Genomic DNA, 72,089 nt, shown 5'->3' with positions numbered 1-72,089 from the left:
CCTCTTAGGGTTGAAGGAGAATGAGATGGTAAGGAGTTTCCTCTTAGGGTTGAAGGAGAATGAGATGGTAAGGAGTTTCCTGTTAGGGTTGAAGGAGATGGGATGGTAAGGAGTTTCCTGTTAGGGTTGAAGGAGAATGAGATGGTAAGGGTAAGGAGTTTCCTGTTTGGGTTGAAGGAGAATGAGATGGTAAGGGTAGGAGTTTCCTGTTAGGGTTGAAGGAGAATGAGATGGTAAGGGTAAGGAGTTTCCTGTTAGGGTTGAATGAGATGGTAAGGTGTATCCTGTTAGGGTTGAAGGAGAATGAGATGGCAAGGAAGGGTAAGGAGTTTCCTGTTTAGGGTTGAAGGAGAATGAGATGGTAAGGCGTTTCCTGTTAGGGTTGAAGGAGAATGAGATGGTAAGGAGTTTCCTGTTAGGGTTGAAGGAGAATGAGGTGGTAAGGGTAAGGAGTTTCCTGTTAGGGTTGAAGCAGAATGAGATGGTAAGGGTAAGGAGTTTCCTGTTAGGGTTGAAGGAGAATGAGATGGTAAGGGTAAGGGGTTTCCTGTTAGGGTTGAAGGAGAATGAGATGGTAAGGAGTTTCCTGTTAGGGCGAAGGAGAATGAGATGGTAAGGAGTTTCCTGTTAGGGTTGAAGGAGAACGAGATGGCAAGGGTAAGGAGTTTCCTGTTAGGGCGAAGGAGAATGAGATGGTAAGGAGTTTCCTGTTAGGGTTGAAGGAGATTGAGAATGCAAGGAGTGTCCTGTTAGGGTTGAAGGAGAATGAGATGGTAAGGGTAAGGAGTTTCCTGTTAGGGTTGAAGGAGAATGAGATGGTAAGGAGTTTCCTGTTTAGGGTTGAAGGAGAATGAGATGGTAAGGGTAAGGAGTTTCCTGTTTAGGGTTGAAGGAGATGAGATGGTAAGGAGTGTCCTGTTAGGGGTGAAGGAGAATGAGATGGCAAGGAAGGGTAAGGAGTTTCCTGTTTAGGGTTGAAGGAGAATGAGATGGTAAGGAGTTTCCTGTTTAGGGTTGAAGTAGCATGAGATGGTAAGGAGTGTCCTGTTTAGGGTTGAAGGAGAATGAGATGGTAAGGAGTTTCCTGTTTAGGGTTGAAGGAGCATGAGATGGTAAGGGTAAGGAGTGTCCTGTTAGGGTTGAAGTAGAATGAGATGGTAAGGTGTATCCTGTTAGGGTTGAAGGAGAATGAGATGGTAAGGAGTTTCCTGTTAGGGTTGAAGGAGAATGAGATGGCAAGGAGTTTCCTGTTAGGGTTGAAGGAGAATGAGATGGTAATGAGTGTCCTGTTAGGGTTGAAGGAGAATGAGATGGTAAGGGTAAGGAGTTTCCTGTTTGGGTTGAAGGAGAATGAGATGGTAAGGGTAGGAGTTTCCTGTTAGGGTTGAAGGAGAATGAGATGGTAAGGGTAAGGAGTTTCCTGTTAGGGTTGAATGAGATGGTAAGGTGTATCCTGTTAGGGTTGAAGGAGAATGAGATGGAAGGAAGGGTAAGGAGTTTCCTGTTTAGGGTTGAAGGAGAATGAGATGGTAAGGAGTTTCCTGTTAGGGTTGAAGGAGAATGAGATGGTAAGGAGTTTCCTGTTAGGGTTGAAGGAGAATGAGATGGTAAGGAGTTTCCTGTTAGGGTTGAAGGAGAATGAGGTGGTAAGGGTAAGGAGTTTCCTGTTAGGGTTGAAGCAGAATGAGATGGTAAGGGTAAGGAGTTTCCTGTTTAGGGTTGAAGGAGAATGAGATGGTAAGGAGTGTCCTGTTAGGGTTGAAGGAGAATGAGATGGCAAGGAAGGGTAAGGAGTTTCCTGTTTAGGGTTGAAGGAGAATGAGATGGTAAGGAGTTTCCTGTTTAGGGTTGAAGGAGCATGAGATGGTAAGGAGTGTCCTGTTAGGGTTGAAGGAGAATGAGATGGTAAGGAGTTTCCTGTTTAGGGTTGAAGGAGCATGAGATGGTAAGGGTAAGGAGTGTCCTGTTAGGGTTGAAGTAGAATGAGATGGTAAGGTGTATCCTGTTAGGGTTGAAGGAGAATGAGATGGTAAGGAGTTTCCTGTTAGGGTTGAAGGAGAATGAGATGGCAAGGAGTTTCCTGTTAGGGTTGAAGGAGAATGAGATGGTAATGAGTGTCCTGTTAGGGTTGAAGGAGAATGAGATGGCAAGGAAGGGTAAGGAGTTTCCTGTTAGGGTTGAAGGAGAATGAGGTGGCAAGGAGTTTCCTGTTAGGGTTGAAGGAGAATGAGATGGTAAGGAGTTTCCTGTTAGGGTTGAAGGAGAATGAGATGGTAAGGGTAAGGAGTTTCCTGTTAGGGTTGAAGGAGAATGAGATGGTAAGGGTAAGGAGTTTCCTGTTTAGGTTGAAGGAGAATGAGATGGCAAGGAGTTTCCTGTTAGGGCGAAGGAGAATGAGATGGCAAGGAGTGTCCTGTTAGGGTTGAAGGGGAATGAGATGGCAAGGAAGGGTAAGGAGTGTCCTGTTAGGGTTGAAGGAGAATGAGGTGGCAAGGAGTTTCCTGTTAGGGTTGAAGGAGAATGAGATGGCAAGGAGTTTCCTGTTAGGGTTGAAGGAGAATGAGGTGGCAAGGGTAATGAGTGTCCAGCCTGTCTCCTGTCTGGAGGAAGTGAGAAGAAACAATGGTAGTATAGCCACCACGACCAGTGAAGGTTTCTCATCAACTGAGGGATCGTGAAATGCTGCATGTTAAACCGGTTCATTTTGTATTATTTATCGCAGTGGTCATCAACCACAAGCAGAGAAGAAAGACATCTGGAATCATTGTGAATGCTGCTGAGCGATTTAGTTTTTTTCCGTGATTTCACACCCGAGGCGGCACAAGAAATCCTGTCTGTGAATGTACTGCCATCACAGGCCCCTGAGCCTGTCTGTGAATGTACTGCCATCACAGGCCCCTGAGCCTGTGGGGTGAATATAGCCCCATCACAGACCAGTGGGTGAATATAGCCCCATCACAGAGCAGTGGGTGAATATAGCCCCATCACAGACCAGTGGGTGAATATAGCCCCATCACAGGCCCAGGAGCCTGTGGGTGAATATAGCCCCATCACAGGCCCCTGAGCCTGTGGGTGAATATAGCCCCATCACAGGCCCCTGAGCCTGTGGGTGAATATAGCCCCATCACAGGCCCCTGAGCCTGTGGGTGAATATAGCCCCATCACAGGCCCCTGAGCCTGTGGGTGAATATAGCCCCATCACAGGCCCCTGAGCCTGTGGGTGAATATAGCTCCATCACAGACCAGTGGGTGAATATAGCCCCATCACAGGCCCCTGAGCCTGTGGGTGAATATAGCCCCATCACAGACCAGTGGGTGAATATAGCCCCATCACAGACCAGTGGGTGAATATAGCACCATCACAGACCAGTGGGTGAATATAGCCCCATCACAGTCCAGTGGGTGAATATAGCCCCATCACAGGCCCCTGAGCCTGTGGGTGAATACAGCCCCATCACAGATCAGTGGGTGAATATAGCCCCATCACAGACCAGTGGGTGAATATAGCCCCATCACAGACCAGTGGGTGAATTATAGCCCCATCACAGACCAGTGGGTGAATATAGCCCCATCACAGACCAGTGGGTGAATATAGCCCCATCACAGGCCCCTGAGCCTGTGGGTGAATACAGCCCCATCACAGACCAGTGGGTGAATATAGCCCCATCACAGACCAGTGGGTGAATATAGCCCCTTCACAGACCAGTACAGACCAGTGGGTGAATATAGCCCCTTCACAGACCAGTGGGTGAATATAGCCCCATCACAGACCAGTGGGTGAATATAGCCCCATCACAGACCAGTGTGTGAATATAGCCCCATCACAGACCAGTGGGTGAATATAGCCCCATCACAGACCAGTGGTTGAATATAGCCCCATCACAGCCCCAGCCTGTGGGTGAATATAGCCCCATCACAGACCAGTGGGTGAATATAGCCCACAGACCACAGACCTGTGGGTGAATATAGCCCCATCACAGACCAGTGGGTGAATATAGCCCCATCACAGACCAGTGGGTGAATATAGCCCCATCACAGACCAGTGGGTGAATATAGCCCCATCACAGACCTGTGGGTGAATATAGCCCCATCACAGACCAGTGGGTGAATATAGCCCCATCACATACCAGTGGGTGAATATAGCCCCATCACAGGCCCCTGAGCCTGGTGGTGAATATAGCCCCATCACAGACCAGTGGGTGAATATAGCCCCATCACAGGAGCCTGTGGGTGAATATAGCCCCATCACAGACCCCTGAGCCTGTGGGTGAATATAGCCCCATCGCAGACCAGTGGGTGAATATAGCCCCATCACAGGCCCCTGAGCCTGTGGGTGAATACAGCCCCATCGCAGACCAGTGGGTGAATATAGCCCCATCACAGGCCCCTGAGCCTGTGGGTGAATACAGCCCCATCACAGACCCCAGTGGGTGAATATAGCCCCATCACAGACCAGTGGGTGAATATCACAGGCCCCTGAGCCTGTGGGTGAATACAGCCCCATCACAGACCCCTGAGCCTGTGGGTGAATATAGCCCCATCACAGGCCCCTGAGCCTGGTGGTGAATATAGCCCCATCACAGACCAGTGGGTGAATATAGCCCCATCACAGACCAGTGGGTGAATATAGCCCCATCACAGGCCCCTGAGCCTGTGGGTGAATATAGCCCCATCACAGACCAGTGGGTGAATATAGCCCCATCACAGGCCCCTGAGCCTGTGGGTGAATATAGCCCCATCACAGACCAGTGGGTGAATATAGCCCCATCACAGACCTGTGGGTGAATATAGCCCCATCACAGACCCCAGTGGGTGAATATAGCCCCATCACAGACCTGAGCCTGGTGGTGAATATAGCCCCATCACAGACCAGTGTGGTGAATATACAGACCCCATCACAGACCAGTGGGTGAATAAAGCCCCATCACAGACCAGTGGGTGAATATAGCCCCATCACAGACCAGTGGGTGAATATAGTCCCATCACAGACCTGTGGGTGAATAAAGCCCCATCACAGACCAGTGGGTGAATATAGCCCCATCACAGACCAGTGGGTGAATATAGCCCCATCACAGACCTGTGGGTGAATATAGCCCCATCACAGGCCCCTGAGCCTGTGGGTGAATATAGCCCCATCACAGACCAGTGGGTGAATATAGCCCCATCACAGACCCCTGAGCCTGTGGGTGAATATAGCCCCATCACAGACCAGTGGGTGAATATAGCCCCATCATAGACCAGTGGGTGAATATAGCCCCATCACAGACCCCTGAGCCTGTGGGTGAATATAGCCCCATCACAGACCAGTGGGTGAATATAGCCCCATCACAGACCAGTGGGTGAATATAGCCCCATCACAGACCAGTGGGTGACCTCACAGACCAGTGGGTGAATATAGCCAGACCTGTGGGTGAATATATCATCCCAGACCAGTGGGTGAATATAGCCCCATCACAGACCAGTGGGTGAATATAGCCCCATCACAGGCCCCTGGTCCTGTGGGTGAATATAGCCGCATCAAAGGCCCCTGAGCCTGTGGGTGAATATAGCCCCATCACAGGCCCCTGAGCCTGTGGGTGAATATAGCCTGTGGGTGAATATAGCCCCATCACAGGCCCCTGAGCCTCTGGGTGAATATAGCCCCATCACAGACCTGTGGGTGAATATAGCCCCATCACAGACCAGTGGGTGAATATAGCCCCATCACAGACCCCAGCCTGTGGGTGAATATAGCCCCATCACAGACCCCTGAGCCTGTGGGTGAATATAGCCCCATCACAGACCAGTGGGTGAATATAGCCCCATCATAGACCAGTGGGTGAATATATCACTGGCCCCTGAGCCTGTGGGTGAATATGGCCCCATCACAGACCAGTGGGTGAATATAGCCCTATCACAGACCAGTGGGTGAATATAGCCCCTATCACAGACCAGTGGGTGAATATAGCCCCATCACAGACCCCAGTGGGTGAATATAGCCCCATCACAGACCAGTGGGTGAATATAGCCCCATCAGACCAGAGCCCCATGAGCCTGTGGGTGAATATAGGCCCATCACAGACCAGTGGGTGAATATAGCCCCATCACAGACCAGTGGGTGAATATAGCCCCATCACAGACCAGTGGGTGAATATAGCCCCATCACAGACCTGTGGGTGAATATAGCCCCATCACAGACCAGTGGGTGAATATAGCCCCATCACAGACCAGTGGGTGAATATAGCCCCATCACAGACCAGGCCCCAGTGGGTGAATATAGCCCCATCACAGACCAGTGGGTGAATATAGCCCCATCACAGACCAGTGGGTGAATATAGCCCCATCACAGACCAGTGGGTGAATATAGCCCCATCACAGACCAGTGGGTGAATATAGCCCCATCACAGGCCCCTGATCCTGTGGGTGAATATAGCCCCATCACAGACCCAGTGGGTGAATATAGCCCCATCACAGACCCCAGTGGGTGAATATAGCCCCATCACAGACCAGTGGGTGAATATAGCCCCATCACAGACCAGTGGGTGAATATAGCCCCATCACAGACCCCTGATCCTGTGGGTGAATATAGCCCCATCACAGACCAGTGGGTGAATATAGCCCCATCACAGACCAGTGGGTGAATATAGCCCCATCACAGACCCCTGAGCCTGGTGGTGAATATAGCCCCATCACAGGCCCCTGAGCCTGTGGGTGAATATAGCCCCATCACAGACCCCTGAGCCTGTGGGTGAATATAGCCCCATCACAGACCCCAGGCATCCAGACCAGTGGGTGAGCCTGTGGGTGAATATCACAGACCAGTGGGTGAATATAGCCCCATCACAGGCCCCTGAGCCTGTGGGTGAATATAGCCCCATCACAGGCCCCTGAGCCTGTGGGTGAATATAGCCCCATCACAGGCCCCTGAGCCTGTGGGTGAATATAGCCCCATCACCATACCCCCATCACAGACCAGTGGGTGAATATAGCCCCATCACAGACCAGTGAATATAGCCCCATCACAGGTGAATATAGCCCCATCACAGGCCCCTGAGCCTGTGGGTGAATATAGCCCCATCAGACCAGGCCCCTGAGCCTGTGGGTGAATATAGCCCCATCACAGGCCCAGGAGCCTAGTGGGTGAATATAGCCCCATCACAGGACCCCTGAGCCTGTGGGTGAATATAGCCCCATCAGACCAGGCCCCTCACAGACCAGTGGGTGAATATAGCCCCATCACCAGTGGGTGGCCCCTGAGCCATCCCAGACCAGTGGGTGAATATAGCCCCATCACAGACCAGTGGGTGAATATAGCCCCATCACAGACCCCTGAGCCTGGGGTGAATATAGCCCCATCACAGGCCCCTGAGCCTGGTGGTGAATATAGCCCTCCATCACAGACCCCTGAGCCTGGGTGAATATAGCCCCATCACAGACCCTGAGCCATCACAGACCAGTGGGTGAATATAGCCCCATCACAGACCAGTGGGTGAATATAGCCCCATCACAGACCAGTGGGTGAATATAGCCCCATCACAGACCAGTGGGTGAATATAGCCCCATCACAGACCCCAGTGGGTGAATATAGCCCCATCACAGGCCCCTGAGCCTGTGGGTGAATATAGCCCCATCACAGATCAGTGGGTGAATATAGCCCCATCACAGACCAGTGGGTGAATATAGCCCCATCACAGACCAGTGGGTGAATATAGCCCCATCACAGACCAGTGGGTGAATATAGCCCCATCACAGGCCCCTGAGCCTGTGGGTGAATATAGCCCCATCACAGACCAGTGGGTGAATATAGCCCCATCACAGACCAGTGGGTGAATATAGCCCAGTGGGTGAATATCATCATAGACCAGTGGGTGAATATAGCCCCATCACAGACCCCTGAGCCTGTGGGTGAATATAGCCCCATCACAGACCAGTGGGTGAATATAGCCCCATCACAGACCAGTGGGTGAATATAGCCCCATCACAGACCAGTGGGTGAATATAGCCCCATCACAGACCTGTGGGTGAATATAGCCCCATCCCAGACCAGTGGGTGAATATAGCCCCATCACAGACCAGTGGGTGAATATAGCCCCATCACAGGCCCCTGATCCTGTGGGTGAATATAGCCGCATCAAAGGCCCCTGAGCCTGTGGGTGAATATAGCCCCATCACAGACCAGTGGGTGAATATAGCCCCATCACAGAGCCTGTGGGTGAATATAGCCCCATCACAGCCCCAGTGGGTGAATATAGCCCCATCACAGACCAGTGGGTGAATATAGCCCCATCACAGACCAGTGGGTGAATATAGCCCCATCACAGACCAGTGGGTGAATATAGCCCCATCACAGACCCCTGAGCCTGTGGGTGAATATAGCCCCATCACAGACCAGTGGGTGAATATAGCCCCATCATAGACCAGTGGGTGAATATAGCCCCATCACTGGCCCCTGAGCCTGTGGGTGAATATAGCCCCATCACAGACCAGTGGGTGAATATAGCCCTATCACAGACCAGTGGGTGAATATAGCCCCATCACAGACCAGTGGGTGAATATAGCCCCATCACAGACCCCTGAGCCTGTGGGTGAATATAGGCCCATCACAGACCAGTGGGTGAATATAGCCCCATCACAGACCAGTGGGTGAATATAGCCCCATCACAGACCAGTGGGTGAATATAGCCCCATCACAGACCTGTGGGTGAATATAGCCCCATCACAGACCAGTGGGTGAATATAGCCCCATCACAGACCAGTGGGTGAATATAGCCCCATCACAGACCAGTGGGTGAATATAGCCCCATCACAGGCCCCTGAGCCTGTGGGTGAATAAAGCCCCATCACAGACCAGTGGGTGAATATAGCCCCATCACAGACCAGTGGGTGAATATAGCCCCTTCACAGACCAGTACAGACCAGTGGGTGAATATAGCCCCATCACAGACCAGTGGGTGAATATAGCCCCATCACAGACCAGTGGGTGAATATAGCCCCATCACAGACCAGTGGGTGAATATAGCCCCATCACAGACCAGTGGGTGAATATAGCCCCATCACAGACCAGTGGGTGAATATAGCCCCATCACAGGCCCCTGATCCTGTGGGTGAATATAGCCCCATCACAGACCCCTGATCCTGTGGGTGAATATAGCCCCATCACAGACCCCTGAGCCTGTGGGTGAATATAGCCCCATCACAGACCAGTGGGTGAATATAGCCCCATCACAGACCAGTGGGTGAATATAGCCCCATCACAGACCCCTGATCCTGTGGGTGAATATAGCCCCATCACAGACCAGTGGGTGAATATAGCCCCATCACAGACCAGTGGGTGAATATAGCCCCATCACAGACCCCTGAGCCTGGTGGTGAATATAGCCCCATCACAGACCCCTGAGCCTGGTGGTGAATATAGCCCCATCACAGACCCCTGAGCCTGGTGGTGAATATAGCCCCATCACAGACCCCTGAGCCTGTGGGTGAATATAGCTCCATCACAGACCAGTGGGTGAATATAGCCCCATCACAGACCAGTGGGTGAATATAGCCCCATCACAGGCCCCTGAGCCTGTGGGTGAATATAGCCCCATCACAGACCCCTGAGCCTGTGGGTGAATATAGCCCCATCACAGGCCCCTGAGCCTGTGGGTGAATATAGCCCCATCACAGACCAGTGGGTGAATATAGCCCCATCACAGACCAGTGGGTGAATATAGCCCCATCACAGACCAGTGGGTGAATATAGCCCCATCACAGACCAGTGGGTGAATATAGCCCCATCACAGGCCCCTGAGCCTGTGGGTGAATAAAGCCCCATCACAGACCAGTGGGTGAATATAGCCCCATCACAGACCAGTGGGTGAATATAGCCCCTTCACAGACCAGTACAGACCAGTGGGTGAATATAGCCCCATCACAGACCTGTGGGTGAATATAGCCCCATCACAGGCCCCTGAGCCTGTGGGTGAATACAGCCCCATCACAGACCAGTGGGTGAATATAGCCCCATCACAGACCAGTGGGTGAATATAGCCCCATCACAGACCAGTGGGTGAATATAGCCCCATCACAGACCAGTGGGTGAATATAGCCCCATCACAGACCAGTGGGTGAATATAGCCCCATCACAGACCAGTGGGTGAATATAGCCCCATCACAGGCCCCTGAGCCTGTGGGTGAATATAGCCCCATCACAGACCCCTGAGCCTGTGGGTGAATATAGCCCCATCACAGACCAGTGGGTGAATATAGCCCCATCACAGACCAGTGGGTGAATATAGCCCCATCACAGACCTGTGGGTGAATATAGCCCCATCACAGACCAGTGGGTGAATATAGCCCCATCACAGACCTGTGGGTGAATATAGCCCCATCACAGACCAGTGGGTGAATATAGCCCCATCACAGACCCCTGAGCCTGTGGGTGAATACAGCCCCATCACAGACCAGTGGGTGAATATAGCCCCATCACAGACCAGTGGGTGAATATAGCCCCATCACAGACCTGTGGGTGAATATAGCCCCATCACAGGCCCCTGAGCCTGTGGGTGAATATAGCCCCATCAGACCAGTGGGTGAATATAGCCCCATCACAGACCAGTGGGTGAATATAGCCCCATCACAGACCCCTGAGCCTGTGGGTGAATATAGCCCCATCACAGACCAGTGTAGGGATGTAGCTCCATCACAGACCAGTGTAGGGATGTAGCTCCATCACAGACCAGTGTGGGTGTACCTCCATCACAGACCAGTGTAGGGATATAGCTCCATCACAGACCAGTGTAGGGATGTAGCTCCATCACAGACCAGTGTAGGGATGTAGCTCCATCACAGACCAGTGTAGGGATGTAGCCCCATCACAGACCAGTGTAGGGATGTAGCTCCATCACAGACCAGTGTAGGGGTGAAGCTCCATCACAGCCCCCTGAGCCAGTGTAGGGATGTAGCTCCATCACAGACCAGTGTAGGGATGTAGCCCCATCACAGACCAGTGTAGGGATGTAGCTCCATCACAGACCAGTGTAGGGATGTAGCCCCATCACAGACCAGTGTAGGGATGTAGCCCCATCACAGACCAGTGTAGGGATGTAGCTCCATCACAGACCAGTGTAGGGATGTAGCTCCATCACAGACCAGTGTAGGGATGTAGCTCCATCACAGACCAGTGTAGGGATGAGCTCCATCACAGACCAGTGTAGGGATGTAGCTCCATCACAGACCAGTGTAGGGATGTAGCTCCATCACAGACCAGTGTAGGGATGTAGCTCCATCACAGACCAGTGTAGGGATGTAGCTCCATCACAGACCAGTGTAGGGATGTAGCTTCATCACAGTCCCCTGAGCCAGTGTAGGGATGTAGCTCCATCACAGACCCCTGAGCCAGTGTAGTGATGTAGCTCCATCACAGGCCAGTGAAGGGATGTAGCTCCATCAGACCCCTGAGCCAGTGTAGTGATGTAGCTCCATCACAGACCAGTATAGGGATGTAGCTCCATCACAGACCAGTGTAGGGATGTAGCTCCATCACAGACCAGTGTAGGGATGTAGCTCCATCACAGACCAGTGTAGGGATGTAGCTCCATCACAGACCCCTGAGCCAGTGTAGTGATGTAGCTCCATCACAGACCAGTGTAGGGATGTAGCTCCATCACAGACCAGTGTAGGGATGTAGCTCCATCACAGGCCAGTGTAGGGATGTAGCTCCATCACAGACCAGTATAGGGATGTAGCTCCATCACAGACCAGTATAGGGATGTAGCTCCATCACAGACCAGTGTAGGGATGTAGCCCCATCACAGACCAGTGTAGGGATGTAGCTCCATCACAGACCAGTGTAGGGATGTAGCTCCATCACAGACCAGTATAGGGATGTAGCTCCATCACAGACCAGTGTAGTGAATATAGCCCCATCACAGACCTGTGGGTGAATATAGCCCCATCACAGACCAGTGTAGTGAATATAGCCCCATCACAGACCTGTGGGTGAATATAGCCCCATCACAGACCTGTGGGTGAATATAGCCCCATCACAGACCAGTGTAGTGAATATAGCCCCATCACAGACCTGTGGGTGAATATAGCCCCATCACAGACCTGTGGGTGAATATAGCTCCATCACAGACCAGTGTAGGGATGTAGCCCCATCACAGACCAGTGTAGGGATGTAGCTCCATCACAGGCCCCTGAGCCTGTGTAGGGATGTAGCTCCATCACAGACCAGTGTAGGGATGTAGCTCCATCACAGACCAGTGTAGGGATGTAGCTCCATCACAGACCAGTGTAGGGATGTAGCTCCATCACAGACCAGTGTAGGGATGTAGCTCCATCACAGACCAGTGTAGGGATATAGCCCCATCACAGACCAGTGTAGGGATGTAGCTCCATCACAGACCAGTGTAGGGATGTAGCCCCATCACAGACCAGTGTAGGGATGTAGCTCCATCACAGACTAGTATAGGGATGTAGCCCCATCACAGGCCCCTGAGCCAGTGTAGTGATGTAGCTCCATCACAGACCAGTATAGGGATATAGCTCCATCACAGACCAGTGTAGGGATGTAGCCCCATCACAGACCCGTGTAGGGATGTAGCCCCATCACAGACCAGTATAGGGATGTAGCTCCATCACAGACCAGTGTAGGGATGTAGCTCCATCACAGACCAGTGTAGGGATGTAGCCCCATCACAGACCAGTATAGGGATGTAGCTCCATCACAGACCAGTGTAGGGATGTAACTCCATCACAGGCCCCTGAGCCAGTGTAGTGATGTACCTCCATCACAGACCAGTGTAGGGATGTAGCTCCATCACAGACCAGTGTAGGGATGTAGCTCCATCACAGACCCCTGAGCCAGTGTAGGGATGTAGCTCCATCACACACCAGTGGGTGAATATAGCTCCATCACAGACCAGTGTAGGGATGTAGCCCCATCACAGACCAGTGTAGGGATGTAGCTCCATCACAGACCAGTGTAGGGATGTAGCCCCATCACAGACCAGTGTAGGGATGTAGCTCCATCACAGGCCAGTGTAGGGATGTAGCTCCATCACAGACCAGTGTAGGGATGTAGCTCCATCACAGACCAGTGTAGGGATGTAGCTCCATCACAGACCAGTGTAGGGATGTAGCTCCATCACAGACCAGTGTAGGGATGTAGCTTCATCACAGTCCCCTGAGCCAGTGTAGGGATGTAGCTCCATCACAGACCCCTGAGCCAGTGTAGTGATGTAGCTCCATCACAGGCCAGTGAAGGGATGTAGCTCCATCAGACCCCTGAGCCAGTGTAGTGATGTAGCTCCATCACAGACCAGTATAGGGATGTAGCTCCATCACAGACCCCTGAGCCAGTGTAGTGATGTAGCTCCATCACAGACCCCTGAGCCAGTGTAGTGATGTAGCTCCATCACAGGCCAGTGTAGGGATGTAGCTCCATCACAGACCAGTATAGGGATGTAGCTCCATCACAGACCAGTGTAGGGATGTAGTTCCATCACAGACCAGTGTAGGGATGTAGCTCCATCACAGACCCCTGAGCCAGTGTAGTGATGTAGCTCCATCACAGACCCCTGAGCCAGTGTAGTGATGTAGCTCCATCACAGACCAGTATAGGGATGTAGCTCCATCACAGACCAGTGTAGGGATGTAGCTCCATCACAGACCAGTGTAGGGATGTAGCCCCATCACAGACCAGTGTAGGGATGTAGCCCCATCACAGTCCAGTGTAGGGATGTAGCCCCATCACAGACCAGTATAGGGATGTAGCTCCATCACAGACCAGTGTAGGGATGTAGCTCCATCACAGACCAGTATAGGGATGTAGCTCCATCACAGACCAGTATAGGGATGTAGCTCCATCACAGGCCAGTGTAGTGATGTAGCTCCATCACAGGCCCCTGAGCCAGTGTAGTGATGTAGCTCCATCACAGGCCAGTGTAGGGATGTAGCTCCATCACAGACCAGTATAGGGATGTAGCTCCATCACAGACCAGTGTAGGGATGTAGCTCCATCACAGACCAGTGTAGGGATGTAGCTCCATCACAGACCAGTGTAGGGATGTAGCTCCATCACAGACCAGTGTAGGGATGTAGCCCCATCACAGACCAGTGTAGGGATGTAGCCCCATCACAGACCAGTGTAGGGATGTAGCCCCATCACAGACCAGTATAGGGATGTAGCTCCATCACAGACCAGTGTAGGGATGTAGCTCCATCACAGACCAGTGTAGGGATGTAGCCCCATCACAGACCAGTATAGGGATGTAGCTCCATCACAGACCAGTGTAGGGATGTAGCTCCATCACAGACCAGTGTAGGGATGTAGCTCCATCACAGACCAGTGTAGGGATGTAGCTCCATCACAGACCAGTGTAGGGATGTAGCTCCATCACAGACCAGTGTAGGGATGTAGCTCCATCACAGACCAGTGTAGGGATGTAGCTCCATCACAGACCAGTGTAGGGATGTAGCTCCATCACAGACCAGTATAGGGATGTAGCTCCATCACAGACCAGTGTAGGGATGTAGCCCCATCACAGACCAGTGTAGGGATGTAGCCCCATCACAGACCAGTGTAGGGATGTAGCCCCATCACAGACCAGTGTAGGGATGTAGCTCCATCACAGACCAGTGTAGGGATGTAGCTCCATCACAGACCAGTGTAGGGATGTAGCTCCATCACAGACCAGTGTAGGGATGTAGCTCCATCACAGACCAGTGTAGGGATGTAGCTCCATCACAGACCAGTGTAGGGATGTAGCTTCATCACAGTCCCCTGAGCCAGTGTAGGGATGTAGCTCCATCACAGACCAGTGTAGGGGTGTAGCTCCATCACAGCCCCCTGAGCCAGTGTAGGGATGTAGCTCCATCACAGACCAGTAAAGGGATGTAGCTCCATCACAGACCCCTGAGCCAGTGTAGTGATGTAGCTCCATCACAGACCCCTGAGCCAGTGTAGTGATGTAGCTCCATCACAGACCAGTGTAGTGATGTAGCCCCATCACAGACCAGTGTAGGGATGTAGCTCCATCACAGACCAGTGTAGGGATGTAGCCCCATCACAGACCAGTGTAGGGATGTATTTTGTTACCCCTTTGTTAGTTGACGTGTTTTGTATGATGTCGTTTTCCCCCTTTCCTGGGGCTCCCGAGTGGTGCAGCAGTCTAAGGCACTGTATCTCAGTGCAAGAGGTGCCACTACAGTCCCTGGTTTGATTCCAGGCTGTTTCACATCTGGTCGTTGTTGGGAATTTCATAGGGCGGCGCACAATTGGCCCGGGGTGGGCCGTCATTGTAAATAATAATTTGTTCTTAACTGACTTACCTGGTTAAATAAAGATTACATTTTAAAAATGAATTTGTGTTGTTGTTTTGTTTTCTTATTCAACACCCCGTCCAGATGGTGGCGGTAACGCACCATTAACATTGGATGCCAACCGCCGTTAAACCCATCGAAGAAGAAGAAGCTGTAAATGAACGCTGGTTGCTGTTTAAGAAAAAGAGATCCACAGTGTTCCTGACGTCCAGGTTGAGGAAGTCTGAAGTTTAGGTGTTTGATTCACACATTTCTTTCAGATCTGGTTTACCGTAGGTCGACACGATGTCCGGCGGTCCCCATAATGATAAGGAGGTAGGATAATGGTGGGATAATGGAGAAAGCGTATTTTAACTTATAAACGCAACTATGTATCCATGGAAGTATGTTGTAGCCAAGTCTATAAAAATATACCCTTGTCTGGCGCTAGACTGTATAACGTTACAATGATAATACACTATGATATTTAAGTTGCTGTTTTAGTGGAATAAAACTTTCCCGGCGGCGACATAATTTAGGGGTCTAGACCTCGATGTGGATCGAGTCTTGATCCCGCAGCCTTTTCTCTTCATCACCTTCCATAATATTAATGACCAAAACCTGGTCTTTTTTCCAAAGTTGTGTAACAGTTTTCCTTCGTTTTTACAAGAGTCTGTCTGTATTGTATGGTGTCGTATCCTATCGATGTTAGTAGTGTGCGTAAGAGCCGTAATATTATGGATGGAACTTTTTAAAACATATATTTGAATAGCACCAGTTGATTGATAATGGAAACACAACTCAATATTAGGAAGGTGTTCCTAATGTTTGGTGTACTCTGTGTATATTCTAGTGAATGCTGGTCTTTAAAAAAAAAAGTTTCACAATGAAGATACCCAATTTGTCCTCCTGAACAGCCTCAATTTTGTCAGGTCAGGGACTCAAGGTGTCAAGTGTTCCACAGGGATGCTGGTCCATGTTGACTACAATGCCTCCCACAGTTGTGTGAAGTTTGCAGGTCGTCCTTTGGGTGGTGGACCATTCTTGATACGCACAGGGAACTGTTGAGTGTTTAAAAAAAAAACAGCAGCGTTGCAGGTCTTACAACAAACCGGTGTGCCTGGCACCTACTACCATACCCCATTCAAACCGGTGTGCCTGGCACCTACTACCATACCCCATTCAAACCGGTGTGCCTGGCACCTACTACCATACCCCATTCAAACCGGTGTGCCTGGCACCTACTACCATACCCCATCTACTACCATACCCCATCTACTACCATACCCCACCTACTACCATACCCCACCTACTACCATACCCCATCTACTACCATACCCCATCTACTACCATACCCCATCTACTACCATACCCCATCTACTACCATACCCCATTCAAAGGCACTTAAATATGTTGTCTTGCCCGTTCAACCTCTGTATTGAACAAATACACAATCCATGTCTCAATTTTCTCAAGGCTTTAAAAAAACAAACAATTGATTTAATCCGTCTCCTCCCCTCTACGGATTTTGAAGGGGATTTAAAAAGTGACATCAATAAGAGATCATAGCTTTCAGCTGGTCAGTCTGTGTCAATATTTTGTCATGTGCAATTGAAGCTTTGTTTTAATTCTATTTAACTCTTTAACTTTTCATTTTGATTCACGGGTTTAGGCTACATAAATATTAATTTGGTGTATTGTAGGATATTAACACGTCGTATTTAGCTAAATAGGATATTAACAAGTCGTATTGTAGTATATTAACAAGTCGTATTGTAGTATATTAACAAGTCGTATTGTAGTATATTAACAAGTCGTATTGTAGTATATTAACAAGTCGTATTGTAGTATATTAACAAGTCGTATTGTAGGATATTAACAAGTCGTATTGTAGTATATTAACAAGTCGTATTGTAGTATATTAACAAGTCGTATTGTAGTATCTATTTACAGGACCTCTTGCTGGCGGTTCTTATGGACTTTCATTAAAGTATGTCTCTGGCCATGGATGAAATACTGGTGAGGCCTAGTGACAGGATTCTCTAATTGTTACCATCCCTTTTTAAGTTTGGTTGGTGTGACTTTTCACATGTCACATCAGTCTAGATTTAAAACCTATTTAGATATGTAGGATATATGAACACACTACCAGGAGCTAGTTCAGAGGGCGGCAGGGTAGCCTAGTGGTTAGAGCGTTGGACTAGTAACCGGAAGGTCGCAAGTTCAAACCCCCGAGCTGACAATGTCAATCTTTCGTTCTGCCTGTGAACAAGGCAGTTTAACCCACTGCTCCTAGACCAGTTAACCCACTGTTCCTAGACCAGTTAACCCACTGTTCCTAGACCAGTTAACCCACTGTTCCTAGACCAGTTAACCCACTGTTCCTAGACCAGTTAACCCACTGTTCCTAGGCCGTCATTAAAAATAAGAATTTGTTCTTAACTGACTTGCCTAGTTAAATAAAGGTAAAATAAACAGAGTGCAGACAGCATTTTGTAATAGCAGAAGCTTGTTGTGTTGACTTGTTTTAAGGGATAGCCTAGACGCGATCAAGTAGCCTAGACGCGATCAAGTAGCCTAGACATGATCAAGTAGCCAAGACATGATCAAGTAGCCTAGACGCGATCAAGTAGCCTAGACGCGATCAATTCTTTGGATTTACTTTTCAACGTAAATCAAAGTAACTTTTTTCACTACATAGAGGAAAGGTCCAATCAGATTTAAGGCCTTTTGATGTCCTATATTCTAATTGGTGGTTTGGTTGAGGTTAATCTTCTGAGCTGTACTGCATGCCCTCTGGAAGGAATGTGTTCCTCAGTGGTCTTCACTTCTCTTCCTCTGCAATTCCTCCCGTTCTAAATATCTTTTGGCTTTTTTTTGTGAGAAACCGTGTGCCAGAAAATATGCGTAGTTGATGGTCCCTCGCTGACTCTCTTTTACCCTCTCGCTCTCTCCTGCTCCTTCTCGCCGTTGCTGCCCCCCTCTCTGTGACTCATGTGGGTGTTGGGCTGAAATAATTTGGTGTAGTTTTACATTCCTTATATAGCTCTCTGAGGAGGAGAGGGGTGTGGTAGAGGGGGAGGAGAGGGCTAGCCTGGCCGCCTAGCTGTGTCACCAGGAGAGGGGAGGGCTTGCTCTGCCAACCGGGAGGGAGAGAGTCAGCCCATCCTGCTTAACTACTGTAGCTTTCTGCCACCTTTTGGGTTGCTAGGAGGGCCTCAAGACAAGGTATGTTTGCATTGTATGGTGAGTTGTCATGGTGGGGTTTTGGATACCTTGGAGGAGTGAGCGTTAGGGTAAGAGGGGGAGGGCTGAGGTCAGCAGTAGGCGTGTAACTCATCTGGCGAGAGCAGCAAGTGGTCTAAGGTGTCTGGTTGTCCTTGGTTGTTAAAATGACACGGGTTATGTGTTGTGCTGGCTGTGAGCGAAGGGAATACGCCGGATCAATGTCATTAAACCTGTATTACTTTGTCAGATACGTTTTAATGCATTCAGCAAGGGCAGTTATATGATTTCTATGGAGCTGGAGGATATTTGTTTGGGGACAGACTGGCTTTTGGATAGTATGTGGAACGAGTGGACAAGCCTGAAAACATTCTCTCTAAGTGTCCCTCTGTTTGTTTCCTGGATATTGTGTCATGAATTGTACTAGGCCTACATTATTTGTCTGTCTGTCGCAAAATGTTTTGCTACGTTGTGCACTAATGAAGACAACCCAGATTATCAGCCACCTCTGGTCTGAATGACACAGAGAGCCACAGTGTTCAGGGAACAGCAGAGAGCCACAGTGTTCAGGGAACAGCAGAGAGCCACAGTGTTCAGGGAACAGCAGAGAGCCACAGTGTTCAGGGAACAGCAGAGAGCCACAGTGTTCAGGGAACAGCAGAGAGCCACAGTGTTCAGGGAACAGCAGAGAGCCACGGTGTTCAGGGAACAGCAGAGAGCCACGGTGTTCAGGGAACAGCAGAGAGCCACGGTGTTCAGGGAACAGCAGAGAGCCACGGTGTTCAGGGAACAGCAGAGAGCCACGGTGTTCAGGGAACAGCAGAGAGCCACGGTGTTCAGGGAACAGCAGAGAGCCACGGTGTTCAGGGAACAGCAGAGAGCCACGGTGTTCAGGGAACAGCAGAGAGCCACGGTGTTCAGGGAACAGCAGAGAGCCACGGTGTTCAGGGAACAGCAGAGAGCCACGGTGTTCAGGGAACAGCAGAGAGCCACGGTGTTCAGGGAACAGCAGAGAGCCACGGTGTTCAGGGAACAGCAGAGAGCCACGGTGTTCAGGGAACAGCAGAGAGCCACGGTGTTCAGGGAACAGCAGAGAGCCACGGTGTTCAGGGAACAGCAGAGAGCCACGGTGTTCAGGGAACAGCAGAGAGCCACGGTGTTCAGGGAACAGCAGAGAGCCACGGTGTTCAGGGAACAGCAGAGAGCCACGGTGTTCAGGGAACAGCAGAGAGCCACGGTGTTCAGGGAACAGCAGAGAGCCACGGTGTTCAGGGAACAGCAGAGAGCCACGGTGTTCAGGGAACAGCAGAGAGCCACGGTGTTCAGGGAACAGCAGAGAGCCACGGTGTTCAGGGAACAGCAGAGAGCCACGGTGTTCAGGGAACAGCAGAGAGCCACAGTGTGAACACTTATTTTAACTTAATATAATACATCAATAAAATCAATTTAGCCTCAAGTAAATAATGAAACATGTTCAATTTGGTTTAAATAATGCAAAAACAAAGTGTTGGAGAAGAAAGTAAAAGTGCAATATGTGCCATGTAAGAAAGCTAACGTTTCAGTTCCTTGCTCAGAACATGAGAACATATGAAAGCTGGTGGTTCCTTTTAACATGAGTCTTCAATATTCCCAGGTAAGAAGTTTTAGGTTGTAGTTATTATAGGACTATTTCCCTCTCTACCATTTGTATTTCATATACCTTTGACTATTGGATGTACTTATAGGCACTTTAGTATTGCCAGTGTAACAGTATAGCTTCCGTCCCTCTCCTCGCTCCTCCCTGGGCTCGAACCAGCAACACAACGACAATTGGCGCACGCTAACTAGCTAGCCATTTCACTTCGGTTACACCAGCCTCACCTCGGGAGTTGATAGGCTTGAATTCATAAACAGCGCAATGCTTGACGCACAATGAAGAGCTGCTGGCAAAACACATGAAAGAGCTGTTTGAATGAATGTTTACGTGCCTGCTTCTGCCTACCACCAGCTCAGTCAGATACTTAGATGCTTGTCCCTATTCTCTACATGGGACGCTGGTCAAAAGTAGTGGTCTATTAATGCATGAGGTAGTGTGTATTGATGAGGGAAGAAAAACAATTTGAATCAATTTTAGAATTGGGCTGTAACGTAACAAAATGTGGAAAAAGTCAAGGGGTCTGAATACTTTCCGAATGCACTGTGTATACTGTAACCCTTTCGGCCATGATATTACTGTGTGTGTGTGTGTATAACCCTGTCTCCTCTCTCTCCTCTATAGGCCATGAATATATACTGTATAACCCTCAACGGCCCGGCACCATGGGGCTTCAGACTTCAGGGGGGGAAGGACTTCAGCATGCCCCTGACTGTGTCCAGGGTAAGCTTGGTGTGTGTGTGTTGTACTGTTCCGTATTTTACGAATTTGTCTTAGCAAGTTGCTAAAATAAGTTGTTAGCCGCTAATGCTAATCGCTAGTTAGCTGGCTAGCTAATACTGATACCAGTGCTGGTGTAGGCCTAAATCAGTATTTTTGTGCAACAGTATCTTCTAAATCAGAATGGAATAGGTGAAGCATGAAGTCAGAGAAAACGTTTAATGTAGCCAAAGATTATAGGGTCCCATTCCCCTGCGGAAACACTGATCAACACTTTGGTTCCTACCCTGTCACAATAACACCTACTACTATTCTAATTCTATGAGCCTCCTGGCTTTTTCATTGGTTGTCATGTCAAACAACACTGTATTCAAAATACCCACTATTACATTCTAACTATACTGTGTAGGGAATAGGATGGTGTTAGGGATGTACACAATGTGTATGATGTCAGAAGTCTCTGAGTCGCTCCACTTCTCTCTGTCCTCAAAAGGACAGGCCTGGCTTAGTCTATGAACATCTTGTTACTGTATTAGGGTCACTGTATCTTAGCTAAATCAATTGTCCGTAGCTAAAACGGTGTGTCTGATTTTTGTTCAATAGTCAGTCGTTTTATGAACTGAGTGACACACAGAACAGGGTTTACACACACACACACACACACACACACTCTCTCACTCAAAGGTCTATGTGTCATCCTGTGGAGGGAACAGCTAAGTCAGCCTGTCAGTACACGCACTCTGTGGTTCTTCCTACCTCTCTTCTACCTGCTCTCCCGCTCGCCCTCTCGCCTGCCCTCTCTCCCGCCCGACATCCCTCTCTCCCGCCTGACTTTCGCCTGCCCTCTCTCCCGCCCGACATCCCTCTCTCCCGCCCGACATCCCTCTCTCCCGCCCGACATCCCTCTCTCCCGCCCGACATCCCTCTCTCCGCCCGACATCCCTCTCTCCCGCCCGACATCCCCTCTCTCGACATCCCTCTCCCCGCCCGCCCTCTCGCCTGCCCGACATCCCTCTCTCCCGCCCGCCCTCTCTCCCGCCCGACATCCCTCTCTCGCCCGACATCCCTCTCTCCCGCCCGACATCCCTCTCTCCCGCCCGCCCTCTCTCCCGCCCCGACATCCCTCTCTCCCGCCTGCCCTCTCGCCCGCCTGCCCTCTCGCCCGCCTGCCCTCTCGCCCGCCTGCCCCTCTCCGCCCGCCTGCCCTCTCTCCCGCCCCGACATCCCTCTCTCCCGCCCCGACATCCCTCTCTCCCGCCTGCCCTCTCTCCGCCCGACATCCCTCTCTCCCGCCCGACATCCCTCTCTCCCGCCCGCCTGCCCTCTCGCCTGCCCTCTCTCCCGCCCGCCCTCTCGCCTGCCCTCTCTCCCGCCCGCCCTCTCTCCCACTCGCCCTCTCGCCTGCCCTCTCTCCCGCCCGCCCTCTCTCCGCCCGCCTCTCTCCCGCCCGCCCTCTCTCCCGCCCCCTCTCCCGCCCGCCTCTCTCCCCGCCCCTCTCCCGCCCGCCGCCCTCTCGACCGCCCGCCCGCCCTCTCGACCGCCCGCCCGCCCTCTCTCCCGCCCGCCCTCTCCCGCCCGCTCTCTCTCCCGCCGCCTTCTCGCCTGCCCTCCTCCCCGCCTCTCTCGACTGCCCTCTCTCCCGCCCGCCTTCTCGACTGCCCTCTCCCGCCCGCCTTCTCGCCTGCCCTCTCTCCCACTCGCCTTCGCGCCTGCCCTCTCTCCCACTCGCCCTCTCGCCTGCCCTCTCTCCCGCCCGCCTCTCTCCCGCCCTCTCTCCCGCCCGCCCCTCTCTCCGCCCGCCCCGCCCTCTCGACCGCCCCCCGCCCTCTCTCCCGCCCGCCCGCCCCGCCCTCTCTCCCGCCTCTCTCCCGCCCTCTCTCCCACTCGCCTTCTCGCCTGCCCTCTCTCCCACTCGCCCTCCGCCTGCCCTCTCTCCCGCCCGCCTTCTCGCCTGCCCTCTCCCCACTCGCCTTCTCGCCTGCCCTCTCCCCACTCGCCCTCTCGCCTGCCCTCTCTCTCGCCTGCCCTCTCTCCCCCCCTCTCTCTCCCACTCGCCCTCTCGCCTGCCCTCTCTCCCGCCCCGACATCCCTCTCTCTCTCCCGCCTGCCCTCTCTCCCGCCCGACATCCCTCTCTCTCGCCTGCCCTCTCGCCTGCCCTCTCTCCCGCCCGCCCTCTCTCCCGCCCTCTCTCTCTCCCGCCCGCCTTCTCGCCCGCCCTCTCTCCCGCTCGCCTTCTCGCCCGCCCTCTCTCCCGCTCGCCTTCCCGCCCGCCCTCTCCACTCGCCTTCTCGCCTGCCCTCTCTCCCCGCCTGCCCTCTCTCCCGCCCTCTCTCTCTCCCGCCCGCCTTCGCCCCCCCCCTCTCTCCCGCTCGCCTTCTCGCCTGCCCTCTCTCCCGCCCGACATCCCTCTCTCTCGCCTGCCCTCTCGCCTGCCCTCTCTCCCCCCGCCCTCTCTCCCGCCCTCCTCTCTCTCCCGCCCGCCTTCTCGCCCGCCTCTCTCCCGCCCGCCTTCTCGCCCCCTCTCTCCCGCTCCGCCTTCTCGCCCGCCCCTCTCTCCCGCGCCGCCTTCTCGCCTGCCCTCTCCCACTCGCCCTCTCGCCTGCCCTCTCTCCCACTCGCCCTCTCGCCTGCCCTCTCTCCCCGCCTGCCCTCTCTCCCGCCCTCTCTCTCTCCCACTCGCCCTCTCGCCTGCCCTCTCGCCCCCCCCTCTCTCTCCCGCCCGCCTTCTCGCCTGCCCTCTCTCCCGCCCGACATCCCTCTCTCCCGCCCGCCCTCTCGCCTGCCCTCTCTCCCGCCCGCCCTCTCGCCTGCCCTCTCTCCCGCTCGCCCTCTCGCCTGCCCTCTCTCCCGCCCTCTCTCTCTCCCGCTCGCTCTCTCGCCCGCCCTCTCTCCCGCTCGCCCTCTCGCCTGCCCTCACTCAGTACCATCTGTTTCCTCTGGATCTGTGACAGGATTGTCTCTACAAACCGCACCAAACGGAGTCCTTTGGGATCAGGCCTACGCTCAGATATTTAAGTCTTGTCTGGTCGATAAGCTGTTGGTCAACCAAGATTTAATTTTGTTGTCAAGCAGTCACAAATAGATGTTTTTCATGGCACACGAAACACCTGTCTCATTAAGACTAATCCATTGGGGAGGTCGTGGGGAGGTCGCGGTCCATGAAGGAGTGTGGCTGAGATGCCTTTCGAGAGTCTTTCCATTTTTATGCGTATTCATTGTTTCATAACTTCCTCGTGTCAATTGTTTGCCCTTTTGATTGACAGATCAACACTATCTAATCTCTCACCAGTAGTAGCTACATTTACTGTGAATTCCCATATCTAATATACACTGCTCAAAACAAAATAAAGGGAACACTTAAACAACACAATGTAACTCCAAGTCAATCACACTTCTGTGAAATCAAACTGTCCACTTAGGAAGCAACACTGATTGACGATACATTTCAATAAAGGAGGTGGTTCTGAAAAAAAGTATTTAACAAGAATATTTCATTCATTCAGATCTAGGATGTGTTATTTTAGTGTTCCCTTAATTTTTTTGAGCAGTGTATAATGTTGGTTTGGTTACTGTCATTTCTGCTGAATGCTTTCAGTTTGTTATTAGTCGTTTTACTGTTGTCATTGTCTGATTGGGGTGTCGTTGTTGAGTAAAGGACGGGGTGGGGACGGGGACAATTAGAATAAATTATTTATATAAAAAATGGAACTGACCGCCTCTCGATGGGTGGGGACGGACCGCCCCGGGACGGGTGGGGACGGACCGCCTCGGACGGGGGACGACGGACGGACGGACGGACCGTCTCGGGGTGGGGGGGACGACCGGACCGCCTCGGGTGGGGGGACGGACCGACCGCCTCGGGAGGGGGGACGGACCGACCGTCTCGGGTGGGGGGGACGGACCGACCGTCTCGGGGGGGGGACCGCCTCGGGACGGGGACGGGTGGGGACGGACCGTCTCGGACGGGGACGGACGGACGGACGGACCGTCTCGGGGTGGGGGACGGACCGACCGTCTCGGGGTGGGGGGACGGACCGACCCTCTCGGGTGGGGGGACGGACCGGACCGTCTCGGGTGGGGACGGACCGGACCGTCTCGGGGTGGGGGGGGGGACGGAACGGACCGTCTCTGTTGCTATTACAGCTTGTACATTAGAATAAAGACATAATAACTGCTTAGAGGTTTGGTGTCTGGATGACTAATGGTTTGTCCCGGTCGTTCTCACTCACACAGAGGAACACTCACTCACTCACTCACTCACTCACTCACTCACTCACTCACTCACTCACTCACACAAATTGTTCTAAACCAATAGCAGGGGAACTGTCTATAAAGTCACTAATGGACCTTAAATCAGTTACCTGACAGATACAGCACCTATAATCCTCCTAATAAATCAGACCTCCTCCAAGCGACCGACTACATGAGCTGTAGGGACACAGCCAATGGTTTGTGGATCCGTAAATATAGTGATTGCTTAGCTTTGGGCCCCGTGGAGACACAGAGGTCCAGACATCTGGTTTCTATCTCCGAGCACATTTCACAGTGTTGAAATCAAACTCGTACGGAATCAGGAAATTACACATCAAGATAAATCAAATATATAATAAATAAAAGGGGTTGAGATTTGCGACTGGTTCCAGAGCTAGAGGTGTTATCATCAGGGGGTGGGGGGTCAGAGTTATCATCAGAGGTGTTATCATCAGGGGGTCAGGGGGTCAGAGCTAGAGGTGTTATCATCAGGGGGTGGGGGGTCAGAGCTAGAGGTGTATATCAGGGGGGTGGGGGTCAGAGCTAGGGTGATATCATCAGGGGGGGGGGTCAGAGCTAGAGGTGTTATCATCAGGGGTGGGGGGTCAGAGCTAGAGGTGTTATCATCAGGGGTGGGGGGGGTCTAGGGTGATATCATCAGGGGGTGGGGGGGTCAGAGCTAGAGGTGATATCATCAGGGGGTGGGGGGGTCAGAGCTAGAGGTGATATCATCAGGGGGTGGGGGGTCAGAGCTAGAGGTGATATCATCAGGGGGTGGGGGGTCAGAGCTAGAGGTGATATCATCAGGGGTGGGGGGTCAGAGCTAGAGGTGTTATCATCAGGGGGTGGGGGGGGTCAGAGCTAGAGGTGTATCATCAGGGGGTGGGGGGTCAGAGCTAGGGTGTTATCATCAGGGGGGGGGGTCAGAGCTAGAGGTGTTATCATCAGGGGGGGGGGGTGGGGGTCAGAGCTAGAGGTGTTATCATCAGGGGGTGGGGGGTCAGAGCTAGAGGTGTTATCATCAGGGGTGGGGGGGGTCAGAGCTAGAGGTGTTATATCATCAGGGGGTGGGGGGTCAGAGCTAGAGGTGTTATCATCAGAGGTGGGGGTGGGGGGGTCAGAGCTAGAGGTGTTATCATCAGGGGGTGGGGGGTCAGAGGTGCTAGAGGTGATATCATCAGGGGTGGGGGGTGTTATCATCAGCTAGGGTGTCAGGGGTGGGGGGTCAGAGCTAGAGGTGTTATCATCAGGGGGTGGGGGGGTCAGAGCTAGAGGTGTTATATCATCAGGGTGTCAGGGGGGGGGGTCAGAGCTAGAGGTGTTATCATCAGGGGGTGGGGGTCAGAGCTAGAGGTGTTATCATCAGGGGGTGGGGGGTCAGAGCTAGAGGTGTTATCATCAGGGGGTGGGGGTCAGAGCTAGAGGTGTTATCATCAGGGGTGGGGGGGTCAGAGCTAGAGGTGTTATCATCAGGGGGTGGGGTCAGGTCAGAGGGTGGTGGGGGGTCTAGAGGTGTTATCATCAGGGGGTGGGGGGGTCAGAGCTAGAGGTGTTATCATCAGGGGGTGGGGGGTCAGAGCTAGAGGTGTTATCATCAGGGGTGGGGGGTCAGAGCTAGAGGTGTTATCAGGGGGTGGGGGGTCAGGGGTGTTATCATCAGGGGTGGGGGGTCAGCTAGAGGTGTTATCATCAGGGTGGGGGGGGTGAGGTGTTATCATCAGGGGGGGTGGGGGGTCAGAGCTAGAGGTGTTATCATCAGGGGGTGGGGGGTCAGAGCTAGAGGTGTTATCATCAGGGGTGGGGGGTCAGAGCTAGAGGTGTTATCATCAGGGGGTGGGGGGTCAGAGCTAGAGGTGTTATCATCAGGGGTGGGGGGTCAGAGCTAGAGGTGTTATCATCAGGGGTGGGGGGTCAGAGCTAGAGGTGTTATCATCAGGGGTGGGGGGTCAGAGCTAGAGGTGTTATCATCAGGGGGTGGGGGGTCAGAGAGCTCAGAGGTGTTATCATCAGGGGTGGGGGGTCAGAGCTAGAGGTGTTATCATCAGGGGGTGGGGGGTCAGAGCTAGAGGTGTTATCATCAGGGGGTGGGGGGTCAGAGCTAGAGGTGTTATCATCAGGGGGTGGGGGGGTCAGAGCTAGAGGTGTTATCATCAGGGGTGGGGGGTCAGAGCTAGAGGTGTTATCATCAGGGGGTGGGGGGTCAGAGCTAGAGGTGTTATCATCAGGGGTGGGGGGTCAGAGCTAGAGGTGTTATCATCAGGGGGTGGGGGGGGTCAGAGCTAGAGGTGATATCATCAGGGGTGGGGGGTCAGAGCTAGAGGTGTTATCATCAGGGGTGGGGGGGTCAGAGCTAGAGGTGTTATCATCAGGGGTGGGGGTCAGAGCTAGAGGTGTTATCATCAGGGGGTGGGTCAGAGCTAGAGGTGTTATCATCAGCTAGGGTGTTATCATCAGGGGTGGGGGGTCAGAGCTAGAGGTGTTATCATCAGGGGGTGGGGGGTCAGAGCTAGAGGTGTTATCATCAGGGGGTGGGGGGTCAGAGCTAGAGGTGTTATCATCAGGGGTGGGGGGTCAGAGCAGAGGTGATATCATCAGGGGGTGGGGGGTCAGAGCTAGAGGTGTTATCATCAGGGGGGGGGGGTCAGAGCTAGAGGTGTTATCATCAGGGGTGGGGGGTCAGAGGAGGTGTTATCATCAGAGCTAGAGGTGATATCATCAGGGGGTGGGGGGGTCAGAGCTAGAGGTGTTATCATCAGGGGGTGGGGGGTCAGAGCTAGAGGTGTTATCATCAGGGGGTGGGGGGGGTCAGAGCTAGAGGTGTTATCATCAGGGGGTGGGGGGTCAGAGCTAGAGGTGTTATATCAGGGGTGGGGGGTCAGAGGGGTGGAGGGGTCAGAGCTATCAGGTGTTATCATCAGGGGTGGGGGTCAGAGCTAGAGGTGATATCATCAGGGGTGGGGGTCAGAGCTAGAGATGTTATCATCAGGGGTGGGGGTCAGAGCTAGAGGTGTTATCATCAGGGGGTGGGGGGGGTCAGAGCTAGAGGTGATGTCATCAGGGGGTGGGGGGGGTCAGAGCTAGAGGTGATATCATCAGGGGTGGGGGGTCAGAGCTAGAGGTGTTATCATCAGGTGTCAGAGCTATCATCAGGGGGTGGGGGGTCAGAGCTAGAGGTGTTATCATCAGGGGGTGGGGGGGTCAGAGCTAGAGGTGATATCATCAGGGGGTGGGGGGTCAGAGCTAGAGGTGTTATCATCAGGGGTGGGGGGGTCAGAGCTAGAGAGGTGTTATCATCAGGGGGTGGGGGGTCAGAGCTAGAGGTGATATCATCAGGGGTGGGGGGTCAGAGCTAGAGGTGTTATCATCAGGGGGTGGGGGGTGGGGGGTCAGAGAGCTAGAGGTGTTATCATCAGGGGGTGGGGGGTCAGAGCTAGAGGTGTTATCATCAGGGGGGTGGGGGGTCAGGGGGTCAGGGGGGGGGGTCAGAGCTAGAGTGATATCATCAGGGGGGGGGGTGTGTTATCATCAGGGGGTGGGGGGTCAGAGCTAGAGGTGTTATCATCAGGGGTGGGGTCAGAGCTAGGGTGTTATCATCAGGGGGTGGGGGGTCAGAGCTAGAGGTGTTATCATCAGGGGGTGGGGGGTCAGAGCTAGAGGTGTTATCAGGGGTGGGGGGGGTCAGGGGGTGGGGGGCAGAGCTAGAGGTGTTATCATCGGGGGGAGGGGGTCAGAACTAGAGGTGATATCATCGGGGGGGGGGGTCAGAGCTAGAGGTGTTATCATCAGGGGGTGGGGGGGTCAGAGCTAGAGGTGTTATCATCAGGGGGTGGGGGGTCAGAGCTAGAGGTGATGTCATCAGGGTGGGGGGTCAGAGCTAGAGGTGTTATCATCGGGGGAGGGGGGTCAGAGGTAGAGGTGATGTATAGGATGAAGGAAGGCTGGTTAATGAATAGGATGAAGGAAGGCCGGTTAATGAATAGGATGAAGGAAGGCTGGTTAATGAATAGGATGAAGGAAGGCTGGTTAATGAATAGGATGAAGGAAGGCTGGTTAATGAATAGGATGAAGGAAGGCTGGTTAATGAATAGGATGAAGGAAGGCTGGTTAATGAATAGGATGAAGGAAGGCTGGTTAATGAATAGGATGAAGGAAGGCTGGTTAATGAATAGGATGAAGGAAGGCTGGTTAATGAATAGGATGAAGGAAGGCTGGTTAATGAATAGGATGAAGGAAGGCTGGTTAATGAATAGGATGAAGGCTGTTTTTTAGCTGGTTAATGAATAGGATGAAGGCTGGTTTTTAGCTGGTTAATGAATAGGATGAAGGCTGTTTTTTATCTGGTTAATGTGAATGACTTTACATTACATTACTATCAAAACTCGGATCACATTTTATTTGTCACATATAATTGGTGAACAACAAGTGTACACTAACAGTGAAGTCAGTTACATACGGGTCCTTCACAACCATGTAGAGAGAAAGACGATACACATTATATCAACCACTGTTGTACTCTGTGTTAATGCTAGGTGTTCTCACTGATAGATACTGGCCCCTAGAGCTCTGTGTTAATGCTAGGTGTTCTCACTGATATAGATACTGGCCCCTAGAGCTCTGTGTTAATGCTAGGTGTTCTCACTGATAGATACTGGCCCCTAGAGCTCTGTGTTAATGCTAGGTGTTCTCACTGATAGATACTGGCCCCTAGAGCTCTGTGTTAATGCTAGGTGTTCTCACTGATGGATACTGGCCTCTAGAGCTCTGCGTTAATGCTAGGTGTTCTCACTGATATATACTGGCCCCTAGAGCTCTGTGTTAATGCCAGGTGTTCTCACTGATATATACTGGCCCCTAGAGCTCTGTGTTAATGCTAGGTGTTCTCACTGATATATACTGGCCCCTAGAGCTCTGTGTTAATGCTAGGTGTCCTCACTGATATATACTGGCCCCTAGAGCTCTGTGTTAATGCTAGGTGTTCTCACTGATATATACTGGCCCCTAGAGCTCTGTGTTAATGCTAGGTGTCCTCACTGATATATACTGGCCCCTAGAGCTCTGTGTTAATGCTAGGTGTCCTCACTGATATATACTGGCCCCTAGAGCTCTGTGTTAATGCTAGGTGTCTTCACTGATATATACTGGCCCCTAGAGCTCTGTGTTAATGCTAGGTGTTCTCACTGATAGATACTGGCCCCTAGAGCTCTGTGTTAATGCTAGGTGTTCTCACTGATATCTACTGGCCCCTAGAGCTCTGTGTTAATGCTAGGTGTCCTCACTGATATATACTGGCCCCTAGAGCTCTGTGTTAATGCTAGGTGTTCTCACTGATATCTACTGGCCCCTAGAGCTCTGTGTTAATGCTAGGTGTCCTCACTGATATATACTGGCCCCTAGAGCTCTGTGTTAATGCTAGGTGTTCTCACTGATATATACTGGCCCCTACACCTTTTTTCTTTTTACAAAGGAAAGGTCTTAAATAAAAGCCTTCACCATCTGGTTAAACCTGAATGACTCATGTTATGAATCACTTACACACTGACATGGCTGTTTTCTCCTTGACTTACTGCTAGGAGCTGACACTGTGGTGTATACGTCTAGCAATAGGCTTTGTTACAAAGGACTGGTTCATGTAAATGTGTTGTGAATCACTATCAGAACTATATTTACCTTGAGTTAGTGCTACAGTATCTATTGTCACTGCGGTGGATACTGGAGCCTTACAGCAGCCAGCAAGGCTCTACTTTCCATTTCTCAGAGGGATATTAATGGGTTTCCATCAGCTGTGCTGTGAGTGATGTAAGGAGAAGCTGGCTAGCTGTGTGTCTCCGAGGGCCAGAGCTCAGCCCTGAACAACCTGGACTCAGGGATAGACATAACATCGTAAACGTAAATCCGGGGGCGCTCCATTCACTTTGAAATGTCACAAATGACAATTGGTATGATCCACTATATATCAAGTACACTAGAATGAGACCGGTATGTGGATCTTCAAGTTTACATTTTTCACTTTTATTTAACCAGGTAGGTGTCACAGGAATGTCATAATTCCCATATGTGTACATGAATTAAAAACACTGTCTGTTTCTAAGAATTTGTAAGATGCTTATTTGTATAAAATAGACAGGGACCAGTCTTATCAGAAATAGATAATAGTATTTATTCTCGGAGCGCGCTGCCATGTAACCACGAACAACAGTTTATATACAACATATGACGTCATAGGTTATAAAATGTCCTTCCTCCTATCGACCAGGACAAAGCAGGTTCAAAAGTTTATTCCAACCTCCTAGTGCACACACACACACACACACATCAAGATTAACTTCTGAAGTCTCACCACCATCTATCACTATTCAGCAGACAGTTCCAGATAATGGAAAACCGGGAGACACTCGCTGACTTATCTAAACATCCCAGAGCTAAATTGATTTGGTTCAACCATAGGTTAATGACCCTCTCTGCTTACTTAACCCACAACCCATTCCTCCCCAACCTAGTTGGAATGGTGTTTATTATGTTTAATTACTCCTTGTTCATGTTGCATAATCCCTTCCTTATGAACTAACTTTATTCATCAGATATTGTAAAACAGGGTAGAGTTTGAGTAGTTATAGTTCTATTTAAATGTAGATATTTTTTAGTCATTATTCATAAAATTCCTATCAGTAGGCTAGTTGAGAACAAGTTCTCATTTACAACTGCGACCTGGCCAAGATAAAGCAAAGCAGTGTGAACAGACAACACAGAGTTACACATGGAGTAAACAATAAACAAGTCAATAACACAATAAACAAGCCAATAACACAATAAACAAGTCAATGACACAGTAGAAAAAAGAAAGTCTATATACATTGTGTGCAAAAGGCATGAGGAGGTAGGCAATAAATAGGCCATAGGAGCGAATAATTACAATTTAGCAGATTAACACTGGAGTGATAAATGAGCAGATGATGATGTGCAAGTAGAGATACTGGTGTGCAAAAGAGCAGAAAAGTAAGTAAAATAAAAACAGTATGGGGATGAGGTAGGTAGATTGGGTGGGCTATATACAAAGAGATTTTACAGTTTGGGGGGTGGGCGCTGTTGGCCGGGGTTGGAGTAGCCAGGAGGAAGGCATGGCCAGCAGTTGAGAGATGCTTATTGAAATGTTCAATTATCATGGATTTATCAGTGGTGTTACCTAGCCTCAGTGCAGTGGGCAGCTGGGAGGAGACGCTCTTGTTCTCCATGGACTTTACAGTGTCCCAAAACGTTTTTGTGTTAGAGCTAAAGGATGTGAATTTCTGCTTGAAAAGGCCAGCCTTTGCTTTCCTGACTGACTGCGTGTATTGGTTCCTGCCTTCCCTGAACAGTTGCATATCGCGGGGACTATTCAATGCTAGGATACCCGGGACAGGTCGATTTAGAAAGGTCTGCTCGCAGAAGTGTTTTAGGGAGAGTTTGACAGTGATGAGGGGTGGTCGTTTGACAGCGGATACAGGCAATGAGGCAGTGATCGCTGAGATCCTGATTGAAAACAGCGGAGGTGTATTTGGAGGGCAAGTTGGTCAGGATAATGTCTATGAGGGTGCCCATGTTTACGGATTTAGGGTTGTACCTGGCGGGTTCCTTGATGATTTGTGTGAGATTGAGGGCATCTAGCTTCGATTGTAGGACGGCCGGGGTGTTAGGTATATCCCAGTTTAGGTCACCTAACAGAACGAACTCTGAAGCTAGATGAGGGGCGATCAATTCACAAATGGTGTCCAGGGCACAGCTGGGAGCTGAGGGGGGTTCATAGCAGGCGACAACAGTGAGAGACTTATTTCTGGAGAGGTTAATTTTTAAAATTAGAAGTTCAAACTGTTTGGGTATAGACCTGGAAAGTATGACATTACTTTGCAGGCTATCTCTGTAGTAGATTGCAACTCCTCCCCCTTTAGCAGTTCTATCTCGATGGAAAATGTTGTCGTTGGGGATGGAAATCTCAGAATTGTTGGTGGCCTTCCTGAGCCAGGATTCAGACACAGCAAGGACATCAGGGTTGGCAGAGTGGGCTAAAGCAGTGAGTAAAACAAACTTAGGGAGTAGGCTTCTGATGTTTAACATGCATGAAATCAAGGCTTTTTCCATCACAGAAGTCAACAAATGAGGGTGCCTGGGGACACGCAGGGCCTGGTTTTACCTCCACATCACCCGAGGAACAGAGGAGGAGTAGGATGAGGGTACGGCTAAAGGCTATCAACTGGTCGCCTAGAGCGTTGGGGACAAAGAATAAAAGGAACAGATTTCTGGGTGTAGTGGAATAGATTCAGGGCATAATGTGCAGACAGGGGTATGGTGGGGTGAGCCCAGGCACAGGGTGATGATAAGAGAGGTTGTATCTCTGGATAAGCTGGTTATAATGGGTGAGGTCACCGCATGTGTGGGGAGTGGGACAAAGGAGGTATAATGAGTGGAACTAGGGGCTCCATTGTAAACTAAAACAATGACTAACCTAAACAGTATGCAAGGCATATGAGAGAGACATACAGCGAGGCATAAAGTAATCACAGGTGTTGATTTGGAGAGCTAGCTAAGACAACGGGTGAGACAACAACAGCTAATCAGCTAACACAACAACAGGTAAAATGGCGATGACTAGGCAGAGAGGGTCGGTTAACTACACACAGAGCCTGAGTGACTGAGTCAGAGCCTAAGTTCGCGGCTGGGGCCGACAGATATTCAAAGTGATCATAGGGTCCAGGGGGCAGCAATAGATGGAACAGGGAAGCCGCGGAGTAGTCGCTAGCACGCGGGCGACACAGCGTTTAAAGTTAGTAGCCCGGGGCTAGTAGAAGCGTCTGCTCCGACGTCCTTCGGAGGCCGGTTGAAGGCACAGCAGATGGAGTATTCGTCGGCAGACCTGGCGTGGTGGTGCGGCGGGGCGCCGTGTCGACTAAGGATCCAAGCCAGATGGCGAAAGAGGTGTTGTAATTTAGTCTTCTATCCGGGAGATGCGCCTGGCTCACGGCTAACTGGTGCTAGCTTCGTGGCAGTGGCATTAGCCACTATAGCCACTCGGTAGCAGCGGTGATCCAGTGCCAAGGTCCAGAGCCTTTGGCAAGAATACGGTGGAGTAGTGGGCTCTAGCCGTGTTTGGGTGGAGTCCGAGGGGAACAACTGAGTAGGCCGGTGGATTCAGTTATTTCAGCCCCACCCATTTTTATGACAGGTGTACACCAATCGAGCACACAGCCATGTAATCTCCATAGAGAAACATTGGCAGTAGAATGGCCTTACTGAGGAGCTCAGTGACTTTCAACGTGGCACCGTCATAGGATGGCAGCTTTCCAACAAATCAGTTCGTCAAATTTCTGCCCTGCTAGTGCTGCCCTGCTAGAGCTGCCCTGCTAGAGCTGCCCTGCTAGAGCTGCCCTGCTAGTGCTGCCCTGCTAGTGCTGCCCTGCTAGAGCTGCCCTGCTAGAGCTGCCCTGCTAGTGCTGCCCTGCTAGTGCTGCCCTGCTAGTGCTGCCCTGCTAGAGCTGCCCTGCTAGTGCTGCCCTGCTAGTGCTGCCCTGCTAGTGCTGCCCTGCTAGTGCTGCCCTGGTCAACTATAAGTGCTAAGTGGAAACGTCTATGAGCAACAACGGCTCGGCCATAAAATGGTAGGCCACCAGCTCACAAAACGGGACCGCCAAGTGCTGAAGGGCGAAAACATCATCTGTCCATGGCTGCAAGTACAGTTAGTTAATACTGGGAAGGAGACTAGGAGAGGAGACACCCCACAACAGTTAGTTAATACTGGGAAGGAGACTAGGAGAGGAGACACCCCACAACAGTTAGTTAATACTGGGAAGGAGACTAGGAGAGGAGACACCCCACAACAGTTAGTTAATACTGGGAAGGAGACTAGAGAGGAGACACCCCACAACAGTTAGTTAATACTGGGAAGGAGACTAGGAGAGGAGACACCCCACAACAGTTAGTTAATACTGGGAAGGAGACTAGGAGAGGAGACACCCCACAACAGTTAGTTAATACTGGGAAGGAGACTAGGAGAGGAGACACCCCACAACAGTTAGTTAATACTGGGAAGGAGACTAGGAGAGGAGACACCCCACAACAGTTAGTTAATACTGGGAAGGAGACTAGGAGAGAGGAGACACCCCACAACAGTTAGTTAATACTGGGAAGGAGACTAGGAGAGGAGACACCCCACAACAGTTAGTTAATACTGGGAAGGAGACTAGGAGAGGAGACACCCCACAACAGTTAGTTAATACTGGGAAGGAGACTAGGAGAGGAGACACCCCACAACAGTTAGTTAATACTGGGAAGGAGACTAGGAGAGGAGACACCCCACAACAGTTAGTTAATACTGGGAAGGAGACTAGAGAGGAGACACCCCACAACAGTTAGTTAATACTGGGAAGGAGACTAGGAGAGGAGACACCCCACAACAGTTAGTTAATACTGGGAAGGAGACTAGGAGAGGAGACACCCCACAACAGTTAGTTAATACTGGGAAGGAGACTAGGAGAGGAGACGACACACCCCAGTACACACTCCTACTCTGCTGCCTCTCTCCCTGCTTGACTCATTCTCTCTAATCACTCTCTATCTCTCACCGTCCCTCTGTTTTACCTCGTCACTACTGGTGTCTATTATAATTTGCTCTGCTAGGTCTTACTGTCTCTACTGGTGTCTATTATAACCTGCTCTGCTTTACTGTCTCTACTGGTGTCTATTATAATCTGCTCTGCTTTACTGTCTCTACTGGTGTCTATTATAATCTGCTCTGCTTTACTGTCTCTACTGGTGTCTATAACCTGCTCTGCTAGGTCTTACTGTCTCTACTGGTGTCTATTATAATCTGCTCTGCTAGGTCTTACTGTCTCTACTGGTGTCTATTATAACCTGCTCTGCTAGGTCTTACTGTCTCTACTGGTGTCTATTATAACCTGCTCTGCTAGGTCTTACTGTCTCTACTGGTGTCTATTATAACCTGCTCTGCTAGGTCTTACTGTCTCTACTGGTGTCTATTATAACCTGCTCTGCTAGGTCTTACTGTCTCTACTGGTGTCTATTATAATCTGCTCTGCTAGGTCTTACTGTCTCTACTGGTGTCTATTATACCCTGCTCTGCTTTACTGTCTCTACTAGTGTCTATTATAATCTGCTCTGCTAGGTCTTACTGTCTCTACTGGTGTCTATTATAACCTGCTCTGCTAGGTCTTACTGTCTCTACTGGTGTCTATTATAATCTCCTCTGCTAGGTCTTACTGTCTCTACTGGTGTCTATTATAACCTGCTCTGCTAGGTCTTACAGTCTCTACTGGTGTCTATTATTACCTGTTCTGCTAGGCTTTACTGTCTCTACTGGTGTCTATTATAACCTGCTCTGCTAGGTCTTACTGTCTCTACTGGTGTCTATTATTACCTGCTCTGCTAGGTCTTACTGTCTCTACTGGTGTCTATTATAATCTGCTCTGCTTTACTGTCTCTACTGGTGTCTATTATACTCTGCTCTGCTAGGTCTTACTGTCTCTACTGGTGTCTATTATTACCTGCTCTGGTAGGTCTTACTGTCTCTACTGGTGTCTATTATAATCTGCTTTACTGTCTCTACTGGTGTCTATTATAATCTGCTCTGCTAGGTCTTACTGTCTCTACTGGTGTCTATTATACTCTGCTCTGCTAGGTCTTACTGTCTCTACTGGTGTCTATTATTACCTGCTCTGCAAGGTCTTACTGTCTCTACTGGTGTCTATTATAATCTGCTCTGCTTTACTGTCTCTACTGGTGTCTATTATAATCTGCTCTGCTAGGTCTTACTGTCTCTACTGGTGTCTATTATAACCTGCTCTGCTAGGTCTTACTGTCTCTACTGGTGTCTATTATAATCTCCTCTGCTAGGTCTTACTGTCTCTACTGGTGTCTATTATAACCTGCTCTGCTAGGTCTTACAGTCTACTGGTGTCTATTATTACCTGTTCTGCTAGGCTTTACTGTCTCTACTGGTGTCTATTATAAGCTGCTCTGCTAGGTCTTACTGTCTCTCCTGGTGTATATTATAATCTGCTCTGCTAGGTCTTACTGTCTCTACTGGTGTCTATTATAACCTGCTAGGTCTTACTGTCTCTACTGGTGTCCATTATAATCTGCTCTGCTAGGTCTTACTGTCTCTCCTGGTGTCTATTATAATCTGCTCTGCTAGGCCTTACTGTCTCTACTGGTGTCTATTATAACCTGCTGTTTTACTGTCTCTACTGGTGTCCATAATAACCTGCTCTGCCTCACTCAGTGCGTGTCAAATCGCACCCTATTCACTATATAGTGCACTTTGTTTGACCAGGATAGGGTGCCATTTCAGACACAACGACTTACACTGCTGTAGCAGGCCTGGCAGGGTCGTGACTCTGAGTTCACATATGCAGCTTTTACCCTGCTTTGTGTTGTGTTGTAGCTCATGCTTGATTTATAATCTACGATAACCGATGAGTCGTGCTGCTAGCTAATGTCATCTACGGGAACCGATGAGTCGTGCTGCTAGCTACTGTCATCTACGGGAACCGATGAGTCGTGCTGCTAGCTAATGTCATCTACGGGAACCGATGAGTCGTCCTGCTAGCTAATGTCATCTACGGGAACTGATGAGTCGTGCTGCTAGCTAATGTCATCTACGGGAACCGATGAGTCGTCCTGCTAGCTAATGTCATCTACGGGAACCGATGAGTCGTCCTGCTAGCTAATGTCATCTACGGGAACCGATGAGTCGTGCTGCTAGCTAATGTCATCTACGGGAACCGATGAGTCGTGCTGCTAGCTGCTGTCATCTACGGGAACCGATGAGTCGTCCTGCTAGCTAATGTCATCTACGGGAACTGATGAGTCGTGCTGCTAGCTAATGTCATCTACGGTAACCGATGAGTCGTGCTGCTAGCTAATGTCATCTACGGGAACCGATGAGTCGTGCTGCTAGCTAATGTCATCTACGGGAACCGATGAGTCGTGCTGCTAGCTAATGTCATCTACGGGAACCGATGAGTCGTGCTGCTAGCTAATGTCATCTACGGTATACGATACAGTCTCAGTATGGGACACATCTGGTTTAGTGTATAGTTATCCAGCCTCTCTCTGCATTCCAAATGGCAACCTATTCGGGCCCATAGGACTCTAGTCAAAAGTAGTGCACTATGTAGGGAATAGGGAACTATGTAGGGAATAGGGTGCCATTTGGGGCGAAGGCGCTCTCTCTGTCTCATCGTGAGTTAACTTCACTTCAAAGCTTCGGTCCACATCTGTAGTGGATCACAAGAAGTGATGTCATAGTGGTAATTACAAACGCTTACCTCATGTCTTCAGTGTGGTGTTGGGAAATGTCTGGCTGACACACACACACACACACACACACACACACACACACACACACACACACACACAACTTGTCAGACAGATCCCTTCCCTCTACAGATCATTAGCTGGCGATAACAGACCCAGCCCAAACGTGAATCATCGTGATGACTTTGTATGTATATTTCGTCAATACAGTAGTTGACAGTGTTAAAAGGCCCTCTGGGGTCCGCTAGCTACTGGGAAGAGAAAGATAGGACACATCTCTGTTTACCTGTTATTTGTACATACTAGGCCCTAGACTGTTTCCGTGTGCACTTTCATCTCCCTGATCCTATTCTTAACCAATGTCTTCCCTTTGACTAGATATCCTCCTAGTCTTCCCTCTAGATCAGCCCTGTTACTGACTAGATATCCTCCTAGTCTTCCCTCTAGATCAGCCCTGTTACTGACTAGATATCATCCTAGCCTTCCCTCTAGATCAGCCCTGTTACTGACTAGATATCCTCCTAGTCTTCCCTCTAGATCAGCCCTGTTACTGACTAGATATCCCCCTAGTCTTCCCTCTAGATCAGCCCTGTTACTGACTAGATATCCCCCTAGTCTTCCCTCTAGATCAGCCCTGTTACTGACTAGATATCCCCCTAGTCTTCCCTCTAGATCAGCCCTGTTACTGAATAGATATCCCCCTAGTCTTCCCTCTAGATCAGCCCTGTTACTGACTAGATATCCCCCTAGTCTTCCCTCTAGATCAGCCCTGTTTCTGACTAGATATCCCCCTAGTCTTCCCTCTAGATCAGCCCTGTTACTGACTAGATATCCTCCTAGTCTCCCCTTTAGATCAGCCCTGTTACTGACTAGATATCCTCCTAGTCTTCCCTCTAGATCAGCCTTGTTACTGACTAGATATCCTCCTAGTCTTCCCTCTAGATCAGCCCTGTTACTGACTAGATATCCTTTAGATCAGCCCTGTTACTGACTAGATATCCTCATAGTCTTCCCTCTAGATCCGCCCTGTTACTGACTAGATATCCTCATAGTCTTCCCTCTAGATCAGCCCTGTTACTGACTAGATATCCTCCTAGTCTTCCCTCTAGATCAGCCCTGTTACTGACTAGATATCCTCCTAGTCTTCCCTCTAGATCAGCCCTGTTACTGACTAGATATCCTCATAGTCTTCCCTCTAGATCAGCCCTGTTACTGACTAGATATCATCCTAGTCTTCCCTCTAGATCAGCCCTGTTACTGACTAGATATCCTCCTAGTCTTCCCTCTAGATCAGCCCTGTTACTGACTAGATATCCTTTCCTCTAGATCAGCCCTGTTACTGACTAGATATCCTTTCCTCTAGATCAGCCCTGTTACTGACTAGATATCCTTTCCTCTAGATCAGCCCTGTTACTGACTAGATATCCTTTCCTCTAGATCAGCCCTGTTACAGACTAGATATCCTTTCTTCTAGATCAGCCCTGTTACTGACTAGATATCCTTCCCTTTAGATCAGCCCTGTTACTGACTAGATATCCTTTCCTCTAGATCAGCCCTGTTACTGACTAGATATCCTTTCCTCTAGATCAGCCCTGTTACTGACTAGATATCCTTTCCTTTAGATCAGCCCTGTTACTGACTAGATATCCTTTCCTTTAGATCAGCCCTGTTACTGACTAGATATCCTCCTAGTCTTCCCTCTAGATCAGCCCTGTTACTGACTAGATATCCTCCTAGTCTTCCCTCTAGATCAGCCCTGTTACTGACTAGATATCCTCTAGATCAGCCCTGTTACTGACTAGATATCCTCCTAGTCTTCCATCTAGATCAGCCCTGTTACTGACTAGATATCCTCCTAGTCTTCCCTCTAGATCAGCCCTGTTACTGACTAGATATCCTCCTAGTCTTCCCTCTAGATCAGCCCTGTTACTGACTAGATATCCTCCTAGTCTTCCCTCTAGATCAGCCCTGTTACTGACTAGATATCCTCCTAGTCTTCCCTCTAGATCAGCCCTGTTACTGACTAGATATCCTTCCCCTTAGATCAGCCCTGTGTCTGACTAGATATCCTTCCCTTTAGATCAGCCCTGTTACTGACTAGATATCCTTTAGATCAGCCCTGTTACTGACTAGATATCCTTTCCTTTAGATCAGCCCTGTTACTGACTAGATATCCTTTAGATCAGCCCTGTTACTGACTAGATATCCTTTCCTTTAGATCAGCCCTGTTACTGACTAGATATCCTATCCTTTAGATCAGCCCTGTTACTGACTAGATATCCTTTCCTCTAGATCAGCCCTGTTACTGACTAGATATCCTTTCCTTTAGATCAGCCCTGTCACTGACTAGATATCCTTTCCTTTAGATCAGCCCTGTTACTGACTAGATATCATCCTCGTCTTCCCTCTAGATCAGCCCTGTTACTGACTAGATATCATCCTCTTCTTCCCTCTAGATCAGCCCTGTTACTGACTAGATATCCTTTCCTTTAGATCAGCCTTGTTACTGACTAGATATCCTTCCCTTTAGATCAGCCCTGTTACTGACTAGATATCATCCTAGTCTTCCCTCTAGATCAGCCCTGTTACTGACTAGATATCCTCCTAGTCTTCCCTCTAGATCAGCCCTGTTACTGACTAGATATCCTCCTAGTCTTCCCTCTAGATCAGCCCTGTTACTGACTAGATATCCTTTCCTTTAGATCAGCCCTGTTACTGACTAGATATCATCCTCGTCTTCCCTCTAGATCAGCCCTGTTACTGACTAGATATCCTTCCCCTTAGATCAGCCCTGTTACTGACTAGATATCCTTTCCTTTAGATCAGCCCTGTTACTGACTAGATATCCTCTAGATCAGCCCTGTTTCTGACTAGATATCCTCTAGATCAGCCCTGTTACTGACTAGATATCCTCTAGATCAGCCCTGTTACTGACTAGATATCCTATCCTCTAGATCAGCCCTGTTACTGACTAGATATCCTCTAGATCAGCCCTGTTACTGACTAGATATCCTATCCCTTAGATCAGCCCTGTTACTGACTAGATATCCTATCCTCTAGATCAGCCCTGTTACTGACTAGATATCCTCCTAATCTTCCCTCTAGATCAGCCCTGTTACTGACTAGATATCCTCCTAGTCTTCCCTCTAGATCAGCCCTGTTACTGACTAGATATCCTATCCTTTAGATCAGCCCTGTTACTGACTAGATATCCTTTCCTTTAGATCAGCCCTGTTACTGACTAGATATCCTCTAGATCAGCCCTGTTACTGACTAGATATCCTTTCCTCTAGATCAGCCCTGTTACTGACTAGATATCCTCTAGATCAGCCCTGTTACTGACTAAATATCCTTTCCTTTAGATCAGCCCTGTTACTGACTAGATATCCTTTAGATCAGCCCTGTTACTGACTAGATATCCTATCCTTTAGATCAGCCCTGTTACTGACTAGATATCCTTTCCTTTAGATCAGCCCTGTTACTGACTAGATATCCTCCTAGTCTTCCCTCTAGATCGGCCCTGTTACTTACTAGATATCCTCATAGTCTTCCCTCTAGATCAGCCCTCTTACTGACTAGATATCATCATAGTCTTCCCTCTAGATCAGCCCTGTTACTGACTAGATATCCTTTCCTTTAGATCAGCCCTGTTACTGACTAGATATCATCCTCGTCTTCCCTCTAGATCAGCCCTGTTACTGACTAGATATCCTTTCCTTTAGATCAGCCCTGTCACTGACTAGATATCCTTTCCTTTAGATCAGCCCTGTCACTGACTAGATATCCTTTCCTTTAGATCAGCCCTGTTACTGACTAGATATCATCCTCGTCTTCCCTCTAGATCAGCCCTGTTACTGACTAGATATCATCCTCTTCTTCCCTCTAGATCAGCCCTGTTACTGACTAGATATCCTTTCCTTTAGATCAGCCTTGTTACTGACTAGATATCCTTCCCTTTAGATCAGCCCTGTTACTGACTAGATATCATCCTAGTCTTCCCTCTAGATCAGCCCTGTTACTGACTAGATATCCTCCTAGTCTTCCCTCTAGATCAGCCCTGTTACTGACTAGATATCCTCCTAGTCTTCCCTCTAGATCAGCCCTGTTACTGACTAGATATCCTTTCCTTTAGATCAGCCCTGTTACTGACTAGATATCATCCTCGTCTTCCCTCTAGATCAGCCCTGTTACTGACTAGATATCCTTCCCCTTAGATCAGCCCTGTTACTGACTAGATATCCTTTCCTTTAGATCAGCCCTGTTACTGACTAGATATCATCCTAGTCTTCCCTCTAGATCAGCCCTGTTACTGACTAGATATCCTCTAGATCAGCCCTGTTTCTGACTAGATATCCTCTAGATCAGCCCTGTTACTGACTAGATATCCTCTAGATCAGCCCTGTTACTGACTAAATATCCTATCCTCTAGATCAGCCCTGTTACTGACTAGATATCCTCTAGATCAGCCCTGTTACTGACTAGATATCCTATCCCTTAGATCAGCCCTGTTACTGACTAGATATCCTATCCTCTAGATCAGCCCTGTTACTGACTAGATATCCTCCTAATCTTCCCTCTAGATCAGCCCTGTTACTGACTAGATATCCTCCTAGTCTTCCCTCTAGATCAGCCCTGTTACTGACTAGATATCCTATCCTTTAGATCAGCCCTGTTACTGACTAGATATCCTTTCCTTTAGATCAGCCCTGTTACTGACTAGATATCCTCTAGATCAGCCCTGTTACTGACTAGATATCCTTTCCTCTAGATCAGCCCTGTTACTGACTAGATATCCTCTAGATCAGCCCTGTTACTGACTAAATATCCTTTCCTTTAGATCAGCCCTGTTACTGACTAGATATCCTTTAGATCAGCCCTGTTACTGACTAGATATCCTATCCTTTAGATCAGCCCTGTTACTGACTAGATATCCTTTCCTTTAGATCAGCCCTGTTACTGACTAGATATCCTCCTAGTCTTCCCTCTAGATCGGCCCTCTTACTGACTAGATATCATCATAGTCTTCCCTCTAGATCAGCCCTGTTACTGACTAGATATCCTCCTAGTCTTCCCTCTAGATCAGCCCTCTTACTGACTAGATATCATCATAGTCTTCCCTCTAGATCAGCCCTGTTACTGACTAGATATCCTCATAGTCTTCCCTCTAGATCAGCCCTGTTACTGACTAGATATCCTCCTAGTCTTCCCTCTAGATCAGCCCTGTTACTGACTAGATATCCTCTAGATATCCTCTAGATCCCTGTTACTGACTAGATATCCTCCTAGTCTTCCCTCTATATCAGTCCTGTTACTGACTAGATATCCTTCCCCTTAGATCAGCCCTGTTACTGACTAGATATCCTCTAGATCAGCCCTGTTACTGACTAGATATCCTTTCCTTTAGATCAGCCCTGTTACTGACTAGATATCCTTCCCCTTAGATCAGCCCTGTTACTGACTAGATATCATCCTCGTCTTCCCTCTAGATCAGCCCTGTTACTGACTAGATATCCTTCCCTTTAGATTAGCCCTGTTACTGACTAGATATCCTTCCCCTTAGATCAGCCCTGTTACTGACTAGATATCATCCTCGTCTTCCCTCTAGATCAGCCCTGTTACTGACTAGATATCATCCTCGTCTTCCCTCTAGATCAGCCCTGTTACTGACTAGATATCCTATCCTTTAGATCAGTCCTGTTACTGACTAGATATCCTTCCCCTTAGATCAGCCCTGTTACTGACTAGATATCCTTTCCTTTAGATCAGCCCTGTTACTGACTAGATATCCTTTCCTCTAGATCAGCCCTGTTACTGACTAGATATCCTTCCCCTTAGATCATCCATGTTACTGACTAGATATCCTTTCCTCTAGATCAGCCCTGTTACTGACTAGATATCCTATCCTTTAGATCAGCCCTGTTACTTACTAGATATCCTCATAGTCTTCCCTCTAGATCAGCCCTCTTACTGACTAGATATCATCATAGTCTTCCCTCTAGATCAGCCCTGTTACTGACTAGATATCCTCCTAGTCTTCCCTCTAGATCAGCCCTGTTACTGACTAGATATCCTTCCCCTTAGATCAGCCCTGTTACTGACTAGATATCATCCTCGTTTTCCCTCTAAATCAGCCCTGTTACTGACTAGATATCCTTCCCTTTAGATTAGCCCTGTTACTGACTAGATATCCTTCCCCTTAGATCAGCCCTGTTACTGACTAGATATCATCCTCGTCTTCCCTCTAGATCAGCCCTGTTACTGACTAGATATCCTTCCCCTTAGATCAGCCCTGTTACTGACTAGATATCCTTTCCTTTAGATCAGCCCTGTTACTGACTAGATATCCTTTCCTCTAGATCAGCCCTGTTACTGACTAGATATCCTTCCCCTTAGATCATCCCTGTTACTGACTAGATATCCTTTCCTCTAGATCAGCCCTGTTACTGACAAGATATCCTATCCTTTAGATCAGCCCTGTTTCTGACTAGATATCATCCTCGTCTTCCCTCTAGATCAGCCCTGTTACTGACTAGATATCCCCCTAGTCTTCCCTCTAGATCATCCATGTTACTGACTAGATATCCTTTCCTCTAGATCAGCCCTGTTACTGACTAGATATCCTATCCTTTAGATCAGCCCTGTTACTGACTAGATATCATCCTCGTCTTCCCTCTAGATCAGCCCTGTTACTTACTAGATATCCTCATAGTCTTCCCTCTAGATCAGCCCTCTTACTGACTAGATATCCTTCCCTTTAGATTAGCCCTGTTACTGACTAGATATCATTTCCTCTAGATCAGCCCTGTTACTGACTAGATATCATTTCCTTTAGATCAGCCCTGTCACTGACTAGATATCCTTTCCTTTAGATCAGCCCTGTTACTGACTAGATATCATCCTCGTCTTCCCTCTAGATCAGCCCTGTTACTGACTAGATATCATCCTCTTCTTCCCTCTAGATCAGCCCTGTTACTGACTAGATATCCTTTCCTTTAGATCAGCCTTGTTACTGACTAGATATCCTTCCCTTTAGATCAGCCCTGTTACTGACTAGATATCATCCTAGTCTTCCCTCTAGATCAGCCCTGTTACTGACTAGATATCCTCCTAGTCTTCCCTCTAGATCAGCCCTGTTACTGACTAGATATCCTCCTAGTCTTCCCTCTAGATCAGCCCTGTTACTGACTAGATATCCTTTCCTTTAGATCAGCCCTGTTACTGACTAGATATCATCCTCGTCTTCCCTCTAGATCAGCCCTGTTACTGACTAGATATCCTTCCCCTTAGATCAGCCCTGTTACTGACTAGATATCCTTTCCTTTAGATCAGCCCTGTTACTGACTAGATATCATCCTAGTCTTCCCTCTAGATCAGCCCTGTTACTGACTAGATATCCTCTAGATCAGCCCTGTTTCTGACTAGATATCCTCTAGATCAGCCCTGTTACTGACTAGATATCCTCTAGATCAGCCCTGTTACTGACTAGATATCCTATCCTCTAGATCAGCCCTGTTACTGACTAGATATCCTCTAGATCAGCCCTGTTACTGACTAGATATCCTGTCCCTTAGATCAGCCCTGTTACTGACTAGATATCCTATCCTCTAGATCAGCCCTGTTACTGACTAGATATCCTCCTAATCTTCCCTCTAGATCAGCCCTGTTACTGACTAGATATCCTCCTAGTCTTCCCTCTAGATCAGCCCTGTTACTGACTAGATATCCTATCCTTTAGATCAGCCCTGTTACTGACTAGATATCCTTTCCTTTAGATCAGCCCTGTTACTGACTAGATATCCTCTAGATCAGCCCTGTTACTGACTAGATATCCTTTCCTCTAGATCAGCCCTGTTACTGACTAGATATCCTCTAGATCAGCCCTGTTACTGACTAAATATCCTTTCCTTTAGATCAGCCCTGTTACTGACTAGATATCCTTTAGATCAGCCCTGTTACTGACTAGATATCCTATCCTTTAGATCAGCCCTGTTACTGACTAGATATCCTTTCCTTTAGATCAGCCCTGTTACTGACTAGATATCCTCCTAGTCTTCCTCTAGATCGGCCCTGTTACTTACTAGATATCCTCATAGTCTTCCCTCTAGATCAGCCCTCTTACTGACTAGATATCATCATAGTCTTCCCTCTAGATCAGCCCTGTTACTGACTAGATATCCTCCTAGTCTTCCCTCTAGATCAGCCCTGTTACTGACTAGATATCCTTCCCTAGATCAGCCCTGTTCTGACTTCCTCTAGATCAGCCCTGTTACTGACTAGATATCCTCCTAGTCTTCCCTCTATATCAGTCCTGTTACTGACTAGATATAGATCAGCCCTGTTACTGACTAGATATCCTCTAGATCAGCCCTGTTACTGACTAGATATCCTTTCCTTTAGATCAGCCCTGTTACTGACCAGCCCTGTTACTGACTAGATATCATCCTCGTCTTCCCTCTAGATCAGCCCTGTTACTGACTAGATATCCTTCCCTTTAGATTAGCCCTGTTACTGACTAGATATCCTTCCCCTTAGATCAGCCCTGTTACTGACTAGATATCATCCTCGTCTTCCCTCTAGATCAGCCCTGTTACTGACTAGATATCATCCTCGTCTTCCCTCTAGATCAGCCCTGTTACTGACTAGATATCCTATCCTTTAGATCAGTCCTGTTACTGACTAGATATCCTTCCCCTTAGATCAGCCCTGTTACTGACTAGATATCCTTTCCTTTAGATCAGCCCTGTTACTGACTAGATATCCTTTCCTCTAGATCAGCCCTGTTACTGACTAGATATCCTTCCCCTTAGATCATCCATGTTACTGACTAGATATCCTTTCCTCTAGATCAGCCCTGTTACTGACTAGATATCCTATCCTTTAGATCAGCCCTGTTACTGACTAGATATCATCCTCGTCTTCCCTCTTGATCAGCCCTGTTACTTACTAGATATCCTCATAGTCTTCCCTCTAGATCAGCCCTCTTACTGACTAGATATCATCATAGTCTTCCCTCTAGATCAGCCCTGTTACTGACTAGATATCTTCCTAGTCTTCCCTCTAGATCAGCCCTGTTACTGACTAGATATCCTTCCCCTTAGATCAGCCCTGTTACTGACTAGATATCATCCTCGTTTTCCCTCTAAATCAGCCCTGTTACTGACTAGATATCCTTCCCTTTAGATTAGCCCTGTTACTGACTAGATATCCTTCCCCTTAGATCAGCCCTGTTACTGACTAGATATCATCCTCGTCTTCCCTCTAGATCAGCCCTGTTACTGACTAGATATCCTTCCCCTTAGATCAGCCCTGTTACTGACTAGATATCCTTTCCTTTAGATCAGCCCTGTTACTGACTAGATATCCTTTCCTCTAGATCAGCCCTGTTACTGACTAGATATCCTTCCCCTTAGATCATCCCTGTTACTGACTAGATATCCTTTCCTCTAGATCAGCCCTGTTACTGACTAGATATCCTATCCTTTAGATCAGCCCTGTTACTGACTAGATATCATCCTCGTCTTCCCTCTAGATCAGCCCTGTTACTGACTAGATATCCTCCTAGTCTTCCCTCTAGATCAGCCCTGTTTCTGACTAGATATCATCCTCGTCTTCCCTCTAGATCAGCCCTGTTACTGACTAGATATCCCCCTAGTCTTCCCTCTAGATCATCCATGTTACTGACTAGATATCCTTTCCTCTAGATCAGCCCTGTTACTGACTAGATATCCTATCCTTTAGATCAGCCCTGTTACTGACTAGATATCATCCTCGTCTTCCCTCTAGATCAGCCCTGTTACTTACTAGATATCCTCATAGTCTTCCCTCTAGATCAGCCCTCTTACTGACTAGATATCATCCTCGTCTTCCCTCTAGATCAGCCCTGTTACTGACTAGATATCCTTCCCTTTAGATTAGCCCTGTTACTGACTAGATATCCTATCCTTTAGATCAGCCCTGTTACTGACTAGATATCCTTTCCTCTAGATCAGCCCTGTTACTGACTAGATATCATTTCCTTTAGATCAGCCCTGTCACTGACTAGATATCCTTTCCTTTAGATCAGCCCTGTTACTGACTAGATATCATCCTCGTCTTCCCTCTAGATCAGCCCTGTTACTGACTAGATATCATCCTCTTCTTCCCTCTAGATCAGCCCTGTTACTGACTAGATATCCTTTCCTTTAGATCAGCCTTGTTACTGACTAGATATCCTTCCCTTTAGATCAGCCCTGTTACTGACTAGATATCATCCTAGTCTTCCCTCTAGATCAGCCCTGTTACTGACTAGATATCCTCCTAGTCTTCCCTCTAGATCAGCCCTGTTACTGACTAGATATCCTCCTAGTCTTCCCTCTAGATCAGCCCTGTTACTGACTAGATATCCTTTCCTTTAGATCAGCCCTGTTACTGACTAGATATCATCCTCGTCTTCCCTCTAGATCAGCCCTGTTACTGACTAGATATCCTTCCCCTTAGATCAGCCCTGTTACTGACTAGATATCCTTTCCTTTAGATCAGCCCTGTTACTGACTAGATATCATCCTAGTCTTCCCTCTAGATCAGCCCTGTTACTGACTAGATATCCTCTAGATCAGCCCTGTTTCTGACTAGATATCCTCTAGATCAGCCCTGTTACTGACTAGATATCCTCTAGATCAGCCCTGTTACTGACTAGATATCCTATCCTCTAGATCAGCCCTGTTACTGACTAGATATCCTCTAGATCAGCCCTGTTACTGACTAGATATCCTATCCCTTAGATCAGCCCTGTTACTGACTAGATATCCTATCCTCTAGATCAGCCCTGTTACTGACTAGATATCCTCCTAATCTTCCCTCTAGATCAGCCCTGTTACTGACTAGATATCCTCCTAGTCTTCCCTCTAGATCAGCCCTGTTACTGACTAGATATCCTATCCTTTAGATCAGCCCTGTTACTGACTAGATATCCTTTCCTTTAGATCATCCCTGTTACTGACTAGATATCCTCTAGATCAGCCCTGTTACTGACTAGATATCCTTTCCTCTAGATCAGCCCTGTTACTGACTAGATATCCTCTAGATCAGCCCTGTTACTGACTAAATATCCTTTCCTTTAGATCAGCCCTGTTACTGACTAGATATCCTTTAGATCAGCCCTGTTACTGACTAGATATCCTATCCTTTAGATCAGCCCTGTTACTGACTAGATATCCTTTCCTTTAGATCAGCCCTGTTACTGACTAGATATCCTCCTAGTCTTCCCTCTAGATCGGCCCTGTTACTTACTAGATATCCTCATAGTCTTCCCTCTAGATCAGCCCTCTTACTGACTAGATATCATCATAGTCTTCCCTCTAGATCAGCCCTGTTACTGACTAGATATCCTCCTAGTCTTCCCTCTAGATCAGCCCTGTTACTGACTAGATATCCTTCCCCTTAGATCAGCCCTGTTACTGACTAGATATCCTCTAGATCAGCCCTGTTACTGACTAGATATCCTCCTAGTCTTCCCTCTATATCAGTCCTGTTACTGACTAGATATCCTTCCCCTTAGATCAGCCCTGTTACTGACTAGATATCCTCTAGATCAGCCCTGTTACTGACTAGATATCCTTTCCTTTAGATCAGCCCTGTTACTGACTAGATATCCTTCCCCTTAGATCAGCCCTGTTACTGACTAGATATCATCCTCGTCTTCCCTCTAGATCAGCCCTGTTACTGACTAGATATCATCCTCGTCTTCCCTCTAGATCAGCCCTGTTACTGACTAGATATCCTATCCTTTAGATCAGTCCTGTTACTGACTAGATATCCTTCCCCTTAGATCAGCCCTGTTACTGACTAGATATCCTTTCCTTTAGATCAGCCCTGTTACTGACTAGATATCCTTTCCTCTAGATCAGCCCTGTTACTGACTAGATATCCTTCCCCTTAGATCATCCATGTTACTGACTAGATATCCTTTCCTCTAGATCAGCCCTGTTACTGACTAGATATCCTATCCTTTAGATCAGCCCTGTTACTGACTAGATATCATCCTCGTCTTCCCTCTAGATCAGCCCTGTTACTTACTAGATATCCTCATAGTCTTCCCTCTAGATCAGCCCTCTTACTGACTAGATATCATCATAGTCTTCCCTCTAGATCAGCCCTGTTACTGACTAGATATCCTCCTAGTCTTCCCTCTAGATCAGCCCTGTTACTGACTAGATATCCTTCCCCTTAGATCAGCCCTGTTACTGACTAGATATCATCCTCGTTTTCCCTCTAAATCAGCCCTGTTACTGACTAGATATCCTTCCCTTTAGATTAGCCCTGTTACTGACTAGATATCCTTCCCTTTAGATTAGCCCTGTTACTGACTAGATATCCTTCCCCTTAGATCAGCCCTGTTACTGACTAGATATCATCCTCGTCTTCCCTCTAGATCAGCCCTGTTACTGACTAGATATCCCCCTAGTCTTCCCTCTAGATCAGCCCTGTTACTGACTAGATATCCTTTCCTCTAGATCAGCCCTGTTACTGACTAGATATCCTCCTAGTCTTCCCTCTAGATCAGCCCTGTTTCTGACTAGATATCCTTCCCTTTAGATCAGCCCTGTTACTGACTAGATATCCTCCTAGTCTTCCCTCTAGATCAGCCCTGTTACTAACTAGATATCCTTTAGATCAGCCCTGTTACTGACTAGATATCCTCCTAGTCTTCCATCTAGATCAGCCCTGTTACTGACTAGATATCCTTCCCCTTAGATCAGCCCTGTTACTGACTAGATATCATCCTCGTCTTCCCTCTAGATCAGCCCTGTTACTGACTAGATATCCTTCCCTTTAGATTAGCCCTGTTACTGACTAGATATCCTTTCCTTTAGATCAGCCCTGTTACTGACTAGATATCATCCTCGTCTTCCCTCTAGATCAGCCCTGTTACTGACTAGATATCCTTTCCTTTAGATCAGCCCTGTTACTGACTAGATATCATCCTCGTCTTCCCTCTAGATCAGCCCTGTTACTGACTAGATATCCTCCTAGTCTTCCCTCTAGATCAGCCCTGTTACTGACTAGATATCATCCTTGTCTTCCATCTAGATCAGCCCTGTTTCTGACTAGATATCCCCCTAGTCTTCCCTATAGATCAGCCCTGTTTCTGACTAGATATCCTTCCCCTTAGATCAGCCCTGTTACTGACTAGATATCCTTTCCTTTAGATCAGCCCTGTTACTGACTAAATATCCTTTAGATCAGCCCTGTTATTGACTAGATATCCTCTAGATCAGCCCTGTTACTGACTAGATATCATTTCCTCTAGATCAGCCCTGTTACTGACTAGATATCCTATCCCTTAGATCAGCCCTGTTACTGACTAGATATCCTTTCCTTTAGATCAGCCCTGTTACTTACTAGATATCCTCATAGTCTTCCCTCTAGATCAGCCCTTTTACTGACTAGATATCCTTTCCTTTAGATCAGCCCTGTTACTGACTAGATATCCTTTCCTCTAGATCAGCCCTGTTACTGACTAGATATCCTCCCCTTTAGATCAGCCCTGTTACTGACTAGATATCCTCCTAGTCTTCCCTCTAGATCAGCCCTGTTACTGACTAGATATCCTTTAGATCAGCCCTGTTACTGACTAGATATCCTTCCCTCTAGATCAGTCCTGTTACTGACTAGATATCCTTTCCTTTAGATTAGCCCTGTTACTGACTAGATATCCTATCCTCTAGATCAGCCCTGTTACTGACTAGATATCCTTTCCTCTAGATCAGCCGTTACTGACTAGATATCCTTTCCTCTAGATCAGCCCTGTTACTGACTAGATATCCTTCCCTCTAGATCAGTCCTGTTACTGACTAGATATCCTTTCCTTTAGATCAGCCCTGTTACTGACTAGATATCCTATCCTCTAGATCAGCCCTGTTACTGACTAGATATCCTTTCCTCTAGATCAGCCCTGTTACTGACTAGATATCCTTCCCTTTAGATCAGCCCTGTTACTGACTAGATATCCTCCTAGTCTTCCCTCTAGATCAGCCCTGTTACTGACTAGATATCCTTTCCTTTAGATCAGCCCTGTTACTGACTAGATATCCTTTCCTCTAGATCAGCCCTGTTACTGACTAGATATCCTTTCCTTTAGATCAGTCCTGTTACTGACTAGATATCCTTTCCTCTAGATCAGCCCTGTTACTGACTAGATATCCCCCTAGTCTTCCCCTTTGGATCAGCTTTACATGTGTGTCTTGGAACCATATTTGAATAAGGACAGTATCATTTGGCTGATTAGATTGTTGTTTCTCAGAGAGAGGAAGTGGTAGATTATTACATTTCACTTGTATTTATGTAGCTGTACTTTTGGGTTGAACTGAAAGGCTGAAGTATGTGGGGTTTCATCGGTTGAACTGAAAGGCTGAAGAATGTGGGGTTTCATGGGTAATCGTAATGTTTTCTTGTGTCTGTGACCGGCATTAATAGACCAAGGTGTTGTTGCTGTGTGAGTTACTGTCCTGTGTTGCTGTGTGAGTTAGCGTCTCTGTCCTGTGTTGTTGCTGTGTGAGTTAGCGCCCCTGTCCTGTGTTGTTGCTGTGTGAGTTAGTGTTGTTGCTGTGTGAGTTAGCGCCCCTGTTCTGTGTTGTTGCTGTGTGAGTTACTGTCCTGTGTTGCTGTGTGAGTTAGCGTCTCTGTCCTGTGTTGTTGCTGTGTGAGTTAGCGCCCCTGTCCAGTGTTGTTGCTGTGTGAGTTAGCGCCCCTGTCCTGTGTTGTTGCTGTGTGAGTTAGCGCCCCTGTCCTGTGTTGTTGCTGTGTGAGTTAGCGCCCCTGTCCTGTGTTGTTGCTGTGTGAGTTAGCGCCCCTGTCCTGTGTTGTTGCTGTGTGAGTTAGCGCCCCTGTCCTGTGTTGTTGCTGTGTGAGTTAGCGCCCCTGTCCTGTGTTGTTGCTGTGTGAGTTAGCGCCCCTGCCCTGTGTTGTTGCTGTGTGAGTTAGCGCCCCTGTCCTGTGTTGTTGCTGTGTGAGTTAGCGCCCCTGTCCTGTGTTGTTGCTGTGTGAGTTAGCGCCCCTGTGTTGTTGCTGTGTGAGTTAGCGTCCCTGTGTTGTTGCTGTGTGAGTTAGCGTCCCTGTGTTGTTGCTGTGTGAGTTAGCGTCTCTGTCCTGTGTTGTTGCTGTGTGAGTTAGCGTCTCTGTCCTGTGTTGTTGCTGTGTGAGTTAGCGTCTCTGTCCTGTGTTGTTGCTGTGTGAGTTAGCGTCTCTTTCCTGTGTTGTTGCTGTGTGAGTTAGCGTCCCTGTGTTGTTGCTGTGTGAGTTAGCGTCTCTGTCCTGTGTTGTTGCTGTGTGAGTTAGCGCCCCTGTGTTGTTGCTGTGTGAGTTAGCGCCCCTGTGTTGTTGCTGTGTGAGTTAGCGTCTCTGTCCTGTGTTGTTGCTGTGTGAGTTAGCGCCCCTGTCCTGTGTTGTTGCTGTGTGAGTTAGCGCCCCTGTCCTGTGTTGTTGCTGTGTGAGTTAGCGCCCCTGTCCTGTGTTGTTGCTGTGTGAGTTAGCGCCCCTGTCCTGTGTTGTTGCTGTGTGAGTTAGTGCCCCTGTCCTGTGTTGTTGCTGTGTGAGTTAGCGCCCCTGTCCTGTGTTGTTGCTGTGTGAGTTAGCGCCCCTGTCCTGTGTTGTTGCTGTGTGAGTTAGCGTCCCTGTGTTGTTGCTGTGTGAGTTAGCGTCCCTGTGTTGTTGCTGTGTGAGTTAGCGTCCCTGTGTTGTTGCTGTGTGAGTTAGCGTCTCTGTCCTGTGTTGTTGCTGTGTGAGTTAGCGTCTCTGTCCTGTGTTGTTGCTGTGTGAGTTAGCGTCTCTGTCCTGTGTTGTTGCTGTGTGAGTTAGCGCCCCTGTGTTGTTGCTGTGTGAGTTAGCGCCCCTGTGTTGTTGCTGTGTGAGTTAGCGCCCCTGTGTTGTTGCTGTGTGAGTTAGCGCCCCTGTGTTGTTGCTGTGTGAGTTAGCGCCCCTGTCCAGTGTTGTTGCTGTGTGAGTTAGCGCCCCTGTCCTGTGTTGGTGCTGTGTGAGTTAGCGCCCCTGTCCAGTGTTGTTGCTGTGTGAGTTAGCACCTCTGTGTTGTTGCTGTGTGAGTTAGCGTCCCTGTGTTGTTGCTGTGTGAGTTAGCGTCTCTGTTCTGTGTTGTTGCTGTGTGAGTTAGCGTCTCTGTTCTGTGTTGTTGCTGTGTGAGTTAGCGTCTCTGTTCTGTGTTGTTGCTGTGTGAGTTAGCGCCTCTGTTCTGTGTTGTTGCTGTGTGAGTTAGCGCCTCTGTGTTGTTGCTGTGTGAGTTAGCGCCCCTGTGTTGTTGCTGTGTGAGTTAGCGCCCCTGTCCTGTGTTGTTGCTGTGTGAGTTAGCGCCCCTGTCCTGTGTTGTTGCTGTGTGAGTTAGCACCTCTGTGTTGTTGCTGTGTGAGTTAGCGCCCCTGTCCTGTGTTGTTGCTGTGTGAGTTAGCGTCTCTGTTCTGTGTTGTTGCTGTGTGAGTTAGCGTCTCTGTTCTGTGTTGTTGCTGTGTGAGTTAGCGCCTCTGTTCTGTGTTGTTGCTGTGTGAGTTAGCACCTCTGTGTTGTTGCTGTGTGAGTTAGCGCCCCTGTGTTGTTGCTGTGTGAGTTAGCGCCCCTGTCCTGTGTTGTTGCTGTGTGAGTTAGCGCCCCTGTCCTGTGTTGTTGCTGTGTGAGTTAGCGCCCCTGTCCTGTGTTGTTGGTGTGTGAGTTAGCGCCCCTGTGTTGTTGCTGTGTGAGTTAGAGCCCCTGTCCTGTGTTGTTGCTGTGTGAGTTAGAGCCCCTGTCCTGTGTTGTTGCTGTGTGAGTTAGCGCCCCTGTCCTGTGTTGTTGCTGTGTGAGTTAGCGCCCCTGTCCTGTGTTGTTGCTGTGTGAGTTAGCGCCCCTGTCCTGTGTTGTTGCTGTGTGAGTTAGCGTCTCTGTGTTGTTGCTGTGTGAGTTAGCGTCCCTGTGTTGTTGCTGTGTGAGTTAGCGTCTCTGTCCTGTGTTGTTGCTGTGTGAGTTAGCGTCTCTGTCCTGTGTTGTTGCTGTGTGAGTTAGCGTCTCTGTCCTGTGTTGTTGCTGTGTGAGTAGCGTCTCTGTCCTGTGTTGTTGCTGTGTGAGTTAGCGTCTCTGTCCTGTGTTGTTGCTGTGTGAGTTAGCGCCCCTGTGTTGTTGCTGTGTGAGTTAGCGCCCCTGTGTTGTTGCTGTGTGAGTTAGCACCCCTGTCCTGTGTTGTTGCTGTGTGAGTTAGCGCCCCTGTCCTGTGTTGTTGCTGTGTGAGTTAGCGCCCCTGTGTTGTTGCTGTGTGAGTTAGAGCCCCTGTCCTGTGTTGTTGCTGTGTGAGTTAGAGCCCCTGTCCTGTGTTGTTGCTGTGTGAGTTAGCGCCCCTGTCCTGTGTTGTTGCTGTGTGAGTTAGCGCCCCTGTCCTGTGTTGTTGCTGTGTGAGTTAGCGCCCCTGTGTTGTTGCTGTGTGAGTTAGCGTCCCTGTGTTGTTGCTGTGTGAGTTAGCGTCTCTGTTCTGTGTTGTTGCTGTGTGAGTTAGCGTCTCTGTTCTCTGTTGTTGCTGTGTGAGTTAGCGCCTCTGTTCTGTGTTGTTGCTGTGTGAGTTAGCACCTCTGTGTTGTTGCTGTGTGAGTTAGCGCCCCTGTGTTGTTGCTGTGTGAGTTAGCGCCCCTGTGTTGTTGCTGTGTGAGTTAGCGCCCCTGTGTTGTTGCTGTGTGAGTTAGCGCCCCTGTCCTGTGTTGTTGCTGTGTGAGTTAGCGCCCCTGTGTTGTTGCTGTGTGAGTTAGAGCCCCTGTCCTGTGTTGTTGCTGTGTGAGTTAGAGCCCCTGTCCTGTGTTGTTGCTGTGTGAGTTAGCGCCCCTGTCCTGTGTTGTTGCTGTGTGAGTTAGCGCCCCTGTGTTGTTGCTGTGTGAGTTAGCGTCCCTGTGTTGTTGCTGTGTGAGTTAGCGTCCCTGTGTTGTTGCTGTGTGAGTTAGCGTCCCTGTGTTGTTGCTGTGTGAGTTAGCGTCTCTGTCCTGTGTTGTTGCTGTGTGAGTCAGCGTCTCTGTCCTGTGTTGTTGCTGTGTGAGTTAGCGTCTCTGTCCTGTGTTGTTGCTGTGTGAGTTAGCGTCTCTGTCCTGTGTTGTTGCTGTGTGAGTTAGCGCCCCTGTGTTGTTGCTGTGTGAGTTAGCGTCTCTGTCCTGTGTTGTTGCTGTGTGAGTTAGCGCCCGCTTCAGTGTTGTTGCTTTGTGAGTTAGCGCCCCTGTGTTGTTGCTGTGTGAGTTAGCGCCCCTGTGTTGTTGCTGTGTGAGTTAGCGTCTCTGTTCTGTGTTGTTGCTGTGTGAGTTAGCGTCTCTGTTCTGTGTTGTTGCTGTGTGAGTTAGCGCCTCTGTTCTGTGTTGTTGCTGTGTGAGTTAGCGCCTCTGTTCTGTGTTGTTGCTGTGTGAGTTAGCGCCTCTGTTCTGTGTTGTTGCTGTGTGAGTTAGCGCCCCTGTCCTGTGTTGTTGCTGTGTGAGTTAGCGCCCCTGTCCTGTGTTGTTGCTGTGTGAGTTAGCGCCCCTGTCCTGTGTTGTTGCTGTGTGAGTTAGCGCCCCTGTGTTGTTGCTGTGTGAGTTAGAGCCCCTGTCCTGTGTTGTTGCTGTGTGAGTTAGAGCCCCTGTCCTGTGTTGTTGCTGTGTGAGTTAGCGCCCCTGTCCTGTGTTGTTGCTGTGTGAGTTAGCGCCCCTGTCCTCTGTTGTTGCTGTGTGAGTTAGCGCCCCTGTGTTGTTGCTGTGTGAGTTAGCGTCCCTGTGTTGTTGCTGTGTGAGTTAGCGTCCCTGTGTTGTTGCTGTGTGAGAGTTCTGTTGTTGCTGTGTGAGCGTCCTGTGTTGTTGCTGTGTGAGTTAGCGTCCCTGTGTTGTTGCTGTGTGAGTTAGCGTCTCTGTCCTGTGTTGTTGCTGTGTGAGTTAGCGCTCTGTCCTGTGTTGTTGCTGTGTGAGTTAGCGCCCCTGTGTTGTTGCTGTGTGAGTTAGCGTCCCTGTGTTGTTGCTGTGTGAGTTAGCGTCCCTGTGTTGTTGCTGTGTGAGTTAGCGTCCCTGTGTTGTTGCTGTGTGAGTTAGCGTCTCTGTCCTGTGTTGTTGCTGTGTGAGTTAGCGTCTCTGTCCTGTGTTGTTGCTGTGTGAGTTAGCGCCCCTGTGTTGTTGCTGTGTGAGTTAGCGCCCCTGTGTTGTTGCTGTGTGAGTTAGCACCCCTGTCCTGTGTTGTTGCTGTGTGAGTTAGCGCCCCTGTCCTGTGTTGTTGCTGTGTGAGTTAGCGCCCCTGTGTTGTTGCTGTGTGAGTTAGCGTCCCTGTGTTGTTGCTGTGTGAGTTAGCGTCTCTGTTCTGTGTTGTTGCTGTGTGAGTTAGCGTCTCTGTTCTGTGTTGTTGCTGTGTGAGTTAGCGCCTCTGTTCTGTGTTGTTGCTGTGTGAGTTAGCACCTCTGTGTTGTTGCTGTGTGAGTTAGCGCCCCTGTGTTGTTGCTGTGTGAGTTAGCGCCCCTGTCCTGTGTTGTTGCTGTGTGAGTTAGCGCCCCTGTCCTGTGTTGTTGCTATGTGAGTTAGCGCCCCTGTCCTGTGTTGTTGCTGTGTGAGTTAGCGCCCCTGTGTTGTTGCTGTGTGAGTTAGAGCCCCTGTCCTGTGTTGTTGCTGTGTGAGTTAGAGCCCCTGTCCTGTGTTGATGCTGTGTGAGTTAGCGCCCCTGTCCTGTGTTGTTGCTGTGTGAGTTAGCGCCCCTGTCCTGTGTTGTTGCTGTGTGAGTTAGCGCCCCTGTGTTGTTGCTGTGTGAGTTAGCGTCCCTGTGTTGTTGCTGTGTGAGTTAGCGTCCCTGTGTTGTTGCTGTGTGAGTTAGCGTCTCTGTCCTGTGTTGTTGCTGTGTGAGTTAGCGTCTCTGTCCTGTGTTGTTGCTGTGTGAGTTAGCGTCTCTGTCCTGTGTTGTTGCTGTGTGAGTTAGCGTCTCTGTCCTGTGTTGTTGCTGTGTGAGTTAGCGCCCCTGTCCTGTGTTGTTGCTGTGTGAGTTAGCGCCCCTGTCCTGTGTTGTTGCTGTGTGAGTTAGCGCCCCTGTCCTGTGTTGTTGCTGTGTGAGTTAGCGCCCCTGTGTTGTTGCTGTGTGAGTTAGAGCCCCTGTCCTGTGTTGTTGCTGTGTGAGTTAGCGCCCCTGTCCTGTGTTGTTGCTGTGTGAGTTAGCGCCCCTGTCCTGTGTTGTTGCTGTGTGAGTTAGCGCCCCTGTCCTGTGTTGTTGCTGTGTGAGTTAGCGCCCCTGTGTTGTTGCTGTGTGAGTTAGCGTCCCTGTGTTGTTGCTGTGTGAGTTAGCGCCCCTGTGTTGTTGCTGTGTGAGTTAGCGTCTCTGTCCTGTGTTGTTGCTGTGTGAGTTAGCGCCCCTGTCCAGTGTTGTTGCTCTGTGAGTTAGCGCCCCTGTCCTGTGTTGTTGCTGCGTGAGTTAGCGTCCCTGTGTTGTTGCTGTGTGAGTTAGCGCCCCTGTGTTGTTGCTGTGTGAGTTAGCGCCCCTGTCCAGTGTTGTTGCTGTGTGAGTTAGCGCCCCTGTCCAGTGTTGTTGCTGTGTGAGTTAGCGTCTCTGTTCTGTGTTGTTGCTGTGTGAGTTAGCGTCTCTGTTCTGTGTTGTTGCTGTGTGAGTTAGCGCCTCTGTTCTGTGTTGTTGCTGTGTGAGTTAGTGTCTCTGTCCTGTGTTGTTGCTGTGTGAGTTAGCGTCTCTGTTCTGTGTTGTTGCTGTGTGAGTTAGCGTCTCTGTTCTGTGTTGTTGCTGTGTGAGTTAGCGCCTCTGTTCTGTGTTGTTGCTGTGTGAGTTAGCGTCTCTGTCCTGTGTTGTTGCTGTGTGAGTTAGCGCCCCTGTCCTGTGTTGTTGCTGTGTGAGTTAGAGCCCCTGTCCTGTGTTGTTGCTGTGTGAGTTAGCCCCCCTGTTCTGTGTTGTTGCTGTGTGAGTTAGCGCCCCTGTGTTGTTGCTGTGTGAGTTAGCGCCCCTGTGTTGTTGCTGTGTGAGTTAGCGCCCCTGTGTTGTTGCTGTGTGAGTTAGCGCCCCTGTTCTGTGTTTTTTGCTGTGTGAGTTAGCGTCCCTGTGTTGTTGCTGTGTGAGTTAGCGCCCCTGTCCTGTGTTGTTGCTGTGTGAGTTAGCGTCCCTGTGTTGTTGCTGTGTGAGTTAGCGCCCCTGTGTTGTTGCTGTGTGAGTTAGAGCTCCTGTCCTGTGTTTTTGCTGTGTGAGTTAGCGCCCCTGTTCTGTGTTGTTGCTGTAAAGAAAATAAAGTGTAATCTTAAAGTTGAGAACAACAATCCCATTCCCCTCTCCCTCTACAGCTGACCCCCGGGGGTAAGGCCACCCAGGCCGGTGTGGGCGTGGGAGATTGGGTGGTGTCCATCGGGGAGACCAACGCAGAAGACATGACCCATGTGGAGGCACAGAACAAGATCAGAGCAGCAGAGGAGTCTCTCACCCTCACCCTCAGCAAGTAAGATAATATAACTAGACCGTACTGTATACACCAGACTCACCCTCAGTAATATAACTAGACCGTACTGTAAACACTATACTCACCCTCAGTAATATAACTAGACCGTACTGTAAACACTATACTCACCCTCAGTAATATAACTAGACCATACTGTAAACACTATACTCACCCTCAGTAATATAACTAGACCGTACTGTATACACTATACTCACCCTCAGTAATATAACTAGACCGTACTGTATACACTATACTCACCCTCAGTAATATAACTAGACCATACTGTAAAGACTATACTCACCCTCAGTAATATAACCTGACCGTACTGTAAACACTATACTCACCCTCAGCATGATACTGTATATACCATACTGTATATACCATACTGTATATACTGTATATACCATACTGTATATACTATATATACTGTATATACTGTATATACTATATATACTGTATATACTATACTGTATATACCATACTGTATATACTATATATACTGTATATACCATACTGTACTCCCTCTCAGCAAGTAAGATAATACTAATATACCATACTACTTACCCATGGCAAGTAGGAATACGACTCTACTGTACTCACCCACTGTACCATACCAGAATATACCATGCATCCTAAACCATAAAACACACAAATAAAACACACAATATCATGATTGAACCCACAACACCAGAACACACAGCAGTGACCCCCCCCACCCCCCACCCTTAGCAGGTAGCTAGCAAGACCAGACCCCCACAGGAAGACAAAAAGCATGATTTTAAACTGAACGCGGCACAGAGTGGCTCATGTGATATCTTGATTTGCTAATTCAATTGGAAAATCCATTGAAGGAGATTAAAGTCACTTTGTTGCTAAATTAAGGCAAGAGAGAAGCAAATGTCATTTGACTGAGTTATTTTGATCTGGGGTTGGGTGAATTGCTAATCAAATTGTATTGGTCACATGGTTAGCAGATGTTATTGGTCACGTGGTTAGCAGATGTTATTGGTCACATGGTTGGCAGATGTTATTGGTCACATGGTTGGCAGATGTTATTGGTCACATGGTTGGCAGATGTTATTGGTCACATGGTTACCAGATGTTATTGGTCACATGGTTACCAGATGTTATTGGTCACATGGTTACCAGATGTTATTGGTCACATGGTTACCAGATGTTATTGGTCACATGGTTACCAGATGTTATTGGTCACATGGTTACCAGATGTTATTGGTCACATGGTTACCAGATGTTATTGGTCACATGGTTACCAGATGTTATTGGTCACATGGTTAGCAGATGTTATTGGTCACATGGTTAGCAGATGTTATTGGTCACATGGTTAGCAGATGTTATTGGTCACATGGTTAGCAGATGTTATTGGTCACATGGTTAGCAGATGTTATTGGTCACATGGTTAGCAGATGTTATTGGTCACATGGTTGGTTGGCAGATGTTATTGGTCACATGGTTAGCAGATGTTATTGGTCACATGGTTAGCAGATGTTATTGGTCACATGGTTAGCAGATGTTATTGGTCACATGGTTAGCAGATGTTATTGGTCACATGGTTAGCAGATGTTATTGGTCACATGGTTAGCAGATGTTATTGGTCACATGGTTAGCAGATGTTATTGGTCACATGGTTAGCAGATGTTATTGGTCACATGGTTACCAGATGTTATTGGTCACATGGTTGGCAGATGTTATTGGTCACATGGTTGACAGATGTTATTGGTCACATGGTTAGCAGATGTTATTGGTCACATGGTTACCAGATGTTATTGGTCACATGGTTGGCAGATGTTATTGGTCACATGGTTGGCAGACGTTATTGGTCACATGGTTGGCAGATGTTATTGGTCACATACAGATGTTATTGGTCACATGGTTGGCAGATGTTATTGGTCACATGGTTGGCAGACGTTATTGGTCACATGGTTGGCAGATGTTATTGGTCACATACAGATGTTATTGGTCACATGGTTGGCAGATGTTATTGGTCACATGGTTGGCAGATGTTATTGGTCACATGCAGATGTTATTGGTCACATGGTTAGCAGATGTTATTGGTCACATGCAGATGTTATTGGTCACATGGTTGGCAGATGTTATTGGTCACATGGTTGGCAGATGTTATTGGTCACATGCAGATGTTATTGGTCACATGGTTAGCAGATGTTATTGGTCACATGCAGATGTTATTGGTCACATGGTTGGCAGATGTTATTGGTCACATGGTTGGCAGATGTTATTGGTCACATGGTTGGCAGATGTTATTGGTCACATGGTTACCAGATGTTATTGGTCACATGGTTACCGGATGTTATTGGTCACATGCAGATGTTATTGGTCACATGGTTGGCAGATGTTATTGGTCACATGGTTAGCAGATGTTATTGGTCACATGGTTGGCAGATGTTATTGGTCACATGGTTACCAGATGTTATTGGTCACATGGTTACCAGATGTTATTGGTCACATGGTTACCAGATGTTATTGGTCACACACATGGTTGGCAGATGTTATTGGTCACACACATGGTGTTAGCAGATGTTATTGGTCACATGGTTAGCAGATGTTATTGGTCACATGGTTAGCAGATGTTATTGGTCACATGGTTAGCAGACGTTATTGGTCACATGGTTAGCAGATGTTATTGTGAGTGTAGGGAAATGCTTCTCGATCCGACTGTGCAGCAGCACTATCTAACAGGTAATATCTAACAATTCCACAACAAAACCTAATATCTAACAATCTAGTAAAGGAATGGGATGAGAATATATAAGTATAAAATATATGGATGAGCAGTGACCAGAGTGACTAAGTCGCTCTGGATAAGAGCGTCTGCTAAATGACTTAAATGTAAATGTAAATGTAATAGTGAAGGATACAGTATATACATGTGAGATGAGTAATGTGAGATATGTAAACATTGTTGAAGTGGCATAATTAAAGTGACTAGTGTTCCATTTTTATTAAATTGACCAATGAGCACCTCCTAATCCAGATAACATACCTGCTACCGACAGTTGTTTAATCCTCCTAGAATCTCTCAGAGTAAACTATTTACAATGTCAAGCCAACAGCTATTTTATACCATAGAAAAGGGGGTCTCTACTGGAGCTAGATAGTACTGTTGTTGAGGGGGTCTCTACTGGAGCTAGAGAGTACTGTTGGTGAGGGGGTCTCTACTGGAGCCAGAGAGTACTGTTGGTGAGGGGGGTCTCTACTGGAGCTAGATAGTACTGTTGGTGAGGGGGTCTCTACTGGAGCTAGATAGTACTGTTGGTGAGGGGGTCTCTACTGGAGCTAGATAGTACTGTTGGTGAGGGGGAGGTCTCTACTGGAGCTAGATAGTACTGTTGGTGAGGGGGGTCTCTACTGGAGCTAGATAGTACTGTTGGTGAGGGAGGGTCTACTGGAGCTAGATAGTACTGTTGGTGAGGGAGGGTCTACTGGAGCTAGATAGTACTGTTGGTGAGGGGGTCTCTACTGGAGCTAGATAGTACCGTTGGTGAGGGGGGTCTCTACTGGAGCTAGATAGTACTGTTGGTGAGGGGGTCTCTACTGGAGCTAGATAGTACTGTTGGTGAGGGGGGTCTCTACTGGAGCTAGATAGTACTGTTGGTGAGGGGGGTCTACTGGAGCTAGATAGTACTGTTGGTATGTAGGGGGTTCTACTGGAGCTAGATAGTACTGTTGGTGAGGGGGTCTACTGGAGCTAGATAGTACTGTTGGTGAGGGAGGGAGTCTCTACTGGAGCTAGATAGTACTGTTGGTGAGGGGGTCTCTACTGGAGCTAGATAGTACTGTTGGTGAGTGGGGGGTTCTACTGGAGCTAGATAGTACTGTTGGTGAGTGGGGGGTCTCTACTGGAGCTAGATAGTACTGTTGGTGAGTGGGGGGTCTCTACTGGAGCTAGATAGTACTGTTGGTGAGTGGGGGGTTCTACTGGAGCTAGATAGTACTGTTGGTGAGTGGGGGGTTCTACTGGAGCTAGATAGTACTGTTGGTGAGTGGGGGGGGTTCTACTGGAGCTAGATAGTACTGTTGGTGAGTGGGGGGGGTTCTACTGGAGCTAGATAGTACTGTTGGTGAGTGGGGGGGGTTCTACTGGAGCTAGAGCTCATCAGGGGATGAAATGAGAGACAGTAACGACCTCATCGGGGGATGAGAGGAGAGACCGTAACGACCTCATCGGGTGAAAGACCATCGTTTTTTTTTTTTTGATTCAGGGTCACGTTCAGATTGTTTTCAAATTTGGGAGAGTACTATTCAAAAAACTGCCTGGCCAAAACAGGATATAATCAAAACACATTTCAACAAGTTGGTGGAAAGTAATGAAGTCACCCTGTGCCAACACCTCTTTAAACTAACGTTGTGCTTGTCCTTATTTTTTCTCTCTAGCTGAGACTGACAGTGTGTGTGTGTGTGTGTGTGTGTGTTCGGTCCTATGTGGCTTAATGGGTAGAGAACGGCATTTGTAATGCCAGGGTTGTGGGTTCGATTCCCACTGGGGACTACCGGTAGTATGAAAATGTATGCGCTCACTTATATAAGTCGCTCTGGATAAAAGTGTTTAACTGTAATGTGTGTCTGTGCTACACACTGTTGACGATGTTGTGAATATATGGGTCACCTCTGTTGACGATGTTGTGAATATATGGGTTGATGATGTTGTTAATATATGGGTCACCGCTGTTGACGATGTTGTGAATATATGGGTCAGCGCTGTTGACGATGTTGTGAATATATGGGTCACCGCTGTTGATGATGTTGTGAATATATGGGTCACCTCTGTTGACGATGTTGTGAATATATGGGTCACCTCTGTTGACGATGTTGTGAATATATGGGTCACCTCTGTTGACGATGTTGTGAATATATGGGTCACCTCTGTTGATGATGTTGTGAATATATGGGTCACCTCTGTTGACGATGTTGTGAATATATGGGTCACCTCTGTTGACGATGTTGTGAATATATGGGTCACCTCTGTTGACGATGTTGTGAATATATGGGTCACCTCTGTTGACGATGTTGTGAATATATGGGTCACCTCTGTTGACGATGTTGTGAATATATGGGTCACCACTGTTGATGTCGTTGTGAATATATGGGTCACCGCTGTTGATGATGTTGTGAATATATGGGTTGATGATGTTGTTAATATATGGGTCGCCACGGTTGACGATGTTGTGAATATATGGGTCACCACTGTTGATCATGTTGTGAATATATGGGTTGATGATGTTGTTAATATATGGGTCACCACTGTTGATGATGTTGTGAATATATGGGTCACCTCTGTTGATGATGTTGTGAATATATGGGTCACCACTGTTGATCATGTTGTGAATATATGGGTTGATGATGTTGTTAATATATGGGTCACCACTGTTGATCATGTTGTGAATATATGGGTTGATGATGTTGTTAATATATGGGTCACCACTGTTGATCATGTTGTGAATATATGGGTTGATGATGTTGTTAATATATGGGTCACCACTGTTGATGATGTTGTGAATATATGGGTCACCTCTGTTGATGATGTTGTTAATATATGGGTCACCACTGTTGAGGATGTTGTGAATATATGGGTCACCACTGTTGATGATGTTGTGAATATATAGGTCACCACTGTTGATGATGTTGTGAATATATGGGTCACCACTGTTGATGATGTTGTGAATATATGGGTCACCACTGTTGATGATGTTGTGAATATATGGGTCACCACTGTTGATGATGTTGTGAATATATGGGTTGATGATGTTGTTAATATATGGGTCACCACGGTTGATGATGTTGTTAATATATGGGTTGATGATGTTGTTAATATATGGGTCACCACTGTTGATGATGTTGTTAATATATGGGTCACCACTGTTGATGATGTTGTGAATATATGGGTCACCACTGCATTCTTTGTTTGATGTGTGATTCTCAGTTGTAGGTGACGCTTGTAATTGATTAGGCAGATCTGTATTAGTCAGAGTGAATCTGTTTATATCACACTAGACAGACGTCCTCTGTCTGTCTCTCTCTCTCACCCAACGCCTTCTAAAGAACTATTGTAAATGACTCATTCCTCCTCCTTCCCATGACACTCACCCCCCTCTTTCTCACCTCTTCCTCACACCCCTCTCTCCCTCACACCCCTTCTCTCCCTCACACCCCTTCTCTCCCTCACCCACCCCTCTTCCTCACCCCTCTCTTCCTCACCCCTCTGTCACAACAGACAATAAGCTGCTCCTGTTGCGTTGCGTTAGGCTGAAACATATCTCTTAATGCTGGATGTGAGCTGTTCTATCCTCTGTCTCTCAGGGTTTGGAGGGCTTCCACAGTTTGGTTTTCAGATGAGTTAGGAGGACAGTTTTATGACTGAACGATGGTGTATTGGTTTCGGTTTTGATTTGTGGCCTAGTTTTATATTCCATGGATCTGATAAAGTATTATACATGTTTTAGAATGTGGTCCTTTTTGTAGCTCAGTCGGTAGATTTATGGAGCCTTGTAACGCCAGGGCAGTGGGTTCGATTCCCGGGACCATCCCATACGTAAAGTGTATGAACACACGAGTCTAAGTCGTTTTTGGATGAAAGCATCTGCTAAATGCTAAATATAAACGGAAAAAGAAACAATGGTACTGAATTACATTTCATGTCATATTAAAATCAATTCATCAGACCCTAATCTATGGATTTCACATGACTGGGAATACAGATATACATCTGTTGGTCACAGATGCTTTAATAAGGTAGGGCAGTGGATCAGAAACAGTCAGTATCTGGTATGACAACCATTTGCTTTCATGCAGCCCGACATATCCTTCGCATATAGAGTTGATTGTGGCCTTTTTTAATGTTGGCCCACTCAATTGTCATTTACAATAGTTCTTTAGAAGGCGTTGGGTAGCCTGGGGCAGCAGGGTAGCCTAGGGTAGCCCAGGGTAGCCTAGTGGTTAGAGCTTTGGACTAGTAACCGGAAGCTTGCAAGTTCAAACCCCCGAGCTGACAAGGTACAAATCTGTCGTTCTGCCCCTGAACAAGGCAGTTAACCCACTGTTCCTAGGCCGTCATTGAAAATAAGAATTTGTTCTTAACTGACTTGCCTAGTTAAATAAGGGTACAATTAAAAATGTAGAAAATAAAAAAATTGCTGTGCTGCTGGATATTTGCTGGATATTGGCAGGAACTGGAACACACTGTCATACACATCGATCCAGAACATCCCGAACATGCTCAATGGGGGACATGTCTGGTGAGTAAGCCTCTAAAATGGCGTTGGAGGCGGCTTATGGTAGAGAAATTAATTTTAAATTCTCTGGCAACAGTTCTGGTGGACATTCCTGCAGTCTGCATGCCAAATGCACGCTCCCTCAAAACTTTAGACATCTGTGGCATTGTGCACATTTTAGAGTGGCCATTTATTGTCCCCAACACAAGGTGCACCTGTGTACTGATCATGCTGTTTAATCAGCTTCTTGATATGTCCAGTGGATGTGTTATCTTGGCAAAGGAGAAATCTGTTTTAGAATTAGGCTGTAAAATAACAATGTTGAAAAAAGGGAGGTGGTCTCTGTGTGTGAGTGAACTCAGAAAAAAGAAACATCCTCTCACTGTCAACTGGATTTATTCTCAGCAAACTTAACATGTGTAAATATTTGTATGAACAAAGCAAGATTCAACAACTGAGACATAAACTGAACAAGTTCCACAGACATGTGACTAACAGAAATTGAATAATGTGTCCCTGAATAAAGGGGGGGGGGTCAAAATTAAAAGTAACAGTCAGTATCTGGTGTGGCCACCAGCTGCATTAAGTACTGCAGTGCATCTCCTCCTCATGGACTGCACCAGATTTGCCAGTTCTTGCTGTGAGATGTTACCCCACTCTTCCACCAAGGCATCTGCAAGTTCCCAGACATTTCTGGAGGGAATGGCCCTAGCCCTCACCCTCCGATCCAAAAGGTCCCAGACGTACTCAGTGGGATTGAGATCCGGGCACTTCGCTGGCCATGGCAGAACACTGACATTCCTGTCTTGCAGGAAATCACACACAGTCCGACCATCACCCCTGGTGAGACAAAACCGCGACTTGTCAGTGAAGAGCACTTTTTGCCAGTCATGTCTGGTCCAGCGACGGTGGGTTTTGTTGTTGCCGGTGATGTTGTTGCCGGTGATGTCTGGTGAGGACCTGCCTTACAACAGGCCTACAGGCCCTCAGTCCAGCCTCTAGCAGCCTATTGAGGACCTGCCTTACAACATGCCTACACGCCCTCAGTCCAGCCTCTGTCTGCAATAGGCTGAGAATCTGAGCACTGATGAAGGGATTGTGCGTTCCTGGTGTAACTCAGGCAGTAGTTGCCGTCCTGTACCTTCCCCCCAGGTGTGATGTTCAGATGTACTGATCCTGTGCAGGTGTTGTTACATGTGGTCTGCCACTGCGAGGACAATCAGCTGTCTGTCCTGTCTCCCTGTAGCGCTGTCTTAGGCCTCTCACAGTACAGACATTGCAATTTATTGCCCTGGCCACATCTGCAGTCCTCATGCCTCCTTGCAGCATGCCTAAGGAACGTTCACGCAGATGAGCAGAGACCCTGGACATCTTTCTTTTGGTGTTTTTCAGAGTCAGTAGAACGGTCTCTTTCGGGTCCTAAGTTTTCATAACTGTGACCTTAATTGCCTACCGTCTGTAAGCTGTTAGTGTCTTAACGACCGTTCCACAGGTGCATGTTCTTCATGTTTCTTTTTTGCTGAGTTTATGTAGAATTTTTTTGTGGACAATCTTTTGGCCATGTTTTTTATTTTATTTACGTGTGTGTGTGATTGTACACACTACCATTCAAATGTTTGGGGTCACTTAGAAATTGTTGTTTTTGAAAGAAAAGCAAATAGATAAGAAAAACAGTGTAGACATTGTTCATGTTGAGAATGACTTGTAGCTGGAAACGTCAGCATTTTAATGGAATGTCTACTTAGGTGTACAGAGGCCCATTATCAGCAACCTTCAAAAGGCTAATTGATCATTAGAAAACCTTTTTTCAAATATGTTAGCACAGCTGAAAATGTTTGTGCTTATTTAAAGAAGCAATTAAACTGGCCATCTTTAGACTAGTTGAGTATCTGTACCATCAGCATTTGTGGGATCGATTACAGGCTCAAAATGGCCAGAAACAAAGACCTTTTCTTCTGAAACTCGTCAGTCTATTATTGTTCTGAGAAATGAAGGCTATTCCATGTGAGAAATTACCAAACTGAAGATCTTGTTCAACACTGTGTTCTACTCCCTTCACAGAACAGAGCAAACTGGCTCTAACCAGAATAGAAAGAGGAGTGGGAGGCCCCAGTGCACAACTGAGCAAGAGGACAGGTACATTAGAGTGTCTAGTTTGAGAAATGGACTCCTCACAAGTCCTCAAGTGGCAGCTTCATTAAATAGTACTCGTAAAACACCCATCTCAACGTCAACAGTGAAGAGGCGACTCAGGGATGCTGGCCTTCTAGGCAGAGTTCCTCTGTCCAGTCTCAACATCAACAGAGAAGAGGTAACTCCGGGAAGCTGGCCTTCTAGGCAGAGTTCCTCATTCCAGTGTCTGTGTTCTTTTGCCCATCTTAATCTTTTCTTTTTATTGGCCAGTCTGAGATATGGCTTTTTCTTTGCAACTCTGCCTAGAAGGCCAGAATCCCGGGGGTCGCCTCTTCACTGTTGACGTTGAGACTGGTGTTTTGCCTCACTAATGCTCATGTGGCTGAATGGAAGAAAGTCCCTTCAGCAATGTTCCAACATCTAGTGGAAAGCCTTCCCAGTAGAGTGGAGGCTGTTATAGCAGCAATGTTCCAACCTCTAGTGGAAAGCCTTCCCAGTAGAGTGGAGGCTGTTATAGCAGTAATGTTCCAACATCTAGTGGAAAGCCTTCCCAGAAGAGTGGAGGCTGTTATAGCAGCAATGTTCCAACATCTAGTGGAAAGCCTTCGCAGAAGAGTGGAGGCTGTTATAGCAGCAATGTTCCAACATCTAGTGGAAAGCCTTCCCAGAAGAGTGGAGGCTGTTATAGCAGCAAAGGGGGGAGAACCAACTCCATATTTAATGCCCGTGGAATGAGTTGTACCGCGAGCAGGTGTCCACATATTTATTGGCCATAGAGAACTTTGAAGTGAGGTAGAAGAACATAGTGGGGTGTGCTTTTTGTAGTCCACTATATAGGGAATATGGTGCCATTTTGGACTCAACCAGTGGAAAGTGTACAGCCTAGTGAAGGAACTAGCTTTACCCAGTAATCTATCACTGATCATCTAGAGAAACACAATAGGGCTCTATTTAACTGTTCTACTGTGTGTGTGTGTGTGTGTGTGTGTGTGTGTGTGTGATGACGTATGTGACCTTGAAAAGAAAAGAATGCTCTGGGTCAGAGAGAGAGAGATCTCTGGGATCACTGACTGGTGTTTGGCAGTCGCACGGTCGTGCATCCCAAATGGTAACCTATTCCTGTGATCTACCCTAAACGAATAAACACGCTTCTGGCAAACCATTGGCCAATTTTGCTGCATATTTTCACATGGAAATTCGTTTTGTAGAACTTCCTGGCAAACCATTGGCCAATTTTGCTGCATATTTTCACATGGAAATTCGTTTTGTAGAACTTCCTGGCAAACCATTGGCCAATTTTGCTGCATATTTTCACATGGAAATTCGTTTTGTAGAACTTCCTGGCAAACCATTGGCCAATTTTGCTGCATATTTTCACATGGAAATTCGTTTTGTAGAACTTCCTGGCAAACCATTGGCCAATTTTGCTGCATATTTTCACATGGAAATTCGTTTTGTAGAACTTCCTGGCAAACCATTGGCCAATTTTGCTGCATATTTTCACATGGAAATTCGTTTTGTAGAACTTCCTGGCAAACCATTGGCCAATTTTGCTGCATATTTTCACATGGAAATTCGTTTTGTAGAACTTCCTGGCGAATATTTTGCTGCGAATATTTTGCTGGTTTTTGTTTACTTGTGTGGTAGCAACATCGTAATGTTATCTCTACATGAACCAAATCTCACAACTTAAAATGAACTTGCTTCTCAGAGAACTAAATTAAACATGCTAAATGTAGTAAACGTTATAGAGCTACTGAGAGACAGCCAGTGATTTGGGCATGGATTCAGCTGAATTGTGTCTTCCTCATTTAACCCCTCTGAATCAGGGGCTTTAATCAACATCTACGTCTTCGGTGGATTAACAGTCTTACTCAGGGGCAGAACTACAGATTTTTATCTTGTCAGCTCGGGATTTGATCCAGCAACCTTTCGGTTAACTGGTCCAACGCTCTAATCACTAGGCTACATGCTGGTTACTGGTCCAACGCTCTAATCACTAGGCTACATGCTGGTTACTGGTCCAACGCTCTAATCACTAGGCTACATGCTGGTTACTGGTCCAATGCTCTAATCACTAGGCTACCTGCTGGTTACTGGTCCCAACGCTCTAACCACTAGGCTACCTGCCACCTCTACACTCTAACCACTAGGCTACCTGCCACCTCTACGCTCTAACCACTAGGCTACCTGCCTCCTCTACACTCTAACCACTAGGCTACCTGCCACCTCTACGCTCTAACCACTAGGCTACCTGCCACCTCTACGCTCTAACCACTAGGCTACCTGCCTCCTCTACACTCTAACCACTAGGCTACCTGCCTCCTCTACACTCTAACCACTAGGCTACCTGCCGCCTCTACACTCTAACCACTAGGCTACCTGCCGTCCCTACACTCTAACCACTAGGCTACCTGCCACTTCTACACTCTAACCACTAGGCTACCTGCCACTTCTACACTCTAACCACTAGGCTACCTGCCACCTCTACACTCTAACCACTAGGCTACCTGCCGCCTCTACACTCTAACCACTAGGCTACCTGCCGTCCCTACACTCTAACCACTAGGCTACCTGCCACTTCTACACTCTAACCACTAGGCTACCTGCCACTTCTACACTCTAACCACTAGGCTACCTGCCACCTCTACACTCTAACCACTAGGCTACCTGCCGCCCATCCACTCTAACCACTAGGCTACCTGCCAATTCTACACTCTAACCACTAGGCTACCTGGTTATGTGGGCTATGGTATACGTCTAATGTGATAGTCTGACTATAACCAGCCTGAGTAGGTCTATAACCAGCCTGAGTAGGTCTATAACCAGCCTGAGTAGGTCTATAACCAGCCTGAGTAGGTCTGTAACCAACCTGAGTAGGTCTATATCCAGCCT

At 48.3% G+C, this 72,089-nt stretch overlaps 1 protein-coding gene across 1 annotated transcript; it reads left to right on the top strand.

The window, feature by feature from the left end:
- Nucleotides 1–15,481: 15,481 nt before the first annotated feature.
- LOC135570747 (PDZ and LIM domain protein 7-like) lies at nucleotides 15,482–69,372 on the top strand (the record flags this gene model as incomplete). The annotated part of the gene is made up of 4 exons (XM_065016703.1): nucleotides 15,482–15,603; nucleotides 20,750–20,848; nucleotides 59,666–59,817; nucleotides 69,123–69,372. Coding segments are annotated over exons 1-4 (531 nt in total), but the record flags the coding sequence as incomplete, so codon positions are not given.
- Between the last annotated feature and the right edge of the window lie 2,717 nt (nucleotides 69,373–72,089).

This window comes from Oncorhynchus nerka, unplaced genomic scaffold (assembly GCF_034236695.1).
Source record: "Oncorhynchus nerka isolate Pitt River unplaced genomic scaffold, Oner_Uvic_2.0 unplaced_scaffold_898, whole genome shotgun sequence".
Classification (NCBI taxonomy): Eukaryota; Metazoa; Chordata; class Actinopteri; order Salmoniformes; family Salmonidae; genus Oncorhynchus; species Oncorhynchus nerka.
This window is presented reverse-complemented; position numbering and strand designations above follow the sequence as displayed.